The sequence below is a fragment of the Triticum aestivum genome, chromosome 2D (genome assembly GCF_018294505.1).
Source record: "Triticum aestivum cultivar Chinese Spring chromosome 2D, IWGSC CS RefSeq v2.1, whole genome shotgun sequence".
NCBI lineage: Eukaryota > Viridiplantae > Streptophyta > Magnoliopsida > Poales > Poaceae > Triticum > Triticum aestivum.
In genome coordinates, this window is record NC_057799.1 from 620970483 (window position 1) to 621042103 (window position 71621).

General features: G+C 47.7%; 3 protein-coding genes and 2 long non-coding RNA genes across 8 annotated transcripts; all 5 read left to right on the forward strand.

Annotated features, from left to right (window-relative positions):
* Positions 1 to 9075: 9075 nt before the first annotated feature.
* Positions 9076 to 9620, forward strand: LOC123050470 (uncharacterized). Its single transcript, XM_044473259.1, has one exon. It carries the CDS (start codon positions 9224 to 9226, stop codon positions 9488 to 9490), a length of 267 nt encoding a protein of 88 aa, XP_044329194.1. The 5' UTR covers positions 9076 to 9223; the 3' UTR covers positions 9491 to 9620.
* A 12639-nt stretch (positions 9621 to 22259) lies between these two features.
* LOC123050471 (uncharacterized) lies at positions 22260 to 22876 on the forward strand. The gene has a single exon (XM_044473260.1). The coding sequence runs from the start codon at positions 22468 to 22470 to the stop codon at positions 22705 to 22707; it is 240 nt and encodes a 79-aa protein (XP_044329195.1). The 5' UTR covers positions 22260 to 22467; the 3' UTR covers positions 22708 to 22876.
* Positions 22877 to 29910: 7034 nt separating this feature from the next.
* On the forward strand, positions 29911 to 30543 carry LOC123050472 (uncharacterized). Its single transcript, XM_044473261.1, has one exon. It carries the CDS (start codon positions 30002 to 30004, stop codon positions 30299 to 30301), a length of 300 nt encoding a protein of 99 aa, XP_044329196.1. The 5' UTR covers positions 29911 to 30001; the 3' UTR covers positions 30302 to 30543.
* Positions 30544 to 31825: 1282 nt separating this feature from the next.
* LOC123055036 (uncharacterized) lies at positions 31826 to 40030 on the forward strand. Of its 4 annotated transcripts, XR_006426486.1 has the most exons (9): positions 31826 to 32197; positions 32267 to 32384; positions 32479 to 32643; positions 32872 to 32942; positions 34303 to 36408; positions 36739 to 36966; positions 38812 to 38935; positions 39760 to 39843; positions 39921 to 40025. It is a non-coding gene; the product is annotated as an uncharacterized lncRNA (long non-coding RNA). The 4 variants fall into 4 exon arrangements; XR_006426484.1 differs by having other exon boundaries at positions 32872 to 36408; positions 39921 to 40030; XR_006426485.1 differs by having other exon boundaries at positions 32451 to 32643; positions 32872 to 36408.
* Positions 40031 to 40107: 77 nt separating this feature from the next.
* On the forward strand, positions 40108 to 42469 carry LOC123055037 (uncharacterized). The gene is made up of 3 exons (XR_006426487.1): positions 40108 to 41140; positions 41351 to 41527; positions 42169 to 42469. It is a non-coding gene; the product is annotated as an uncharacterized lncRNA (long non-coding RNA).
* The last annotated feature ends 29152 nt before the right edge of the window (positions 42470 to 71621 follow it).

The window sequence follows — 71621 nt, forward strand, 5'->3', positions numbered from 1 at the left end:
GAATAACACCTTAAGACACATATCAACCAAAACCCTAATGTCACCTAGATACTCCAATGTCACCTCAAGTATCCGTGGGTATGATCATACGGTATGCATCACACAATCTCAGATTCATCTATTCAACCAACACAAAGTACTTCAAAGAGTGCCCCAAAGTTTCTACCGGAGACTCAAGACGAAAACGTGTGCCAACCCCTATGCATAAGTTCACAATGTTACGAAACCCGCAAGTTGATCACCAAAACATACATCAAGTAGATCACGTGATATCCCATTGTCACCACAGATAAGCACATGCAAGACATACATCAAGTGTTCTCAAATCCTTAAAGACTCAATCCGATAAGATAACTTCAAAGGAAAAACTCAATCCATTACAAGAGAGTAGAGGGGGAGAAACATCATAAGATCCAACTATAATAGCAAAGCTCGCGATACATCAAGATCGTACCATCTCAAGAACACGAGAGAGAGAGAGATCAAACACATAGCTACTGGTACATACCCTCAGCCCCGAGGGTGAACTACTCCCTCCTCGTCATGGAGAGCGCCGGGATGATGAAGATGGCCACCGGTGAGGGTTCCCCCCTCCGGCAGGGTGCCGGAACAGGGCCCCGATTGGTTTTTGGTGGCTATAGAGGCTTGCGACGGCGGAACTCCCGATCTATTCTGCTCCCCGATGTTTTTAGGGTATATGGATATATATAGGCGAAAGAAGTCAGTCAGGGGAGCCACGAGGGGCCCACGAGGGTGGGGGCGCGCCCAGGGGGGCACGCGCGCCTCCCTGCCTCGTGGCCACCTCGAAGCTTCCCTGACGTCTACTCCAAGTCTCCTGGATTGCTTCCGTTCCAAAAATAACTCTCCCGAAGGTTTCATTCCATTTGGACTCCGTTTGATATTCCTTTTCTTCGAAACACTGAAATAGGCAAGAAAACAACAATTTGGGATGGGCCTCCCGTTAATAGGTTAGTCCCAAAAATAATGTAAAAGTGTTTAGTAAAGCATAAACATCCAAAACAGATAATATAATAGCATGAATACTTCATAAATTATAGATACGTTGGAGACGTATCACAACACAGCCAGCAAGCCGACGTACATCTTGACTCGCCTTGGCACCTCAATCTGCTCAATTGCTTTGACCTTGTCGGGATTCACTTCGATCCCACGTTGTGACACAAAGAACCCGAGAAACTTGCCGAACGGAACGCCGAAGACACACTTCTAAGTCTTGTATAAGCGTTGCCCTGTCCTTGGTTTTGACCACTATGTCATCCATATAGGCTTCCATATTTCTATGTAGCTGAGGCTCAAAACCAATTTGGACTGCTCTTGCAAATGTTGAACCAGTGCTCTTCAACCCGAAAGGCATTCGTATAAAACAATACGTACCACATGGGGTGATGAACGCGGTCTTTTCTTCATCTTCTCTTGTCATGAAGATCTGGTGGTATCCTGAGTAAGCTTCAAGGAATGACAGCAAGTCACACCCGGCCGTGGAGTCCACAATCTGGTCAATGCGTGGCAAAGGGAAAGGATCCTTTGGACAAGCTTTATTGATGTTTGTGTAATCAATACACAGCCTCCACTTTCCATTTGCCTTGCGCACTACCATCGGATTGGCCAATCACGTTGGGTGGAGTACTCCTCTGACCAAGCCCGCCACTTCTAACTTCCTGATATCCTCTGTGATAAACTCTTGTCGTTCCAAAGCTTGCTTCCTGACCTTCTGCTTGATGGGTCGCGCTTGAGGACAGACAGCGAGATGGTGCTCAATCACCTCCCTGGGAACGTCGGGGATGTCGGATGCTTGCCATGCAAACACATCGACATTCGCCCGCAGGAAGGTGACGAGCGCGCCTTCCTATTTGCTGTCGAGGGTGGAGCTTATGGTAAAAGCTCCTCCCGTGCCATCCTCCTTGACAGGCACCTTCTTGCTCTTTGGTGGGGCAGCTCTGGATTTCTTGCTCTTGCCGGTGGAGCTCTCTGGCACGTCCTCGACGGTAGCACAGCACTCCGAAGAGGTGCGCTTGCCGGAGTGGGTGCGAGAGGTCTTGCCGGTCTTCTTCCCTCCCGGGGCTTCAGCGGCAGGAGCAAGCGCCTTGGCGGCAGTTGCTGCAACTACCTCTCGGTAGAGTTGGTCGGCGCAGATGAGCGCATCTTTCTTGTCGGAGGGGACGGTGATGATGCTCATCGGCCTAGGCATCTTCAACGTGTTGTAGGCGTAGTGTGATGCCGCCATAAACTTGGCTAGTGCTGGGCGGCCGAGGATCCCATTGTAGGGCAAAGGGATCTCTGCAACATCAAAAACAATCCTCTCTGTTCTATAGTTCAGCTCACCCCCAAATGTAACGGGCATCGTAACCTTACCTTTCGGCTGACTCCTTCCCGGATTGACCCCTTGAAACGTGCCCGTCTCTTTGAGGTCTCCATCAGGAATCTGCAGCCTTTCGATCACAACAGGCGAGATCAAGTTCAGACCGGCCCCGCCGTCAACTAGCACTTTTGTCACCTTGAGGTTGCGTATTGTTAGTGAAACCAACAACGGCAAACACCCGACCGCAGTTGTGCGATCAGGGTGATCCTCGATGTCAAAAATGATAGGCGTGTTGGACCACTTCAGTGGCATTTGAGCATCGAACGATGGTTCCGCCGCCGTGATCTCACGCGCCCACTGCTTGAGTCGGCGATGAGAGGTGTGCAGCGAGGTGCCACCGTCGACGCACAGGGCCTCCGTAGCTTTCTGGAACTCATGCTCGCCGGACTCGTCGTCCTCGTCATGATCGTCGTCTTCTTGCTTCTTGTCGCGGCCCCGCGCGGGCCTATCTTGTTGATTATCTTTGCCGCGGCGGCCAGCTTGGCCGCCACGCTTCTTGCCGGATCCCTGAGCGCCATCCTGGCCCTTCTCCTTGTCCCGCCTCTTGTATTCGATTTTCTGCTTCTCTGCGAGCTGCTCAACTTGTCGGCAGTTCTGAAGGTCACGGCCCTTGGTGCGATGGATCTTGCAGTACTTCTTGTCGGGGCTTCCCGGTTTGTCGGCGGCCGCCAAGGCCCGGCTGGCGGCGCACCCGGCAACCTCCTTGCCGGGGTCGTCTGCCTTGGCCTTCCTGGCAGTGCCGGCGTCGTCGGATCCCTTGACGACAAGCACGGTCTTGCCCTTACGCTTCCTATTGCGGCATCCGCCCTTCTTTGTCGGGGTGATGGCGTATTCGTCTGTAGAGCCGGTTTCTGCTCCGGCGTCTTCGCCGGGGTACTTCCTCCCCTCTTCAGCCCGAGCACATCTATCGGCCAGAACATAAAGTTCGGCCACATCCCTGACCTTGTTCATCGCTAGCTCTTCACGCATCTTGTGGTTGCGCACATTCTGATGGAACGCGCTGAAGACAGCGGTAGGATGAACATGTGGGATGTTGTACTGCACCCGGCTGAACCTCTATATGTACTTGCACAGGTTTTCGCCTTCCTTCTGGGGGATGACATGCAAATCGCTTGCCTGGCCATGAGCTTGGTGGCCTCCAGTAAAAGCGCCGAAAAACTCATGGCACAAATCCGACCAGGAAGAAATGGAGTCCGCTGGCAAGTGCATCAACCATGACATGACGTTGGGTTTGAGTGCCAACGGGAAGTAATTGGCAAGCACCTTGCCGTCGCGAGCTCCAGCATCTTGCATCGCGATGGTGTAGATGCTGAGGAACTCTGACGGGTGAGTCTTGCCGTTGTACTTCTCGCCGACATCAGGCTTGAACATGCGGTGAGTGGGCCACTGGAACTGCCGCAACTCACGGGTAAAGGCTGGGCAACCCACCTCGTAAGGTAGGCCACCAGAGCCTCCCGGTGCCTGGTGGTCTATAGTGGGCCCTGCCCGCCTATCTGACTGATGGCGTGCTTCACGCCGCCGCTCAATGGTGGTTCGAGCGTCTTCATGGGCTCGCTCCCGAAGAACTTGACGTTGATCGCGGTGGGTCCGTCGGTCGGACGACGCTATAGAAATGTTATCTCAAGCATCGTCCTGACGGAGCGGCGCCGCGGTAGCTGGCGCGGAGGAGGGGAGTGCACCGTGGCCGCAACACCTCCGGTCCTTCCACCACTCGCATGCGGTGGTTCGACAGTGTCGGCCTGAGGGCCCCGCAGGTCGCAGCTCGTCCTTGTTGGCGATGCTGACGAGGCTCCGGATGGTGGCTCTCCACTCGTCGAGCTTTTCCGCAGCAGGAGGGAAGTCGAGGAGAAACTATGCGCGCGCCAAAGCTTCTACTGGCATGGGTGGCGGCGAAAGTTGCGTGTACCGTGACGCGCTACGACTTCTAACCACGTTAGAAGGAGCTCTATCATGGCCTTGCAGCTGGGCGCCATTTTCGCCAGCGTCTCGGCGTGCATGCTTGTCTGGTGTGTCCCGCGAATGATGCATAGGACTCTTCCCGCGGCGGTGCTCGGGGTCGCTAACGTGGTGGCGCTACTCGTCGCGCACGACCTGGGAAGAGCGCGTTGCGGGCGCCGGCGTAGGCGTCTTGGAAGTCGCGGCGCCACCAGCAGGCTGCATGACTCTGCCCTTGGAGGGCCCCGCGCCGCCTGCGGGGGCATGGCTCCATCTTTGGATTTAGCGGCGTGCGGCCCGTCGTCCCGCGCACGAACGATGCCGCTCGCCAGGCTTTGGCTGCCAGAGCGATGTGGGTGTTCGCGGGCCGCGCCTCGGCCCCTGTCCGCGACCGCCCCGTCTTCCGCCCGCACAGGTACGGGCCGTTCGGCTCCAGATGAACCGATTGCCGTGATCGTTTTCTTCTTAGGAACCATGGCGATGAAGAACTGCTATACTAACTGCTAGGCCGGATTTTCACAACTGCGTCTCCCCTACCTGGCGCGCCAAAGATGTCAGCGGAAACGACACCTATGGGATCACGAGGATCCCTTCTGCGGTTGGCGGGCGCGGGGTTGTGCAAAGAGCGGGTCTAGTAGTTAGCACAAGGAGATTTTACCATGGTTCGGGCTGCGTAGATGCGTAATACCCTAGTCCTGCTTTAGTATATATTTGAGTGTTCTTGAGTTCTTGAACTAGCTACGGTGCGTGCGTGGTCCAAAAAGTCTGAATCCTCTCTCAGTACGCCGCGGGCCTCCTTTTATAGTAAAAAAGGGGTTGCCACAGTGTCACACAGGAGGTGGAAAGTTGTACAGTGCACAAGCTTATCGCCTGGCATCACAGGACAAAACGCATTAAATGCGCTACTTAGGTGTCCTCTTGCTTTATCGGGGACGGTAACGAAGCCCGTCCCGTCCGTCGCCGCATCGCCTTGCTTCGATATGCGTCCAGGCCAACGGGGCATGCAGCGCCATGTGGGCTGGCAGGCTGCTGAGCTGGCGCTGTGGCAGGGTCTTCACGAAGATTTGCATGCCACCACGCAGGTGCTTGTCTAGTTGGCTTAGGAGTCACGTACTGCCACGTGGGTACTTGTTTAGTTGGTGGGTCGACCGCTGAGCTAGGGCGGCGACGGGGCGGCAAGGCCTTGCCGCGGTCGTGCTGATATTCCCGGCAAGGGTCTTGCCGGGGCCTTGTGAGCGCCCTCGGCAAGGGTCTTGCCGGGGCCTCGTTGGTGCCTTGGGCAGGAGCCTTGCCGGGGCCTCGTGGGCATCCTCGGCAAGGAGCCTTGCTGTAGTCTTGCCTTCTGGTTCTCATCTAGGCCTTGCAGGCTCTTTGTCTTCATAAAGATCTGCATGCCACCATGCAGGCGGCTATCGAGTCTTGGTTCCAATGTTTGTCGATGGTGTCGGAACTCTCAGGCTCAAGGGTGGGGGCCTCACCGGAGTTGGGCAAGTTGCCCCCGGCAAGGCTCTTGCCGGGGCTGCGTGGCCGCCCCGGCAAGGATCTTGCCGGGGGGAAGCCCATCTTGTTGCCTCGTTGTCCGCGCCCCTGGTTGGAGCACTGCTCTGGTAGTCTTGTACTTTTGCCTCCTTTGCCGTGCCAAGCGTGGCTGTCGGCTCGTGGCTGCGACTGCCCGTACACAAGTAAAGGGGTACCAAAAGGACCCCTACTTTTGTAAACCGACACAATGCCTTTCCATTTTCTACGGAACGACCATCTATTTTGATTTTGACGCAGGTCCATGGATGCAAAAGAAAAAATGACTTTCTAACAAGAAGTACGAATACACACAATTCCCTCTCAAGCAATTAAGGAGATCCATAATGTCATAATGGTTACTATTCCCATAAACAATTCTGCTCCCCAAATCTCTGTTGAGATATTTGCTAGGCACGTACATTATAAAACTCTTATCAAGATACTTGAAGATACTAATAAAGTAAACACATAACACCACAATGCATCTAAGTGGCACACAAATTAATTTATATATGAACGTTATTTTTCATTTTCTCAAATCTAGATGGAATTTAAATTACTTAAATATCCTAAACATATATTAAAAATAACATAAGGTTGTTACAATTATAGTAATTTTAGTGGAAAAAGTTGAAATGTAAAATAGTTATTTTAAGTTACTAGTTGTGATTTATGTTGTTAGGTATAATACGAAAAATAGTTGAATTTGTGTATTAACATTGTATCAATTAAAAAACTATTTATGTATAATGAATATTATATGTAAATAAGTAAAAATATTTAATATAAATGGATATCAACCATAGTTGTAAATTTCCTAACTAGTTAAACAATGAGAATCTAACATTATCATATACATTTTTATTGTGTTTTTATATGTATTTCTTATGAGCTCTAGTTATGGCATCGATGTTGTTTCCCATATATGTTTCTTTTTTTCTTAGTTTCTTCTTTTATGCATTTTCCAAAGGGTCACCAGTTCAAATAATCATAAATTAGAAGGTTGCTAATGACAAAAAATAAAGTCTTATGTGTACATGAAATAATATTTGGTAAATACAAAAGTTTCATAACAAACTCGTCAAAAGAGAATTTTTTTTATTATTGGACTTTCAAAACAAAATATTACTTATATAAAAATAGAAAATACATAGTATGTTATAATTATTTTCAATCACAAAAAGAATTCGAATGATTATCAAAATTGTTCGCGTAGAAGATGCATGTTGTTTGTTCATATATTTCACCAAATTTTTTTATAGTTCACAAAACATGATAATGTTGCTCACAAGGCTTTTCACGATTTTTATCTTAGGAAATACTTGTTTTGATTGATCGAAAATATGTTCATGGATCTTAGAAAGTTGTTTTATAATTCACAGAAAAATTTCTTTTATTCATAAAATAAATAACACAATGATCAGTTCCTACGGTACATACATTTAAGAAATAATGAACATTTATGTGGATATTTTCAAGAGAAAAAACAATGATTTGTTGTATTGAACTGTTGTTTTGTTGTAGAGAATAAATTCATAACACGTAGTGAAATGATTTATATTAACTAAAACATTAAATAAAACAAACTACGAGGAGGTGCTGCCCTAGGCGTCCTCGTCGTGTTGGGGCCGGTGAGCGTCGGCGCCGGGCCAGCCCAAGGAAACGTCGTCGACCAGGCTCTAGCAACGTCGTCCGCCGTGGTACCGCCGCCAACTGGGCTGGCCCACCGCAGGCAAGGCGCTCCTTCTCCGCGTCGCGTTCCAGCTGCTCGAAGTGCTCGCCCTCACGACGCTCCTCAGCCAGCCTTTGCTGCTGCCATTGGTCGAGGTAGGCCTGCTCCTATGCCGGCGTCGCCCCCAACCGGACCGGTGGCGCGCTAACCCACTCGTGCACCACTGCAGTCCATGAGTAGCGCTTGATGGGGTCGGTGCCGGCTCGGCCTTGACGGGGACAACGCCCTCAACGGCGGCACGACGCAGTCTCCCGTCGCGGAGAGCGCCATGGCCTTCGTCATGCACGCCTGGTACGCCTCAGCCTCCTCCTACTCCTTGCGCCGCTCCTCCTCGCTTTCGCGGAGGACTGCCGCCAGCGCCGCCTGGTAGGCGGCCTCCGCCTCCTGCTCCTCGTCGCGCACAACAAGGGGCGGCAGCGGGATATGCCGCACGTTGTGGACGCCGCGCTCCTGGCCTCCTCATGCTCGAATGCGAACCACTGCTCCCAAGGGGGAGAGTCGAGTGCGTAGGCAGGATCGCGATGCTGCTCCAGCGTCAGCAACTGCCGCCGGCGCCGCACCTCCTCCGTGTGCGCCCGCGCCGACCGCGGCGCTGCCGGCACTGGGATCCTCTCCAGATCCAAGTGCCAGTCGTGTGGCAGCGTCATGTCGGGATATGGGAGGGGGACGCGGTGCTCCCAGTGCCACTTTGCCTGGTGCACTGGGACGTTGACGCGCTGCCGAGGTCGGTGGGAAGACGCCGGCGGAGGCGGGGGGAGGCGGGGGAGAGGGGCGGCGGAGGCCTTGCCCTTGTCCATGTCGGAGATGAAGCCCATGGCGGTGGCTAGGATTTGTCGCCGACGGGGAGCACCGTGGGTGGTGAGATGGGGATGGAGGCGTCTGGAAGCGGATGAGGACGGCCCCCCACCTCATGCTCGGATTAAAAAAGGCCGACCGCCGTCGTTGACGCTTGGACCCGCGGTGGGCAGTCGTCATTAATAAAGACGGCCACGGTAGTTCGGTGGCCGCCAGGTGGGGACATGGCGGACACCGAAAGGACGCGTGGCGTATCCGCTTCGCGTCCACGCCGACGCATTTCAGCCGTAATTTTTGGCCGCAAATGGGTCTGCGTGAACACGAAGCGGACGCATTTTAAAAATGAGTCGGCGTGTTGGGCCAGCACTTTTGTCCGCGGCGGCCCAAACGTACGGTGATGGACGAAATGGATGTGCTGGAGTTGCTCTTACACACTGAGGAAAAAAAGCTATATATAAAAGGAAAATGAAGTATCTCATATCTGCGGGATTGGTCTGGTCCCATCCCAGTGGACAAAACCAGCCGCTCTGCCGCAGAAAAAACAAGACGGGGCGAGGTGGGCAGCCACCTGCAACGGCCGGGCGTCGACAGCGAGAGGAGCGGCGCAAGCAAGCAAATGTGTATCCGGAAGCACCCGGTTTCCTGGAATACCAGCACCGGCAGCCGCTTGTTTTGCTTCGGCTCTCCCGTATATAACCCCGTCCCACTCCAACTCTTCCTACCATCAACACAAACGAGCATCAGCTCACTGAGACAGTACAAGAAAATCAAACTAGCTCTGTTCAACTTCGCAAGTCCACTAGGATCACAAGTCAGTTTTCACTCCCAGCAGCGCGGCAAGAACAAGAAGTATAGGAGAAGCCATGGCTGGTCCGGCGAAGGCATCGTGGATGGTGGCCATGAGCGTGGGCGCGGTGGAAGCGCTCAAGGACCAGGCCGGGCTTTGCCGCTGGAACTATGCCCTCAGGTCCATCCACCGGGCAGCCAAGGCCAACGTCCGCGGCGGCGTCTCGCAGGGCAGCAAGCAGCTTCCGGCCTCCGCGTCGGCGGTGGCGGAGAGGCGGCGAGCGGAGAAGGCCGAGGAGGGGCTAAGAACGGTGATGTACCTCAGCTGCTGGGGCCCAAATTAGGAGTACTAGTTGGTTAGGGGTGTTGTGTTCGTTGCAGCTTGTGCTTATACTTATGCGACAACCCCATGACCGTTTGTAAATACAGCACGATGATGATGATGATGAAAATTTCGGCTATGAATTTATATTACCCTCCTTGTGCATGTTCTTCCATGACTATTTTTTGAAAGGCCAAAAGTTGACGTTTGTGAAGAGAGGAACTCTACAAAACGAGGCATACAGAATACAGAGGAAATTCAGCTTCCTGTACCGAACAGCCAAACTCTGAATAAAGGCCGGGTAGAACAGGGGTGGTTGATCTCAGCGATACACCCGGCTGCCCTCCAAGATTTCACATCTTCTTTGATCAAATTCGAACACCTCCGGATCGCTGCAAGAGGTGGCCGTCAGAGATTATTGCTTTGTGTACTTTGATGGAGTCGACCTGCTGGATGTGCTTCTTGTGGCTCGAGGCGAACCTGTTCTGAATTTCTTTGCTCTGCAGTCTGCTCAAGGCACACGATATCTAATTAACTAAACGTGTTTTCTCTCATCAGAGTGAGACACACATAGTCCTCTTTTTAGTTAGAAGCGCGCCGTGTAAAATATGCGCACGAATGCTTTTGGATGAGCAGACGGTCATGGTGTCAGGACCCGGAAGGGCAGACACTGCACAGCACCGGGACGACAGCGAGAGATGCGGAGCAAAGTGAGCTCTGCTGAAAGCACCAGGTATCCTAGAAAACCAGCGCCCGCAGCCGCCTGTTTTGCTCCGGCTATCACGTATATAACCCCGTCCCACTCCCACTTTTTACCAACAATTCAAACGAACATCAATTCAGTGAGATAGTTCAAGAAAATCAGCTCTGTTCTTTCAACACCGCAACTTTGCAAGTCCACTAGTACTAGACACAGCAATCACAAATCAGTTTCCACTCTCTCTTTTGGTTATATTTCCGTTATGTCGCAGTAATGGAAAGGGGTAATGCCCGGTTAAAAAAAAAGTTTCCACTCTCTAGCAACGCGGCAAGAACAAGAAGGCGGCGATGGCTGGTCCGGCGAAGGCGTCCTAGATGGTGGCGATGAGCGTGGGCGCTGTGGAAGCGCTCAAGGACCAGGCAGGGCTCTGCCGCTGGAACTATGCGCTGAGGTCCATTCACCGGAGCACCAAGGCCAAGGCCAATGTCCCCGGCGGTGCATCGCAAGTCAAGAAGCAGCTGCCTGCCTCCGCAGCAGCCGTGGCGGAGAGGCGGCGAGCGCGGAAGGCCGAGGAGGGGCTGAGGACGGTCGTGTACCTCAGTTGCTGGGGCCTAAATTAGGAGCACTGGTAGCTAGGGAAGCATGCAGCCATGGCCCGCGACTTGGCTGGCTGCCCCCTGATCGATTGTAAAGATACCATGACGACGACGACGACGATGATGATGATGAAAAAATTGGCTAAGAGTTTATAATTTATATCGCCCTACTTGCCCATCCATGTGCTTGAGTGACTTCTTTGAAAGGCCAAAGAATGATCTGTATCAAGAGAGGGAAAAAGTTCATAGGTACACAGAACACAGGGAGAGTAACTCAACAAAGCGAGCCGTTCTACACAAAACAGAGCAGCTTCATATGCAGACAAACTGTCAACAAAGGGTAGAACAGTGAAAAAACGAAAAGGAGTTCGATCTCAGCGATACACCCGGCCTCCCTCCAAGATCTCAGATCTTGTCTGATCCATTCGCACACCTCAAGTTCGCTGCAATGGATGCCGTTAGAGATTCTGACGCTGGTTCCTTACAACATATTATCCTCTGATGATTATTTTGGCGTTGTATGCTCTGCATTAGTTGCAAGTACTTTCTGTTTCTCGGAGTTGACCTGGAGATCGTTCATGGCGAACGTGCTCTGAATTTCATCACTCTGCACTCTGCTGTAGGTGCAGACGATGGCATGTTAAACTAAATGTGATCAGAGGGATGGCGCTAATAAGTTAACTAAATATGTTTTTTTTTTCTCATCAGAGTGGTGAAAGAGTGAGACACGGAGCAGTCCCCTTTCCAGTTGTAGGTGCACCGAGTAGATTATGCGCATGATACGTTTGCATGAGCAAATGCTGACACAAATTGGTAGACGGCCACCACCGGCCGCTGGTACGGTGGAAACCGTGGCCTCCGACGTCTTGTTTTCACAGCCCGTCCGCGTCTCCCGTACCTTCGCCCTTGCCGTCAACCCAACAGCCAAAAGAGCATGTGGCCAAAAGTTGTAGTTAACCCACGTGTGAGCAGAGCAAACCGCGTCACAAAAAGGAGGATTGTTAGTTTAAGATTCACTTGCTGATCCTAGGAGGGGAGAAGATTCTAGAACGCTGCGTGCCTCGCCTGAACTCTACGCGCCTTGTTTGGTTCCCTGCATAACACCTTCACATCCTCGGAATTCAATTTTGGATCGTTGGTTACCTGTGTGTATGGTTGGGTCTGCATAAACAGTAATCAACACAGTCCAGATCCTGGCTCTGGAGAAATGGTCAAATCAACCATTTCTAATGAGCCAGGCCCGCCCGATCAAGCGCAAGGATGGCAGGCACTTGCATGCGAAGGGACGAGCGGGAGAAGCCACATTGTTTCCGTAAGCAGTGTCATAAATCCCCTGACCCTTATCTCACCGCTCACTCTCCACTCTCTCCACTGCCACACACACACACACACACACCAGGTCGAAGATCTGGATGACGAGCATTGGCGGCGACCACCGGCTTCATTACCCCTTCTTCATCCATTCGTCAATGACGGTAAGCCCATGTCTGCCCAATTTAGGGATCCATGCAGGCATCGATTTAGACTTGGAGGCTTTGATTTGGGTTTAGGGTTTTATTTAGATTCTCATGCAACTTGATTAGGGTGTCGATTAAGGGTTTCATATGGCTTGATTAGGGTGTGGAACTGTGGATATTGGTTCGATTTGGGTGTTCATGTAACACCCCGCATGTAACTTGCCATATTTGTAACTCCGACTCTTGCCATTTCCGGCTATGTGATATGTTTTTCCCTCCGTTGTTGGGTTTTGTCTTTCGTTTTGTATTTTGTCATGTCATGCATTTTCATATCATATCATCATGTGCATTGCATTCGCATACGTGTTCGTCTCATGCATCCAAGCATTTTTCCCGTTGTCCGTTTTCCAATCCGGCGCTCCTATCTCCTCCGGTGCCCCCTCTAGTTTTCTTTCGTGTGCGTGTGTCAAACTTTCTCGGAATGGACCGAGGCTTGTCAAGCGGTTTTATTATACCACCCGGAGACTACCGGTCAAGTTTCGTTCCATTCGGAGGTCGTTTGGTACTCCAACGGTTAACCGGGCCTCCGCTATGTCCATTTGAGTATCCAGCAAAAACCCCCTCCAAAACCAGCCCAAAGCCCACCAAACTCTCTTCCATGCTCTAGGTCGTTCGATCACGATCGTGTGGGCGAAAACCGCACCTCATTTGGAGTCTCCTAGCTCCCTCTACCTATAAATGAGTGGGCATCCCGAAATACATTTGCAGACTAAACCCTAGCCCTCGTCCCACTCCGCCGCCGGACACGTCCGGGCGGAGCCGGACACGTCCAGCCGCCCCGCCGCCGGCCCGCGAAGCCCGCAGCGGGCCCGCCCGAGCCCGCCGCCGCCTCTCCCGCGCCTCCGCCGCCGCGAGCTCTCCGGCCGCCGCCGCGCCGCCCGCCGGATCCCGGCCCGCCGCCGCGCCCTCGCCGGCCCCGCCGCGCCTCCGCCGGCCGGTCCCGCCGCCCTCCGCCGGCGCCCCTCCGGCCGCCGCCGGCCGCGCCTTCCCCAGCCCGCCGCGCCTCCTCTCCCTGCGCCGCCGTCGGGAGCCCGATCCGATCGGGGCCGGTACAGTGCCCGTTGACTTTTCTCGAAATCCCCCTCTAATTTCCTCTAAGTCCCAGAATTCTATCAGCGAGTGCTTGTGTTCCCGATGCCGTAACTTTGTGCATCTAGCTCCGATTCGCGTATATAATATGTCAAATTGTTCGCCTCGTGATGCTCTTCATTTTGTTCAATTGCATCATGTTCATTAGAGGTCATATTGATGCCCAAATCTTCGTTGGAAGAGGGCTAGTTGCTCTTATTCTCTGGTTCTTATCAGAACTTGGAGATTTGTCATTTTTGTATCATTTATTCTGTGCATCTTTTGAGCATGAGCTCTACATGTGTTTTGAAGTATGCCATGCCATCTTTCCAGTGGTATAGTCCATGTATTTTTTTGATCTATGTGGTGACTAGCACAAGCATGCAAAGTAGGCCCCGTAATATTTCTGATTTCAGGGACTTGGTGATTTCTCTAAGTCCTTGTCTGCTGTAATTTTGTTGCCATGTAAACTTGATGCTACAGAGAGATCCATGCATATTTTGGAGATGTTCAGTAAGGATGTTTTGTAGATATAGTTGTAATTGATCCATTCCTGCAATTTTTTGCAATTTTAGAGTACCATAGCATGACTCAATCTTGCTCTACTTTTGCTATAAAATATTTATGGCAGATTCTTAACATGATATGCATTTTTGCCAAGGTTATTGTAGTTTATCCATACATGCTATGCAATTGTTCTTGCCATGGATAGCTTCATAAACATGCCATCTTGCTGTAGGTATGCTTGGTTTGTCATGCATTTCTCTGTAGTGAGTGCATCAAGCTCTCAAAGAGGCCTACATATTAATATTTCTGCCATGCTCTGTTTTCTGCTAAGTCTGAAACCTGATAACGAAACTTGCTATGTTTACATGCTTGCCATCATATCTTCTGGTACTTTTTGGCTTATGGTCAGTAAGGGACTTTTGTTATGTGTTTTTAGTAGAACACTACCATGCCTTGTTTTGCTACGTTAAGTTCCTGTAGCATGTTGATTTCGTGCTCTGAACATTGTTACCTGGTGCTGATTTCTGCCATGTCCAGTTTTTCACTAAGTCTGTGAACCTGTAATCTTTTGCACTTTTGCCATGCTTGTTTGAGCTTGATATGTTGTGAACTAGCCGTAGCTCAGTGTTCATCTTTTGTCAAGCATCTCCTGTAGATTACTGCCATGTGCTTTGTGGATATGTTGGGGTGCTGTAGGATTGCTACTTGTTGCATTTTAAGTGCTATCTTGCTGTTTATCGCAGATTAGTGTCATTCTTGTTTTGCTCGCCATTTGCAAACCGTGCATCCGATTCCGGTGATTTTTATATCGATTTCGACCGAAATCATCTCATCTTTCCAGTGGCATGCTTGGTTTGCCAAGTTACTGCCATGTTCATCATTTTCCTTCCGGAGCACGCATATGCATCGCATATCATATCTTGCATATCATACATGTTTTGCATCATGTTGCTTGCGCATTTCTCGTTGTTGATTGTGGTTCCGTTTGTTTGTGTTCTTGTTTTGGGTAGAGCCGGGAGACGAGTTCGTGAACGAGGAACCTGTCGAGTACGCTTACGAGGATCAAGCTTTCGACAACTCTGAGAATCTTGCAGGCAAGATGACCACCCCTCGAAATCACTTCTATCTTTGCTATGCTAGTTGTTCGCTCTATTGCCATGCTCGCTACCTATCTCTTGCTATATCATGTCTCCTATTTCAGCCATGTCAGCCCCTAACCATCTTTTCCTAGCAAACCGTTGTTTGGCTATGTTACCGCTTTTGCTCAGCCCCTCTTATAGCGTTGCTAGTTGCAGGTGAAGTTGAAGTCTGTTCCATGTCGGAACATGGATATGTTGGGATATCATAATATCTATTATTTAATTAATGCATCTATATATTTTGGTAAAGGGTGGAAGGCTCGGCCTTAGGCCTGGTGTTTTGTTCCACTCTTGCCGCCCTAGTTACTGTTATACCGGGATTATGTTCCTTGAGTTTGCGTTCCTTACACGGTCGGGTGATTTATGGGACCCCCTTGATAGTTCGCCTTGAATAAAACTCCTCCAGCAAGGCCCAACCTTGGTTTTACCATTTGTGACCTATACCTTTTCCCCCGGGTTTTCTAGAGCCCGAGGGTCATCTTTATTTTAAACCCCCGGGCCAGTGCTCCTCTGAGTATTGGTCCAAACTGTCAGTCGCCGGTGGCCACCAGGGGCAACTCTGGTCTGGCCTATCGGAAGCTTGGACAATCCGGTGTGCCCTGAGAACGAGATATGTGCAGCTCCTATCGGGATTTGTCGGCACATTCGGGAGGCTTTGCTGGTCTTGTTTTACCATTGTCGAGATGTCTTGTAAACCGGGATTCCGAGACTGATCGGGTCTTTCCGGGAGAAGGTTTATCCTTCGTTGACCGTGAGAGCTTATGATGGGCTAAGTTGGGACACCCCTGCAGGGTATTATCTTTCGAAAGCCGTGCCCGCGGTTATGAGGCAGATGGGAATTTGTTAATGTCCGGTTGTAGATAACTTGTCACTTGACCCAATTAAAATACACCAAGTGCGTGTGTAGCCGTGATGGTCTCTTCTCGGCGGAGTCCGGGAAGTGAACACGGTCTGTGTTATGTATGACGTAAGTAGGTGTTCAGGACCTCTTCTTGGTCATTGCTAGATGACGTCCGCTCCATTGCTTCTCTTCTCGCTCTCTTTTGCGCAAGTTAGCCACTATATATGCTTTTGCCGCTGCAGCTCCACCTCTTTGCACCTCTTTGTCCTATAAGCTTAAATAGTCTTGATCTCGCGGGTGTGAGATTGCTGAGTCCCCGTGACTCACAGATACTTCCAACACCAGTTGCAGGTGCCGACGATGCCAGTGCAGATGATGGCGTCGATCTCAAGTGGGAGTTCGACGAGGAACGTGGTCGTTACTATGTGTCTTTTCCTGATGATCAGTAGTGGAGCCCAGTTGGGAGTCTTGATCTAGCATTTGGGGTTGTCTTATTTTCATCTGGATTTTGACCGTAGTCGGTCTATATGGTTGTATTTTGGATGATGTATGAATGATATTTATGTATTGTGTGAAGTGGCGATTGTAAGCCAACTCTTTATCCCATTCTTGTTCATTACATGGGATTGTGTGAAGATGACCCTTCTTGCGACAAAACCACTATGCGGTTATGCCTCTAAGTCGTGCCTCGACACGTGGGAGATATAGCCGCATCGTGGGCGTTACAGTTCAAGTCGGTTGTATTTGGGTGTGGATATGGGGTTATATTTGGGTGTGTGGGTATGGGGTTAGATTTCGATATGGCGTTAGATTTTGGTGTGGATATGGAAATGTGGTTAGATTTTGGTGTCGGCTTGGAGTTGGATCTGGGTGTTGATATAGGCTTAGTTAAGGGTTTGACAGGACTCGAGTCGGTCTTGTCGGCATGAAAACTATTGATCTTGTTGTAGGAGTCTGTTGGCAGTGATGATGTTTTTTTGTTGTTGTAGTAGATTCATCTGTTTTTGATTTTAGCCTAGGTCCATGGAAGCAAAAGAAAAAATTGACTTCCTAACAAGAAGTACTCCCTCCGTCCGGAATTCATTGTCGCAGAAATGGATAAAAATAAATGTGTCTAAAACTAAAATACGTCTAGATACATCTATTTCTACGACAAGTAATTCCAGATGAAGGGGGTACTTCTTACAAGTACACATGAGTTCCTTTCAAGTAATTAAGCACATTGATGATATCATAACGATTACTATTCTCATAAACAATTGTGCTCCACAAACCAACCAAGATATTTGCTAGGCACGTATATTATTAAATTCTTAGCAAGATATTTGAACATAGTAATCAGTCAAACACATAACACAACTACGCGTCTAAGTGGCACACAAATTAATCTATATATGAATTTATGGAATATATATTACTGAAATGTATTGAACAAATTTTAAAAATAACATAAGGTTTGCAACAAAATGGATTTAGTTTACAATTATAATAAAGTGGGAAATACTTAATTTCTTAGCATTTTTGGCTCATGTTATTACGTATTGTAGAAAAAAAAAGGTCATATTTGGTGGTAAACACTATATCAATAAAACAAATCGTGAATATTATATATAAAAAAGTAAAAATATTTAGTATAAATGGATTAGTTGAGCTCTTTTATGGTGATTGGAGAGTTACGACGGATAATTTCATGTCACTCAACTATATCCTTTTTTAAGCAGAAAATTATTTAAAATATTAAAATTTGTAATAAGGGTATAATAATATTTGATTAATTCATTTTGTCGCCAATTCATTCGTGAAGACATGTTCATCGTACGTCCCCACACATAGATGTAACCATTCCCCTCGAATAACCGCCGCCACCGCACTTCTCCCGCTCAATATTTTGTAATCTGCCACCTCAACTCCTTCTCCGACGCATGTTATCCCGCGCAGTTCTCCTTCGTCGTCAAGGACGGAGATAGCCCAGTTTATATAACCGTCGCTGGCCCATTTGCCGGGCGTTGTTTATTCTGAATCTTTTTACCCTGTTCATTTTGGAAACAAAATAATCTGACTGAATTGTATTAGTTATGTAATAAGATTACAGATGAAGATCCACACATATGATGTCTTGTTTCATGTGAATATTTTAGTATATTCATTAGATATAGTCATGAAAATTTTGTGTTGACTATCACCCATCTGAAAATGAACTAATTTTTTAAAATATGTCAATACAAGCTCGTGAGAATTTAGGCGCCTTACAATATACCCCCTATGTAAACAAATAAAAGAGCATTTAGATTACAAATTTAGTGAACTAGGCACTCTTATATTTCTTTATGGAGGGAGTACATGTCAAAGCGAAATGCATAATTTTCAAAAGCATACATCTTAAATTATGGTCCTAAGTTATGCCATACAGGATCTTTACAGAGGTCACCAAATCGAATTGTTTTTACCGAAAATATGACACGTTCTTCACTGTTGGGTTCCATTTGCACATCAAGGACTGGGCAGTGTCTGGTAAAGCAAGTCGCGGAGCTTGCGGAGGTTCCGGAAGTCATGGATGTGGCTGAAATGAAGTATTCCCTACAAAAGTAAGAAATACATCATCTCTACTTCTAAAGGAAGGGTTGGTAGCGTCGCCTCAAGTCCCACCAACCCTATTATCCCACAAGCGTCTTACATGCGACCTTTCGCTCAATAACGGCCAATTTGGGCCGGCCCATTTGGAGCGTGCATTAACTCAATCAAATCGGTACTTTTTCAAAACAATGTCATACATTAATTCATTCAAATCAAATCTTAAGAAAATCTCAACCAAATCCAAACTTTCCTTGGCTTCCACTACCCATAGCAAAATCAAATCAAGTCTTATCAAAAACATAAATTATAATCAAAGTTGGCTAGACCATTTGATGCGTGCGCATGTTTTTATTTTTCGGTTTTTTCATGTGTTTGTTTTTTGGTTTTTTTGTTATATTTTTTCTATGACCAACCTACTATTTTGTGCTCGGCATACTATCAGAATCGGCACCGACCTGTACGGCATGGTGAGTTTGTAGCGTCGCCTCCATTCCGGTTAAACCTCCCCCACCGTTTTTGTTAAATAGGTTTTTAGCCCACTGATCTACTTATTTCGGTTTTTATCTGCCATTTAGTAATATCGTCATGGAAAGGAATCAATCAAGGTGATCTCTAATCAATCTTTAAGGACCAAATCTCTACTATGTAAAAAAGAATAAGATTTCCTCTCCCCTATAAAACCATTTCGCTCTTTGTTTCAGCAAACCTCCTCGACTTCATCCCACCTCCCCTTTCCCCGTCTAGTTTTTTCATCCATTTTTCCCACTGACTCGGGAGCGCAGTGGCTTTCGAGCCCATCGCACCCATCCTCCCGATCCCCTATCTCTGGTTCCCTTCTCCCAACCCACATCTCCCCCGTGTGAACTAGGGTTGGGCGCCACCACCGTCTTCCTGGCCGTCGATGAGCTCCCGCGTCTCCGTCGTCGCGCCCATCCTCGCCTCCCTATCTCTCCACAGGAGCTCGACCATGCCGCCCTTTCCCATCACGAGAGCTCGACCACAATGGTCGGCCGCCGTAGGACGCTGGTCCCATCCCACGTAGTTGCCAGCCTCCTGGTCCTGGCCGCCGCGGTGGAGGCCTCCAGGGCCAGGATGCGTTCCTCCACAACTACAGATTTAAAATCATCCATAAGGAGCCACCATTTTTCTAACTTATAACTAGAGCTTTGGGTTGAAGTCTAATCCCAGCATCCCATAGGATTGGGGTATGGTCACTCCCTAATCTAGGCAAAGCTAGGGGGAAAAGCCTATCTTCTTTTTTTGCGTCAGTGTCAGTACTACAAACGAATCTATCTATGGTAGATATAATCAGGTCAGCCTAATTATTTGCCCAAGTAAATTGCATATTACCTAACTTGATTCTAGTAAACACCAAACCTCAATCCAAGCATTAAATTTGTCACACCGTTTGTGATCTATCTATCATTGTTCTTATCTACAGTGTATCTAACTAGATAAAAATCTCCCACAATAAGGGTAGGAGTATCACAATCTACGAAAAGATTATGGAGTTCAGAAATGAAATTGTCCAACCAATTTTTTCTCTGATTATTCTGATGGGGAACATGCATATGCTTTGTTGCTCGAGTTGACCTGGCTTACGGCATGTGGAGATTCCGAGCATGCGACGAGGTCGTTCGTGATGAACCTATTCTGAATTTCTTTACTCTGCACTCTGCTGAACTGACACGATAATACGCTGACACGAAGCAGGCGGTTATGGCCGGCTGTTATATCGTGGAAACCATGGCCTCCGGCCTCTGGTTTCCGCTGCCCGTCCGTGTCTCCCATACATCCGCCCTCGTGGTCAACCCAAGAGCATGCTGACAAAAATCCTAGTTAACCTACGTCTGAGAATGAGTAAGCAGAGAACAAAGGAGGATTGTACACACTACAGAGTCGATTAATCCTGATCATCTGCAGGTTTTCTGATCAGATCAGAGTGATATACGGTCATTAAGCCATGCTGATAAGAAGCCTTTTCTGATCAGACTCGCGGTGTGCAGGTGCGCCGCGTATGCGTATCAAACGCTGACACGAAGTCACGAAGAGCACACAGCCGGCCCCTGGTATCGTGGAAACCATGTCCTCGAGGAAGCGTCACTCCTATCTCATCTTATCTCTGCCTTGTCCGATCGTAATGGACAAACCACGAACGGAGAACCAACGAGAGCTCTTGGACTAGTCAGACTCCCTCCGCGTCGTCTCCCGCGAGGCGGCCCGGAGGCCAACCCCAACCCTCGTCGCCGCTCCCTCCTCCCCCCTCCTCCTCCCTCGCCACCGCCCAGGGGCATGGCCGGGTGAAGCCCTGCTGTTGCCGTCGGCGGCGGGGCCCCTTTGTCTCCCCGCTCGGGCGGTGCTGGCACGGGCCGGCGTCCCGGGCCAGGTCGTGGAGCTGTAGCCGGGCTCCATGGCGGCGCGGCGGGCTGGGGCGGCGCCCTGCCGTCCCTGCCTCCCCCCCCCCCCCGCGGCGGGCGGCTAGGTGGGTGGCGCGCGCGTGCCCGAGACGGCGGCGACTCCAGCGCGGCCAGATCTGGCCCATGGCGGCGCGGGCTGCCGGTGGCCACCTCTGCCGTGGCCGCGGTAGGTGGTGGTGGCACCGCGGCAGTTGGTGGTGGCGGTGCGGGCCGGAGGTTGGAGACGGCGGCCGCGGCGGCTCTTTCGGATCTGCCCTCTCGGCGGCGTGGGCCGCGACGGCTAGGGCTGCGGGCGGCGGCCCTGACCGAGGCCCCCTCGGCTGGTTGGGGTGGCGGCGCAATGCCGGTGGCTGCGCGAGTGCGTGCCTGGCGGCTGCCGTGGTGGTGGCAGGTTGATTGCGGCGGCGGCCAGATTGTTCTGGCGTCGGCTCGTTTGTAGGCTGCCTGTATCGGCCTTCGACTCCTCTCTTCGACGTCCGTTCGCTTCTCTCACCGGTGGGCTGGCCTTCTCCCGGCTGCTGTCCATCGACCGTCTCGCACCCGGTGCCGTAGGACCGAGCTGGTCTCGCGCCCGGCAGCAGGACCGGCCGGTCTCGCGCCCGGCAGCAGGACTGCGCTCGTCTCGCGCCCGGCAACAGGACCGGCCCGTCTCGCGGCCGGCGGCAAGACTACGCTCGTCTCGCGCCCGGTGTCGCAGGACGGCTCGATGGAGGCTTGCCGCCGGCCTATTGGGTCTCGGCGCTGGGACCGGCCAGGGGTGCGAAAGGTGGAGCCTTTCCGCCCGTCTCTGCGGTTGGGGTATCGATGGGGCTCGGAGGACTTGGTGTCAAGGTCTTGGATTCCGGGGCGGCGGCCCTGGTGGTGGTGGCGCGGTGCTCATGGGCAGAGCTCGTGCCTCGGTGCTGCCCGGCTGCCACGGCCGTGTGGGCGGCGTGATAGCCGGGGTGTGGCGTTCGGTGGCAGTGTGTGTTGGCCGGGGTGAAAACCTACTCTATCTTCGGACGGACTGGCGACGGCGAAGATCGCTCCCTTCTTGAAGGCGTCGTCGCGGCTATCACTGCCCATCGTGTTGCTTCAGGGGAAACTCTGATCCTCGGATCGGGCGGTGGCGGTGCTCCGATGCCGTATCCTTTCTGAAGGCGCCGCCTTGGAGCCCACGGCTTCACGGTGTCCACGGATGAAGCTCCCGGCGGCTCGTGTAGTGCGAGGGAGTGTGTTGCTGCGCTCAGCGCTTATGTATCCTGCCTTGGGTGTGTGTGCGTCTGTGATGGGTGCGTGCGGTTATACTGGGCACTGTTGATCTATGCTTTATATATAAAGCGGGGGAAAGGTAAACCACGAACGAAAGCAAGATCTGCTGCGTGAACGAGCTCTCGTGAAAGCTGGAAAACCAGAGCCCGCGGCCGCCTGTTTTGCTCGGGCTCTCGGCGTATATAACACCCCGTCCCACTCCCACTCTTCCCCCATGAACACAAGCAAGCTTAGTTCAAGCAGTCCAGCAAGAAAGACAAGCATCAGCTTAGTTCCTTCGGTACCGTAGCTGTAACTCCGTGAGTCCACTACACAAATCGCTCTCCACTCTCCAGCAAGCAACGCGGCAAGAAGCATAGACCACGGCAGCTGCAGCCAAGGCGTCGTGGATGGTGGCGATGAGCGTGGGCGCGCTCGAGGCGCTCAAGGACCAGGCCGGCCTCTGCCGCTGGAAATACGCGCTCAGGTCCATCCACCGTGCAGCCAAGGCCAACGTCCGCAGCGGCGTCTCGCAGGGTAACAAGCAGCTGCCTGCCACAGTGGCCGCCGTGGCGGAGAGGTGGCGAGCGGAGAAGGCCGAGGAGGGGCTGAGGACTGTCATGTACCTTAGCTGCTGGGGCCTAAATTAGGAGTGGTAGTAGCTAGGAGTGTTGTGTTTATTGCAGCAAGTAATTTAGTATTAGTATAAGCATGCAGCCATGTCCTGAGACTGAGCTGGTTGCCCCCTGATCGATTGTAAAGATATCACGACGATGATGATGATGAAAATTTTGGTTATGAGTTTATAATTTATGTCACTCTGCTTGTCCATCCATGTGCTTCTGTGACTATCTTTTAAAAGGCCAAAGGGCGATCTGTATCAAGAGAGGGACAAATTTCAGAGTTACAGAGGGAGAGTAACTCACTCAGAAAAGCAAGCCGTTGTACAGAAAGTAGAGCAGCTTCAGCTGCCTGTACAAAACAGCTAATCTCTGAACAAAGAGGTTATAACAGTGAAAAACAGAGAAGGAGTTCGATCTCAGCGATACACTCAGCCGCCCTCCCAGATCTCAGACCTTGTAATGCTATGGTTCTTCCATATGATTTCTGAAATTATTCAGAAGTAATTCGTCAAGATCGTGCACCCTTTTCTTATTTATCCGAAAATACTAAAAAGTATTATAAAGTGCAGCCAGATATATCCAATCTATTCTTGAAATAGGCAACCCGCACATACTCCCTTTCCAAAAAAAACACCAACCACCAGAGTTAGATTTATTAGTTTTGTTGCTAAAATATCGGTATTAAGACCTAAACTGCCAGCGGATGACCATCGAGCTAAGAAAAAAGAAAGAACGAGTTATATTTTTCACATGCTCTCCTCTTATAAATAGGACGGACAAAGAACCAGGTTTTTCGATCACTTACGGCATGTACAATGGTTGAGAAAATAGTCTTATCTTAAGTCTTGCATGTAATTTAGAGATGACAAAAAAAAATATGTCTACAATGGGTTAGTTCTTAGCGTTATCTTCAATAACTAGCTATTCCTAAAAACGTGGTGAGACATATTGTGCTAAGAGATCATCTCTTGTCTTCTCTTAAATAAGAGAAGATGAAAGATCGTGGATGTCGCCTAGAGGGGGGTGAATAGGCGCTTTAAAATAATTACGGTTGAGGCTTGAACAAATGCGGAATAAACCTAGCGGTTAATTTGTCAAGCACAAAACCTTCAACAACTAGGCTCACCTATGTGCACCAACAACTTATGCTAAGCAAGAAAAACTACTTAGGTGATAGCAAGATATATGACAAGAAACAATATGGCTATCACAAAGTAAAGTGCATAAGTAAAGGGCTCGGGTAAGAGATAACCGAGGCACGCGGAGACGACAATGTATCCCGAAGTTCACACTCTTGCGGATGCTAATCTCCGTTTGGAACGGTGTGGAGGCACAATGCTCCCCAAGAAGCCACTAGGGCCACCGTAATCTCCTCACGCCCTCGCACAATGCAAGATGCCGTGATTCCACTAAGGGACCCTTAAGGGCGGTCACCGAACCCGTACAAACGGCAACCCTTGGGGGCGGTCACCGAACCCGTACACTTTGGCAACCCTTGGGGGCGGTCACCGGAACCCGTCAAATTGCTCGGGGCAATCTCCACAACCTAATTGGAGACCCCGACGCTTTCCCGGAGCTTTACACCACAATGATTGAGCTCCGAACACCACCAACCGTCTAGGGCGCCCAAGCACCCAAGAGGAACAAGCTCAAGGGTACCAAGCACCCAAGAGTAATAAGCTTCTCAACTTGTAACTTCCACGTATCACCGTGGAGAACTCAAACCGATGCACCAAATGCAATGGCAAGGGCACACGGAGTGCCCAAGTCCTTCTCTCTCAAATCCCACCGAAGCAACTAATGCTAGGGAGGAAAATGAGAGGAAGAACAAGAAGGAGAACACCAAGAACTCCAAGATCTAGATCCAAGGGGTTCCCCTCACATAGAGGAGAAAGTGATTGGTGGAAATGTGGATCTAGATCTCCTCTCTCTTTTCCCTCGAAAACTAGCAAGAATCCATGGAGGGATTGAGAGTTAGCAAGCTCGAAGAAGGTCAAAAATGGGGGAAGAACACGAGCTCAAAGGATAAGGTTCATTGGGGAAGAAGACCCCTTTTATAGGAGGGGGAAAATCCAACCGTTATCCACCAACTTAGCCTGCGCAGCGCGGTACTACCGCACCTGAGGCGCGCTACTACCGCAGGGGCACGCGGTACTACCGCAGAGCCCCGCGGTACTACCGTCCATGCAGCAGAGACCAGAACAGCCACACGTGCACTAAGGCAGAGGGCGGTAGTACTGCTGGCGCGGTACTACCGCAAGGCAGGGGCTGTCCAGGGAGGGGATGGCACGGATATAAAAAATTACATCCGTGACTACTTCCGCAGAGTTGGAGTCGATGCAAAAACCCGACGCGGTAGTACCATAAGCCAGCCGCGGTACTACCGCACGAGGCGCGGATGTAAAAAATTACTGCCGCGTACCTGCGGAACTAAGCAGGGACCACGGTACTACCGCTTACTAGAAGCGGTACTACCGTGGGTCCTTGCGGTACAACCGCACCAGCGGGCGGTACTACCGCAAGGGCCTGCGGTAGTACCGCTCTAACGAGCAGTACTACCGCACCCCCTAGTTCGGCAAACAAGAGCAATATTTGTATAGACAAGGAAAACATAGGATGCTATCAAAACGCAGCTAAAGACAACAGATGGATCCAATAAAACCAGAACTGGCATAACTTCTGCAAATGAGCTCCGAATTGAGCAAACTCAAGCTTGTTGGATACAAGACAACGAGTGGCATCAAAACAGCGTAGTCAAACCTTCAACAGAGAAGAACCGGCATAACCTCCAACATCGAAAACATCATAGAAGATGCAAGTGAACTCCGTTTTCGATGAACTCGAGCTTGTCAACAAGATGACCAGAAGCTCCAAAACTCACAAAGAGAAGCAAACAAGAACCAAGAAAGATGATGCAAGGATGCAATGGTTTGAGCTCTCTACGAATGATATGATCAAGCTACTCATCGAGAGCCCCCCTTGATAGTACGGCAATCGATCCTATAACCTGGTCTCCCAACTACCATCATGAGACCGGTAAAATAGAAAACCTATCAACGGCAAACCTTTGCTTTGCACATGGTCCACTTGAGCTAGATGAAGACGATCTTGACTCCCTCAAGTTGGACCACCTTTCTTGAATGCGTTGGCTCGATGAAGACTAGTTGATTGCTCCTCCATACTCCACTATGGGTGAGCCACTCTTCCGCACATCTTCACAAGTCCATTGTCACCACAATGGACGACAAGCTTCAAGCATTTGATCTCTTCGTGATGCTTCCTTGAACTTGCACACCGCAACCTAACCCCACAAAGAACTCTCACGAAGATCATGGATTAGTACACAAAGCGTAATTGACAATGCTTACCATACCGTGGGATCGCTTGATCCCTCGGTACATCTTGTGCGCTTTGTGTGTTGATCAACTTGATTCACACTTGACTTAGTCTTGATCAACATTGACTCTTTCCAACTCTCTTCATTTGGATGATGTCTTGAAGGTAAACATGAATGATCACACAATCTTCTTCTTCAAGACATGCTTGCAATAAGCTCAACTCTCACATGACCAATCTTTGGATAAACTCCTTGAAACCAACACATGGACTTCAAGAAATGCCTAAGGACAAATCCTTCAAATATAACTCAAGGCAACCATTAGTCCATAGAGATTGTCATCAATTACCAAAACCAAACATGGGGCACCGCATGTTCTTTCAGAAGACAAGCCTTTTCTTATGATTTCTCTCTCCTCCATCTTATCATTTATTCTACGTGGCATTCCTAAGATAGAACCATTATACATGCCCTTACTTCGCTCACCCTTTTTTGATCGGTTTTTTTAATGCAAATAGATTCAATCTAGTAATTTATTTTAGGTTAAATCTTAAGTCTTGTTTGACCGGTGAAAGACTTCTTTTGTTGAAATTTTCTGTTTCCAAAATTCCTAAAATAAAAGGAAAAAACTTTTCACTTTCCTAAACTAAGGACAGGAAATAAGAAGGTAGCATATCTTCTAAATTAATAATACTCAACCCAGGCCTTTCTCGAATGGGGTATTATCTCTCCGGATAAATAGATAATTTCAGGAGTAATAAATAGGAGTAAATTAAATGAAGTATTGATATAACTGGAATTGCGGAAGCAAATACCAATTTACTAAAAAAAAGAAAAAAAAATCTTATCGAAATCGAAAGAACTATTTTTAAGATTAAGCAGAAGGGTTCACAAATAAAAGCGCTAGTGCCACAACTAGTCCATAAATTGTTAAAGCTTCCAAAAGCGATCGATTTTAACACCTCAAGGTCGCTGCAATGGAGGCCGTTAGAGTCTTAGAGATTCTGAGGTTTTGTTAACATATCATCTACTGGTTATTTTGACGTTGTATGCTTTGAATTGATTGCAAGTATTTTCCGTTGGTCGGAGTTGACCCGCGGATCCGATCCAGGTCACACCGAAGGCGTAGGTGAGGCAGCAGGAGAGGATGGTGAGACTTGGAAGAGAAGAAGGTGAGGAGCAGAGAAAGGATATGTGAATTCAGATGTCATCCATCGCACGGCCACGGCTCAACGTTTACACCCTTCTGTATCGCTGTGGTGCATTGACCTGCGGCGCGACTGAGATCGTTCGTGGCGAACGTGCTCTGAATTTCTTCGATCTGCACTCTCCTGAGCCGACAAGAAGATATGTAAAACTAAATGTGATGAGACTGATGACGTTAATAAATTAACTAAACGTGTTTTCTGATCGGAGTGATATCTCACAGAGTGAGTAAGACACAGAGCAGTCCGCCTTCCACTTGGAGAATGAGACTGACACGAAGCAGACGACCGGCGGCCTCTGGTATCATGGAAACCATGGCCTCCGGCCTCTGGTATTCCCTGCCTGTCCACGTCTCCCGTACCTCCGCTCTCACCGCGCCCCCAAGAGCATGTGGCCAAAAGGTGTAGTTTACTTACGTGTGACGGTGTGAGTACGAGTAAACCGCGTTGCTGAAAGGAGGATTGTTTAGTGTAATCACTTGCTGATCCTAAGAGGGGGGAGAAGATGCCCGGACGCTGCGTGCCTGGAGTGGACAAAATGAACTCTAGGTTGGCAGATTTGCAAGATGGAGCGATCTTTATCTTGATGTGTGCTAAGAGCATCTCTAGCCGTTGGCCCCCCAGGGGGCGCCTAAAATCGACGCCTGGGGTGACCGGGTGAAAAAAGTGGGCCTGGGGGCGAGTTGGCCCCCAGCTGCCGCCCCAGGGCCGGCCTCAGGCGTGGGAAAAAAAATGTGTAGCAAATTTACGTAAAGTTCGGCTAAAACACGCCAAATTTCGGCAAACTTGGGCTTATATTCGCGGATTTAAGTCGAGTAGTCGCCGTTACATATAAAAACTAATTAAAAAAAAAACTTGCTGAAGGCCGAGAAGTCGCCGCCGTCGTCGGCCTTCTCCTCCTTGACTCGGGCGCCCCTGCTGGCCCCCTCCCCGGCTGGTGGCGGCGGCGGCGCGTCGTCGTCGTCGCCGCTGTCGTCGATGATGACGACTCCTCCTTCGTCGCGGCCTCGGCGGCGCTGCTCGAAGCGCCGCAGGGCGGCGCGCTGGCGCTCCGTCGCCATCTTGATGGAGTCCTGGCGTGCCCATTCAAGGGCCGCATCGTCGTCGAGCTCGCCCTCGCCGTGCTCCGTCTTCACCGGCGCCAGCCCCGGCTCCGTCTTTGGCTTGACGAAGCGCGGAGGAGGAGCCGACGAGGAGGCGCGCTGGCCGCCCTCGTTGATGACGATGCCGGGCTCGGCCTTGACGTCGAGCAGCGTTGGAGTGCCGAAGGAGTGGGAGGAGGAGCGGGAGGAGGAAGAGGAGGAGGACGCGCCGAACCTCCTTGGCGCCCATTGCCCGTCGCGTCGGCGGTGCGCCGGGGCGGCCGCCCTCGCCGGGGGTACGCCAACGGCGGGTTGTTGCCGCCCTCGAGGTGCGTTAGCACGCCCTCAAGTGTGCGGTCGGGGGCGCCCCACCACAGGTGGCGCCCCTCGCTGTTCTTCACGCCGCCGACCACCGGCGCCCCGTTGATGGACGCCAGCCGCTGCTGCTGGCGGCGCTCGAAGTACGCCGCCCAAGCCGCGTGGTTGTCGGCGGCGTACTGGGGGAGGGAGAGCTCGGCGTCGGTGAGGGAGGCGCGCACGATCTCGACCTCATCGGCGAAGTAGGATGGTTTGGCCACGGCGTCGGGCAACGGGGGAATGGGCACTCCTCCATTGCTGAGCCTCCAGCCCGTCGGCCCGGTGCGCATGTCCGGCGGCGCCGGGATGTTCGCCTGGAACAGGAGCCAGGACTCCTGTTCGCGGAGCGAACGGCGGCCAAAGCCGTTGGCCGCCGCCTCGTCTCCGGGGAAACGCTCGGCCATCGGGGAGATGGAGTGGCTGGGGAGAAGAGATCGGCGGCGGCGCTCGGGAGATGGAGTGGCTGGGGGAGAAGAGATTGGCGGCGGCGCTCGGGAGAGGGAGGGCTGGGGGAGAAGAGCTCGGCGGCGGCGCTCGGGAGAGGTGGAGAGGTGGCACTCATCACAGGCGAGCGAGCCATATATAGCCGCGCCGCGTCCGAGGGAGGGCAGGCGTAGGCGCGGCGCCCCGTGAACGCGCCACCTGTGAGGAATCAATGGCAAAGCTGACCGGCGGCAGCCTTGCCATTGATTCCCCGCGGGAAACCGAGGCGTCGGGAGAAGATGAGGCGGACGGTGTGGCTTACGCGGCTGGCCCGCGGCGCTTTCGCGCCAAAAACGATTCGCCCGGTGCCCCCGAGCGCCCCAGCGCGCCGGGTTTGGGTTGGGTCCGCCGGCGCCAATTTTGGCCCGAGCCGGCGAAAAAAGGGTCCCTAGAGGCGTGACTGGGCCGATTTTTTGACGTCGGCGACCGAAAATCGTTTGGAGGGCCTTGTTGGGGCGGGTGGAGATGCTCTAAAAGCGACACATTTCATGGGCCACCACGAAGCCTGATCTGATGTACTCGCAGCAAGTGGATAACACGCTGACATTAGCACAGTGAGAGTCTGACAGCAGCGCACAACTTGCGACACAAGCGGCACGCCGCATTTCCCGACCTCGGCGTGCGTCCGACAGTAACCTGAGGCACCCGGTTTCCGCCCACGAGTCCACAAACCATGCGCGCCCCCGTACGTACGTACGTACGGTTACCCGTGCCGACATCGGCATCTCCTATAAAACTACCAAGAGGAGCACCGCCATTTGGCAGGCAGCTGAGCACACTCACACGCACAGCAACGAACCAAGCACTCTGCACTACTCACTCAGCACGGTTATACCTGGAATCGTGCAGTTAGTCCTATGGCGAGCGGCGGCGGGAAGACGACGGCCTCCTCCTGGGCGGCGGCGATGAGCGTGGGCGCGGGCACGGTGGAGGCGCTCAAGGAGCGGCACGCCGGGCTGTGCCGCTGGAACCACCAGGCGCTCCCGTGCGTCTTCCAGCAGCGCCCCGGCACCTCGGCCGCCGGGAACGGCGCCTGCGGCAAGGGCAAGGCGGCGACCACTGCCGGTGGGATGGCGGCGAGGAGGAAGGCGAGGCAGGAGCAGGAGGAGGAGCTCCGGACTGTCATGTACCTCAGCAACTGGGGACCCAACAACTAAACTAACTAGCCGATTAGTCATCAGTTACAGACCTCTAGATCTTCTTATCAGATGGCTAGATTGGTTTGTCCTAGCTGCACCAGTTCGTGTGGCAGTGGCTGGATGATGTTAGCTCAGCATGCAGACTCACTCTCGAGCTCGTGTAAGACACGGCGCCGTACGTAGTACTTCCATGATCTGGAAGGATTTCAGAAAGCATAAATCGACGTCCCTTCCGGCCTCCTCCTGGCTCAACTAACTGCAATGTCCAAACGGTCGCTCTGAATTTCCAGCATCGAGCGTCTAGGCTTTCGTACAGTTCATCGCCGTTACAAGTTAGTCAGTCATATGACCCAGGGAAAAGTGTCAATTCTGCTGCAAAAAAAGGGCATATCCGGACTATTGCAGTCGATGCTGCGTGAACCAGCTAATCCAGCCTGAATTATTGTTGCGGACAGAGCACCCATCCTTGCTCGATTGCTCCCATATTAAACTTTACCTGCATGCTGCAGCAGCAGCCTGAATTGGTTCAGAAATGGCGATGCATTTCCCGGATATTTTTCCAAGCAATGAGCCTGAGGCACGCGAGCAGGGTGTTAGGAGAACTTCTTAAGACACGAATCCTAGTTCGCATTCCAAGCTCACCTTTGGGGCATCAGTTGAGCACTGCTACACACACGATAAATTCATGCACGATCTGCGCACGACAACACATCTACACCCTTGGGTTGCCTCGTTTCGTAAATCTCTGTGGCCCAAATCATGTCGTGTGTGGATCGTGCATGCACGGATCGTGTGCACAGCACTTCCGGCATCAGTTTCACGTACCAAACCATTCCTTCATTTCGAGCCAAGGGCGACGCAGACCGTCGTCAGGGCAGTGTGGAGCTGCTCACCATCACAAGGAATCAGCTTGGCCGCGGACAAAAATGTACTACTAGTTCAGAATGTACACAGCGACAGCCTATGAGCAGTACTTTGCTGACAACAACAGAACAAGGTATCCTGCTAACCAGTTTGAGCATCCCCAATCGATTGCGCTGAGTTCACTGAGGCAGCCACACTCCAGGTTTGCATCCATTTGCTCCATCTGCTCACAGACCTGTCAAACTGACAGTTTCGGTCCACCTGCACATGGCATGACAAGATAGTACATCTGTTATGATTCACTAAGAACAAAATCATATACAAATTTCCTGTATGTTGGAATGACGATGGTGGAGATAGCTGGCACCGGCCCTACGGCCAGTGCGGGGCACTGACGAAGACTCCTTCCTTATCTTGGCCTTTCCTATATGGTGGAGTGATCTTGCCGCGGCAATGGAGGTGTAGCGGTTCATGGTAGAACGTGTGGGCGAATTGAACATATAAACCTTGCTAGAGTACCCGCTATTCTGGAGCCTTCGCGTCGCGCATGCGATCTGGGTAGTTCGTTCCGCCCCGCTGTAAAGTTTTCTGTATGTTTTACCTCTCTGTCAAATATCCAGCCATTGGTTTAAACTCACGCCATGATCTCAGTTTTGAGCAGATGACGGCTGGGCCAGGCATATGGGCGGGGCCGGCGTCGCAGCGTGTGCTGCGTGCGTAAGTTCGGGTCAAAAAAGGGTGGACTGCAGCGGTCATACGGTGAAAAACCTAGCCGGCACGCTCCTTCTCCTCGACCTTCCTCCTCTTCTGCCGCCGCCGCCTCTCCTCCTCTTCTTCTCTCTCCTGTGCCGTCGCCGCTTCTCACCCCCCCTCTCCACGCTAGCACGGTAGGGTCATCGGGATGAGCAGCGGCGGGCATCTGTCGGTGTGCCGGAGTACAGCGGCGGGCTTCTGTGGTGTGCTGGAGTGCGCGGATGACGAAAGCAGCGGAGGCAGCGGCCACGACCGTGCCCTCCTCTGCGCTTCCTCTCCAAATACCCTCGGCTTCCGGTGAGTTCTCCTTCTCTTTTTTCTCTCTTCCTCACTGCTCCTCTACATCCTTCAATCTCTCCTGTTTAGCACGGTGGAGACGGGTACACGGACTAGGCAGGCCACGGGACGACGGCTGGTCGAGCACCCACCGCAGCGAGGAGAGATCGAGTACAACTCCCAGTTCATGGAGGGGATGCTGATACAGGTGAGCTCTTTCTTTCTAATTCTCCATCTTCCCATGGTGCCCTGAGCTCTTCCTAATTTTTTTAAGGTTTGCTCTCCTCCTCCGCCACACCCAGGCCGAGCAGGCACCGGCAACACATGAGCAGGAGGAGGAGCCCTTCCCAGGCTCGCGGGCCCGCTGCGATGAAGCCGCCAGAGGAAGACCTGGACGACGACTGCTAGCCGAGGAGCCCCAAAGAATTTCCCCAAACTTTCCTGTGCCTCCGCCCCCTCTTGATTCAGTTAAGTTTTGATCATTTCTCTGTAGTAGTTGAAGTTTCTGCCTTACATTGATCCTGTTGGAATTGATTAAAAGATCATTTTATTAGTTTCCTATTAGCATTTTCCATGAAACATGATGATTACGTTCAGTGAGGTTCTCAATTTAATATTCTGAATGCACATATGTTTGATATTCAATTTGATAACAAAGTAACCTTGACCAATAGTTTTTGGCCATTTGCATATAGGTTGAGGGAGTACTCCTTGCTTCGAGAAGTACTTTTGATTAAAGCTTCTTCGATGCCCCATGAACACTCAGGTTTGCTTTCAAGCTGCGGCGGATTCTTAAAACGTATTGTGGTTCATGAATTATTTAGCAATGATAAAATTTTCTCTATTGTTATTTGTTCTTAGGATGTAACAAGTTCCCCATGTCGATGTTTATCTTAGCACATGACTGAATAGTTTGACAATGTTTATAATTTATCACTTTCAAGTCAGCCTTTGTGTGATTCAAAAAGAACCCACATACTGTTGCGGGGTACAAAATTACTTTTTCAGCTGGGTTTGTTCAATAGGCTGTAAATTTTGAGCAGAACGATACAGATCAACAGTCCATGTTTATATATACATGCATAAGAATATGTTGTGCGGCGAGGATTTGTACAGATTGGAAAGGGAATTAACTAACATCTTCGTAACGGCAGAATGTTCCGTGATTCTTCACGTAAGATACTAAGATTTGTTGATGATGCTTTGTTTGAGGTTCTGTGTACATTGCACTTCAGTTCAGAACATGGAGGGCTAAGATGATCACCAATCGATGACTATTTCTTGTGTTTATGGAAATAGTACCCTGTAATGAATACCTTCAGCTACATAGATTCCTCAACCAAAGTTCATGATGGTTCAATTTATTTGATGTTTTCTTCAGTTTTGGGACGGCAATCACAGGAGCCATTGCATTTTCTTTGTCACAATGGCATTAGGTAGTTGTACCTACTGCGGTTGTTACACTAATATCTACTTATTACCTGTTGCTATAGTTACAAAGCTTCAACAGTTTACTATAAATTAGACTGGACTGATTCCTAGATATCATTGTATTTTACCCATAGGATCAATTTCCAATGAGTTGGTGCCTAGGGTCTTGCGGCGAGCACATTCTCTTTAGCTGCTGCCATTTATTCTGCTGCTTTCGTACAGCCTAGCACTCTTCTGTGGTGGGGCATATGTTATTTTGTACCAATGATAGATACAGAAAGTGCAAGACTTCTACTCTCTACTTAATGAACTGATTTTGCTTCAGGATAACTAGCTTGATTAATTAGCATGTTTCTGTGATCAATGAATTACTAAGGTTGTGACCCCAGCTTGGAGGCTTGAGTTCCTTCGGTAGTTCTTTATTTTACTTAAATGATCATGCACCCTTTACTTAACATATGTCCTTTTGTACCTTAGCAAAGCATTAGTTAGATATCTCAATTTTTCATGTGGGTCGTAGTCGTTGCTTAGTTAGCATTATTGTTTTGTTAGGTGTTATCATGTGTCCTGAACCTATGCAGATAGGTCTTACTTTGTCTTAGTTATAGTTAAGATCAATGCGTACTGGAACATTTAAGTATTTCACCTATAATTTTCCAAGATTGTGGCGAGCATATGTTTTCATCTTACTGCAGGAGAGGTTGGTTTCACATTGTATTTGGAAGAATGAGATGCCCCAGATCAAATATTATCAAAAAAGCAGAAGAGCTAGGTGTATATATGCTGAGATGATCCGCTCTTACATTTTTTCTTGACGTGTAAAAGGTGCACTAGCTTGTCTATGGCCCTCATTGTTGTTTGGAAACATTTCTGCTCTTCGCTTCAACAATGCGCTCCTTTTTTTGTGAAGAGCAATGCACTCATTGATGCTACTTTGTTAACATGTCTTCGTTGGGTCTTGTTTCTTATTTTTATAACTACGGATTTAGCAAGAGACTTTTTTGCCTCTGTATTTTCACCATACTTCCATTTCATATTTTTATTAGTGCAGTTTCTGAATTATTATCCAGTGCCTTTTGGAGCTCGAGCTCCATGGGACCCGATATTTGTACATATTTCAACCTGTTTTTTCTTGGAAGGTAATCATACGCTGATGGGGAGGGTGTACCTATTTTTTCATCAATTTGCCTTCTTTTGCTCTCCTATTACCATTCCCCTTTAGACATATCTTATTTGAGATTGTGCCTTCTTCGCCTTATGACATCTTTTTCTTAGCGAGTAATTCCACCATCTTTTTTGTTGTTTGGTTCCTATTTGCTACTTCAGTGGTTTTTCCCTGATCCTGAGATTTTGTTATTTTGTTTCTATCTGGAGTCTGTAGAAAAATGAAACCGTTTTACATTTTAATTTGCTCTGCAACTAAAGTCATGTTGGACTCTAGGTGATGAAGGACTAGCGTTGAGCCTGAGGTGACCTCAGCTCATTTTTTTCAATTCTGATTTAGTTCAGATTTTGAACCATGATTGCTACTTCAAATTTGATTATCTTTTTTTGTCTTTCTGTAGTAGTGTTTCGTCTTTTAAATTGCACTGCTATTGGTACTTTGATTCTGCTTCTAACCATATACAAGAGCATCAGTGGGGAGCTAGGCCTACCTCTTATTTATGTTCTATGCATCTAAATGCCGCCCTTTTTCATTTATACTCTTACAATTATCTTGATGTATGTAATCTTTTTTTATTCGGGTGATTTCGCTCACGAGATGCTTACATGGTACTTGAGGCTTAAGCCTATGTACCCTGCATGTTTATTGATGTGGTTCATCATGCCTTCCTAGCTCCTTTTCAGCTGCCTGCTCAAAGTGATTGGGCATGTGATGTTGTTGACACTGCTGTGTAAATAATATTTCGTGCCCAGCATCTTAGTTCAGCTGATGGTTTGCAACTTATATCACTTACTTACCTGCTTTAAGTAGGTGATTTTAATGCTTTAAGTAGGTGATTTTAACCTGCTGGAGCCCTCTGTGATGAAAAAAGTGAACTGTTCATGCCTTATTTCAGAAAACTAAATATGCGCCATGCTGATATACTTCATGACGAGCATGTTTTTGACATCCATTAATGATGCCCTGTTTTGACTTTTGAGTAGATGATTCTTTATTTATTAACCTATACACCAATATTGTTTCCATTGATCAATCTCATAGTACTTTGTGTGTGTTTTTCTTATCTTGAGCTGAAAACTTATTGTCAGGTTAAACTATTTTGTGGATCATTTATAATATGGATGTTCTGTAAAAGAATATTTACTGGAATGTTATGTAAAACCTAAGGCTCAAAAGGAAAGCTTCGGTAAATTAGAATATTAATTGAAATATTTAGGCGTTTCATTAAATTGGTCTGGAAGTCCAAGCTCATCCATTTAATTATTTGAGAGCATCATCAGTATAGTTTTTTTCCAGAGACACAATTTTGAGAAAAAAGATACATGGCCACCAAATGAATGTGTTGCTATGCCGACTACTGTCCAGTCCATTTACACTTCTTATTTTCCTCTCTCCTGGATTTCACAGGGCTCGAGTCCTATATATATTCTAAATGTATTTATGCAATTTTACTCTGCTGCTTGCACATCCATGGATCTGAAAGTATTGCGGGAGCTCCCATGATGGACTATGATGAAAAAGTATTTCTTGTTGCCTGTTCTGTTGTGGTGCAAGTGTACCATGATGGACTATGATGAAAAAGTAGAGGGGCATTGCCCGCTCTACTTCTTGCTCCAGTCAAGGACCTAAGCTCCTGGTAAGATCCTCTTTCATTTGTTTTCTTTTTCTTCCATGCCTACATATCTTTAACTTTTATTAGTTTACCCTTTTAATTTGTATGATTAATTTGTTGCTTATATTGTTGTTACTCCCTCTGTCCGGAAATACTTGTCCTAGGAATGGTTGTATCTAGACTTATTTTACTTATAGATACATCCATTCCTAGGACAAGTATTTCCGGACGGAGGGAGTACTAGCTAATTTGGGTGTTGAACAAATTGTTTAGATTTTTTTCTGTAAATCTGAGACCCTACATTGGTTTGGAAGTGAATCTGTAACCTTTTGTTTAATTTAATGCATGCTAAAGCTGATGCAGATGTCCTGTATTTGATGGCCCTCCTATGCCCTGCTCCTCTCGCATTGGTGCAAATTCGCTTCCTCCCCCGCCTCCGTCTCTACGTGTGCAGCGATGACCCCGGGAGGAGCTCGAGCCGCAGCGGTGGTCCATGGTTCCGTCGCCTTCGTCCTCGGCAGGAGAAGCGTGGGCTGCAGAGGATTCGTCCGACCCTCGCGCTGCCGTCTGTCCACCCTTGAGGTCCGTCCCCACTTCCTCACCTCCATCCTCTCTCACTGTCATGTACGCTCTCATGGCCGGACGAGGCGATGTCGAAGCTGAAGTAAATATGCCCAAGAGGCAATAATAAAGTATTATTTATTTCCTTATATCATGATAAATGTTTATTATTCATGCTAGAATTGTATTAACCGGAAACATAATACATGTGTGAATACATAGACAAACAGAGTGTCACTAGTATGCCTCTACTTGACTAGCTCATTAATCAAAGATGGTTATGTTTCCTAGCCATAGACATGAGTTGCCATTTGATTAACGGGATCACCTCATTAGGAGAATGACGTGATTGACTTGACCCATTCCGTTAGCTTAGCACTCGATCGTTTAGTATGTTGCTATTGCTTTCGTTCATAACTTATACATGTTCCTATGACTATGAGATTATGCAACTCCCGATTACCGGAGGAACACTTTGTGTGCTACCAAACGTCACAACGTAAATGGGTGATTATAAAGGTGCTCTACAGGTGTCTCCAAAGGTACTTGTTGGGTTGGCGTATTTCGAGATTAGGATTCGTCACTCCAATTGTCGGAGAGGTATCTCTGGGCCCACTCGGTAATGCACATCACTATAAGCCTTGCAAGCATTGTGACTAATGAGTTAGTTGCGGGATGATGTGTTACGGAACGAGTAAAGAGACTTGCCGGTAACGAGATTGAACTAGGTATCGAGATACCGACGATCAAATCTCGGGCAAGTAACATACCGGTGACAAAGGGAAGGTCTGACCGATAAAGATCTTCGTAGAATATGTGGGAGCCAATATGGGCATCCAGGTCCCGCTATTGGTTATTGACCGGAGATGTGTCTCGGTCATGTCTACATAGTTCTCGAACCCGTAGGGTCCGCACGCTTAAAGTTACGATGACAGTTTTATTATGAGTTTATGTATGTTGATGTACCGAAGGAGTTCGGAGTCCCGGATGAGATCGGGGATGTGACGAGGAGTCTCGAAATGGTCGAGACGTAAAAATCGATATATTGGACAACTATATTCGGACTTCGGAAAGGTTCCGAGTGATTCGGGTATTTTTCGGAGTACCGGAGAGTTACGGGAATTCGTATTGGGCCTTAATGGGCCATACGGGAAAGGAGAGAAAGGCCTCAAAAGGTGGCCGCACCCCTCCCCATGGTCTGGTCCGAATTGGACTAGGGAAGGGGGGCGCACCCTTCCTTCTTTCTCCTTCCCCCTTCCCTTCTCCTACTCCCACAAGGAAAGGAGGAGGGAGTAGGACTCCCCCCTATGGCGCGCCTCTCCCCTTGGCCGGCTGCCTCCCCCTTGCTCCTTTATATACGGGGGCAGGGGGGCACCCCAGAGACACAACAATTGATCCTTGAGATCTTTTAGCCGTGTGCGGTGCCCCCCTCCACCAAATTACACCTCGATAATATCGTTGCGGAGCTTAGGCGAAGCCCTGCGTCGGTAGAACATCATCATCGTCACCACGCCGTCGTGCTGACGAAACTCTCCCTCAACACTCGGCTGGATCAGAGTTCGAGGGACGTCATCGAGCTGAACGTGTGTAGAACTCGGAGGTGCCGTGCGTTCGGTACTTGATCGGTCGGATCGTGAAGACGTACGACTACATCAACCGCGTTGTGATAACGCTTCCGCTGTCGGTCTATGAGGGTACGTGGACAACACTCTCCCCTCTCGTTGCTATGCATCACCATGATCTTGCGTGTGCGTAGGAATTTTTTTGAAATTACTACGTTACCCAACAAAAGCTGCAGTGGCGCAACGACATCTTTTCTTGTTTCTGTACTTGTTGAAACAATCGATGACCTCTTTTTTCCTGCAGGATAATGTGTTTGTTCCGCTGATCTGTACAGTTTCAATACCGAGTTGTTAAGGAGAATGTTGATGATGCATATTCTACGACTTGCAGACCCCCCAACAGCAAATTCAGTCCTACGTCTTTGATGGTAAATATTATTATTTTGCTGTGTCGTTATACTGTTTTTTCAAAGGCTAAGTTGGTATTCTTTTTCTGGAGAATAGTAGTTCGAGCCATAGTTCCAAGAATGGAGCTGGACAGTCTTTTTGAGCAAAAAAATGATATCGCAAAGGCCAGGATCAAAATCAATACATTAGTATATGTGCGTGCGCTAGACCCCTTTCTTTGTTTGCCAAATCAATACATTAGGCTTTTTGTTCCTGGATAGATCACACGGTTTTTCTTTGTTTGCCAAAGTAGTATATGTGCGTGCGGTAGACCCCTTTCTTGTGTTACATGGCCTTTTGGATAGTCGTCATCTGTTACCTTTATACTCCTGAGGTGGCTGAATTTTTTGAACCACTGCCTAATTTTATTTCAAGAACTAATTGAGTTGTAGATGTTCCTTACTGTCACACCATACATGGATATGCCTCCAATAGATTCTTGTGGATATTTGAAATTAAACGTGTTCTTCATGAAGACATTTTGGCAAAACTGTAGTTGCCATGCTAAATTCTTTTGGTTGGACTTCACACTCTTCACTGTGCTTACCCCGTGCATTTGGGGAAGTGCTTATGCAGTGTCTGTTTACCCAGGCAATACTGCAGAAACTTAAGAAACTATTTCTTAAGAAAAAACAGATAGCCTTTTGTTAGCGGTTCTTATTTTTGGAAATATTTTCCAAGGTGTGTATTCTCATATAGTCATATATTTGCGAGGTGAAAAACTAACTGTGATGCACACATTATTAAGCTCTGTAGATAGGGAAATATGTCCAACTCTACTAATTCATTATATCTGTGTGAATAGGTGAAGCGTGAAGAGCTACTTGAATACACGTGAAATGTCATTTCATGTCATTTCAGGACTTGAGAGAAATGCTGATATTATGAGGTGCAATGCACATTTACTTAATCTTCTAATTAGAGAAATGCTGATATTTATGTGTGAAATGCTCATTTCCTTAATAGAAACATTTACAAGGATGGCCGACAGTGTGCGGCACTGACCTAGATGGCGTGCCGCATCATTTCGGCCCAACCCCAATGTTTCCCTCGCCACCCACGGCCAGATGGCAAGTACCCGCAAATCTCACACTGCCACCGGGGTGCTCTGCCTCCACCTATTTGCTTATTGTGGTGCGCCCTGTAGGTCGAAGACATCCCGACAGAGCAGCACATGCCTGTCCCTTCTTTCATTGGCGGTGCGAGAAAGAGGATCCACCCGCTCCCTTATGCTGATCTGAGCCTTCCTTGTGAGTTGGTTCCAATTTTTTTACTGACTATATCTTCTACTTTTTGCTTTGTGAATCCTATGAAATGGTGTAAGTGAATGCATTATGGTTATTGTGTATCATATCAACAGACATATGTTCGTTCATTATAAGTGCAAATTGTGGTTGGATCATGTTAAGAACTTATGTCTGCTGTAATTGATTTTGGTGAAGAACAACAACTGCATTTTTTTTCTCTAGCTTGTGAACGTTGAACACTTTGGTCTTCCTGTTGGTGCTTCTTTCTCATGTGTGTACGTGTTATATTTATGAATTTTCTATGGGTTTGAAGTGGTTGTGATCTATACTTTGAAGATCCATGAACTGGACTAGGCTTTCTGAATTCTGATAGAATGAGAAGCCTGCGGTCAATATCTAAATGTTCCTCTACCATCACAGCTTGAGTTAATATATAAGGATTTGGATTTTGTTTACGATGTTTTAACTCTGATGTGGTAAAGATGATGAAACCAGCACTTTTAGTTGAGTGAAATCTAAGAAAACAATTACATCGAGGTGTTGCATGTATGATGTATGTCAGTTCATGTTCTTCAGAATTTAAGTGTTTCGGATGATCATGCCATGTTTCTATGGATTGCCATTTTGTCCAACGAGAGCAGTGAAACATCAAATTTAGTTAACCATCTCATATTTGCATTTGCTTTGTGATGTTTCCGTTCTACCTACAATATTTGAAATAAGACATTGTATTGCTCACTGGGAACAAGCATCACTTTCTTGGAATATCTTTATCTTCCTTGAGTTTTTAAGTGAGTTTGTGCTACGCTGCCAAGGAGCTCCAGCAAGCATGTGTACCTGCTCTCCTTGCCCCTGAGCTCCTGTACCGGCAACAGCAACTCGTAGCAGAACCAGAAGCATTACACTGAGGCGCTCAGAAGAAACCCAAAGGATCCAAAGGTAATTTCTGATGTTTTATGATATTCAATTGCTTGAGCTAAAAAAATATGTGAAGTTGTTTCGCTGTTATCATGTGGATAACATCTCACACTGCATGTATGCCATTTGAATTAGCTAGCCTGTAGATGACCATTGGCTATAGGTGCTTCTGCAGTGTAGGTGTTGTGATGTGGAGTGTTTTGTAGTGCTAAGCTATTGGCAACGTTTCAGGTATACGGCAACACGGCTGCCTGTTACACAAGACGGGTGCCATGCCTGAAGTACTGAAGGATACTGAGAAGTGCATCGAACTAGATACCACATTCTACAAGGGATACACAAGGAAGGATGCAACCCTGTTTGTTTCTAAAGAATGCGACAAAGCAATGGAACGAGCGTGCCTGAGTGGTATGTCTATTCTTGCAAACCCTTTACACATGGAAGACATGCTGTTAGGGCCTCTTTAAAAAGTGGTTACTGTTTCAACAATGCATGTAGTGCCTTCGCTCATTAATGCTTGCCTTCTACCATACATGTCAACTGATACATTTGTTCATGTCTACGTCTTGGTGTAAAAACAAATATTGTTGTTTGCCCTAACAAGAATATTAGCTCGAATAAGTCCAGACATATACCACCTGAAAAGGCTCAGGCTCTTTATGTGTTTATTTACTGAACATTACAAATTCAAATTAGATGTTCAAATTCTTTACACCACAGCTGCCAACAGCATGTTTCAGTGCACATGTGTGCTAGCAAATGGGCTTAAAATCAAAAAGGTGAGGGTCTCGGTTTACTGGGCCTCCTGATTTATCCACACAGACAGATGTTGATGCCTTAACCCTATCCATCCACCCTCCACAACAACAGCCGGCCTTCAATTGCTCACCAACCGAAAGGACGAAATAATCAACTATTTTAGCAGCAGCTGGCCCAATAGCCTTAGTGGAGAACGCATGGCAGCAAAGGAATTTTATCGCATAATAGATACAAACTTCAGAGCTGGCTCAACATCCAAAGACAACAATCTCAATCATGTTTTATCACAGGTAACATATGTTCCTGACTGTCTTAGCGATATAACAACACAGTCTGAATATGATCTCCAGCAAACAAACAAACCACTATTATTGGAGCCTGGACAATGATATCGAAGGAATTTTTGCTCTGAGCAATGCAGTCCACGAAGAATAGCAGTTATGAAGAGTTTCCTCAAAGAAGTCGTTCTAAACGTCCAGCGATACATCTGTCTAACGTATCTCTGCCTATCTACATTCCTTGCTTATAACATTGTAAATGATCGTTCGTAAGGTTCTTAGAAAACATGTATCATCAGCAACCATCTATTTATCATCAATCCATACTTATTTCCATATGTTTCATTATGTGTCTACATATTTTGATGCACACTCTTTCAATAGTTGGCTTGCTCTCGGCCTTTGCGCCATTGGCGCAACAGGTCATCTAGTGATAGACAAGAGGCAGCGGCTAGGGATGGTGTTGTGCATATAGCCTGTCTCCACAACAGGTCTAATGTATCTCCTCCCCTTTGATCCAAGGGCTCCAGAGAAGCCCTAACTTTGGCGGCGGCGCTCACGGCGCCGTTCCCTTTTTGAAGGCGTCACTTTGGGAACCTTGGGGTTGGGTGGCGCTTGTGGGTGGTGGACGACGGCGGTGGTGCGGCCCTATCCTAGCATGGATTTACGTCCGTTGCTTGGAGATGGACTCGCGTAGGTGGAGGTCGTCGGCTGGCGTCGTGATGGCGTCAATGGCGGAGGACCTGCCAAGGCTCGCGTAGGTGGAGGTCGTCGTTTGGCGTCGTGGTGGCGTCGATGGCGGAGGACCTGCCAAGGTTATCACCTCAATCTGCTCTGAAGATGGACCAGTGGAAGCTGGCGGCGACGACACATGTGAGTGCATCAGACCGGTTTGAGCCCCGGACCCGGCAGATGGCTTGGTCGGGGCCTCCGGCTTTAGATGTTAGGCTTAGGTGAGAGGTCTGGGTATGTGGCCCAGCTTGCACCCCTTCATCATTTGAATAGGAATAGCGACAGATGTTGCCAAGATGGCGGATTCAGGCATATTGTTATTCTATTTTATAAGGTCCTCAAAAATAATTAATAAAATGGCCACATGCATCTTCCAGATACAGAGGCCAGGGTTATCCTTCTTAAAAAAAAAGAACAAACGAGGATGAAATCAATGAAGAATCGCGGAAGTTATACGCAAATCCGCAGCCAGGGTCGGGCGGTACGACCATGCGCGATCATACCGTGCCCTTCTGGAACCTGCACGTGGTCTTTCATATTTTGGTCATCATTTCCTTATACGAACTGCAATTTAGGCGTTCCTAGGCTAGTTGGAATTTATGGACGACCCGATAATCTCATGATATTTGATTTTCAATTTGGGCTCGTTGGAAAATGTATTTTGTTTGTTATACTCTCTAGAAAGCATGAATGTAGTGCGTCTAACTTCTTGTGTTTGGCCCCAACTTGGTCCCTTTCCTCATCAGGGGGCTCCAATACACCTACATAGACAAAACAAAAGCAAGGAAAAACTAATGAAAACGAAACGTTAGACAATGACCTCAATAAAATGCACAACAATTTTTTTATATGCAAAATTGACATGAAAATGGCTAGATGGATGCGATATCAGAGATTTTGATACGAAAGTGTGCAACAAGTGAGCTCTAAACCATGACACAAGACCCACTCATCGTCAATTTGTACGTACTACTTCCTGGACCTCCCTGACATCGCCATGGCTGGTGTGACCAACTCCACAAAGAAGACTAGTGAAGCATCTGCCACCGCCATGGCTCTGACCTTTTAACTGGAGAGTATGATTTGTTCGTCGCTTATTTACTTGTTCATGTGTTGGCCATAATTGCTTTTTTTAACACAGTACGGACGCAAGCGCTCATACATATGCGCATACACTCACCTCTATGACTACACACACGCACACCCTATCCCTATGAGCACCTTCAAGGGACTGAGTCAGCATATCGTCTTTAGATTTACGAAGTTGCCGTAGGCGCCTCGTCGTCGACGGGAACGTCTCCTCCCACTAAAAGCGCCTCGCTGGAAATCCTGAATAATTGTTGCTATCATAGATTTAACTATTCTATGTCTAGTACGTCTCATACATTTATCTACCAATATGAGATTAATATTGTTAAAGTATCATCAGATTTATTTATGAATTAAATTAATTAGAAAATTGGTCATATGCCCAACATAGAAGGAGGAGGAGGGTTTGAGGACTTTCATGTACCTCAGCTGTTGGGGCCCAAATTAGGATGGAGTGCTAGTACAAGGTCGGAGCAACTCTAGCAGACCCCGCAAAAGCCGCAAACCTGCAAAATTTCGGTGAGTATACGGACTCGGCCCAATTTTCTGGCCAGAACAGAGCCCGTATACTCGCCCGACCCGTAATTTTTTTTACCACGGCCCGCAAACCGCCCCCCCCCCAAGCATTATATCTACGGGTTCGCGGTGCATTTGCGGGTCGAAACCCTATCCCCCACCGCCGCGTCTCTCCGCAATTCCCCACTCCCCTCACATTTCTCGCCACCGGTGAGCCCCTTCCGCCTCCAGCCGCCATGTGGGGCCGCATGTGGAGCTCCGGCCGCGGCTCCGGCGGGGGCGGCGACCCCAAGCGCGAGCGGCGTGTCCGGTCGGACGGCGCGAGGAAGCGCGGGGCGAGGAAGGGACGAACAGGGGCCTCTCACCGCCGAGCTTCCTCGTCCCCGAGATGGACGAATACGACCGTCGGCACGGGCGTATGCCCTCCTCGGCCGCGGGCTCGTCCTCCGTCGCGAGATCTTCCCACTCCGCGAGCTCTTCCTCTTCCGGCGCGAGGCTTCTTCCCGTGAAGAGGGAGTGGTCGGAGGAGCCGGAGGAGCCGCAGGAGCCCGAGGAGATCATGCGCTGCGGCGTCGTCGGGCCCGAGGACTTCGTCGCCGATGACGCGGTCGTGGCCGCCATTGCCGAACGCAGCTTGCGCGAGGAGGCGGAGCATCGGTGCCACCACGAGGAGCTCGAAGACCTCGTGTTCCAGCAGGCGGTCGCGGTGAACCTCGCCGCCAAGGAGAAGCACAAGGAGTGGCTGCGCATCCGCGAGGAGCAGAGGGAGAAGAACATCGACCTCGGCAGCTCCGACGAGGAGGATTGAGCTCCTCCACCGCGTCGTCCATGGCCGCGAGCTCGCCGCCGTGAGATCCCCACCCCCTCTAGTACTAGTAGTGAATGTAGTATGTAGTATGAACTAGTATTTGTAATGAATTAGTGTTTGATCATGTAGTATATGTAGTATGTGATGAACTACTATGGTTGCAATTTCTTCCGGGAAACTTCTTTTCAAATTATGCAGTTTCATATACGGTTTTCGACCAGCAAACGAGATCTTCGTCGAACTGCAAACGCGTTTTGCGGGTCGGGATTTTGCGGGGTCTGCTAGAGTTGCTCTTAGGGGTGGTGTGCTCGCTGTAGCAAGTACTAGTAGTAGAACTTACAAATAGTTTATTTTTCCAAAGTGGTGGCTAGGGCATACACCTCCCCTCCAAGCATCACTTGTGAGTCTATGGATTCACCTCCCCTCCACTTCCCTCTCCGGTGCTTGGTGGCATGGAGGAGAGTCGTGTCTCAACTTCGGTTAGTAGTTTAAGTTAAGGTTTTTAGTCCTCATATGGGTGGCGTTCAGGCGGATTCAGCGTACATGTGGGATACGAGAGAGGAGGAAGTTAAGATTACATGGACTTTGTCACAAAGGTTGAACCTGAACCATGTCGCTAGCAACCTAATAAGTTTGTTTTGAAGGAACCATAAGTGATTTCTCCCTAATAAGTTTCTTCTTTGCAGTCCCATTTGCAATTGTAGGTACGCCGCATAGAATGCACGCATGATGTTTTTGCATGAGAACTAATCGCGTAGAAAACCAACACCGGAGCAAGACATACCGACCGCGCACCATGGAGGTATAGTCCGAGAGAGAGACGACCTCAATTGGCACCGTAGATTATCAACAAACACAACATGTAATGACCTTGAGATAAATTAACAAAGACAATTGCAATTCCATCCCCTGAGAGGCCACACTAGCGAGCCACAACACCAAATTTAGATGTTCTTCTCCCCGCGCATGTCTCTTCCCTTCACGATGGAGGCAAGAAAAAACTCAGGATTAGGAGGGTGAATTCACATCTCACACACCACCACCACCACCCTTTTCAACCCTACCACGGGGGAAAGACTTGATCGGGTCTCAAATCTAGTTAGCCGGCGAGCTCCGACCACCCTAGCTCCAGCCCTCATGACCACAAGATGGATCATGAAGAGCAGGAGAGTTAAGCCACGATCGGGTTTATTTGGAAGAAGGACATATATACAAGATCCAAGCCCCCCTCCCACTCACCACTAGCCATCGTGGCTGTCGAAGATGGTGGGGAGGGAGTCAGAGTGGGAGGGGGAGGAAAGGAGGGCTCTCAAAATGTGTTCTGGTCAGAGCGAGAGCAATGCCATGGGGAGGCATAACACATGTGCCTTTCCAATTCCCGTCGAATGACCAACAGTTTGGATTTTGTCCTAGGGCCAATGAAGCAAGAAAATTGAAAAATAGGTTAACTTTCTAACAAAAATACGAGTTCCTTCCAAGTAATTGACTAGATCAATAATATCATAACAATTACTATTCTGATAAATGATTGTTCTCCACAAATCTCTATTAAGATATTTGCTAGGCACATATATCATAGAACTCTGTATCAAAATATTTAAAGATACTACTAAATCAAACACATAGCTTTATTTGTACATCTAAGTGACACAAAAATTAATATGTATATGAATGCTGACATACTAATTTTTTTTTTCCATTTTCTTACATCTAGATGTAATTTAACATAGTACAAAACAAGTTTCTTAAAATAACATATATTTTGCAACAAAATGGAGTTAGCTTAGCATTATAGTAATTTCAATTGTATAATAGTTACATTTAAGTTACTAGTTGTGATTTATGATGTCAGTATACCAGAGAAAATAGTTAAATTGTTTGGTAATGTTGTATCAAACGAAAAAAAATGTATATCCATTATGTTATTTTAATAAGTAAACGTATTTAGTATAAATGGATAATAACCAAATTTATAAACTACATGCCTAGAAAAGGCGTTTGGTTTTTTAAAGACAACTTTTCATAGGAGAAAAATGAAGTCCGACAAATAATATTTTTCAGTATGCCTGGCACCTCAGTACTCAAAGGCACTTCATGTTAGGGAAACGCTTTTTCCATCAGTAGACTGATAGGAGGAAATCATCAGACGCCTGTTGGGCCGTTGATGCCGGCACTCTCATCCAACGTCACCTGCTTGCCCTATATATACTATCTCCTTATCACATGTCCCCAATCCACGATTATCAAACCCTAAGCACCTGTTGACGCTGCTGCTTCTGATGGCGTTGGTCTCGCCAAATGCAGAGCACGGACAACCCACAAGCCGATCCGATATCATGCCGCTGGATGCCTCGATGACGACGAGTCAGCCTCTCCCCTCATCCCATGAAACAAGGAGGCAAGCAGATCCGATCTCGTGTCACCGAACACCTCGGCAACAACGAGATCGTCTATCCCTCATCAAGTGGCGGTAAGGAAGGCACTCTGCGGGAGGTAGAAGCCGGAGCAATGAATCCAATGCCGGAGGATGTCAGGCGCGCAAGTTCTCCACGGCCCGCAACACCACGCTCCATCTTCCTTGGCATGTTGTCCCGCCGATGACCATCTTCCACGGTACCTTAACCAACGGTGAAGAGCACTCCATAGGGAGCCCCTAATGCATGTTCCTCCTTCACGTCGTCTAAACTGCTTGTGGTCGTCGCCGTTCCCATGCCGACGACAGCCCCTATGTTTAATCATGGTTCGTACCGGTGAGTGCTTCCATGGTCCAGCTGGTGTGTCTGATACGTCGCCAACGTATCTACTTTTCCTAACGCTTTTCCTTTTGTTTTGGACTCTAATTTGCATGATTTGAATGAAACTAACCCCGGACTGACGCTGTTTTCAGCAGAACTACCATGGTGTTGTTTTTGTGCAGAAATAAAAGTTCTCGGAATGGAACGAAACTTTGCGAGGAATTTTTATACAATAAACAAGAATTTCTGAAGCCAAGACCCACCAGAGGGGGGCACATGGGTGGGCACAACCCACCAGGGCGCCCCCCTCCTGGCGCGCCCAGGTGGGTTGTCCCCACCTGGTGGCCCTGCAGACCCTGAAACCTACGCTATAAAATCCTATTTTTCAGAAGAAAAAAATCAGGAAGAAAGAATTATCACGATCCATGAGAAGGAGCCGCCGTCACCTCCTGTTCTACATTGGGAGGCCAGATCTGGAGTCCGTTTGGGGCTCCGGAGGGGGGGGGGGGTCTTCGTTCTTCATCATCACCAACCCTTCTCCATCGCCAATTCCATGATGCTCCCCACCGGGAGTGAGTAATTCCTTCGTAGGCTCGCTGGTCGGTGAGGAGTTGGATGAGATTCATCATGTAATCGAGTTAGTTTTATTGTTAATATATAGTACTGAAAATAGTTAAAATTATTTGGCAATGTTTTGTCAAACCAAGAAAAACAATTTGTATTATCATTATGTTGTTTTAAAAAGTAAAATTGATTAGTATAAATGGATAATAGCAAGTTTCTAAATTGCATGCCTAGCTAAGTCCATTTTGGATTGGTTTTAAGACAACTTTTCACATTGAAAAAATTAAGTCCAACAAAGCATCTTTTTGAGTCTGTCTCACCTCAATTCTCAAAGGCACTTCATTTAAATATCATTGCTAGACATAGCAAACTCATACGTATTTCGCATATTTTTTTATTGTTTGTGATCCTTAATTATGCCAATCAATGTTGTTTGCAAATATTTTAGCCGACATTTTGCCAGAGGGAGCTCTATGTACGGCTTGTAGCCTGCCCAAGCGATGAGTTGGATCTTGGGCTAGCTCTATACAAGTGTGGCCGTTTTTTCAACTTGACACATGTTTGTTCCACAATAGTGCGTGCATGCAAAAAGAGAACTTAAAAACTGCATAAATCATACCTAAAGTCATCAGAAACAAATTTATTGTATGTATAAATGGATTTCCAAAATACAACATCGGTAAAATAAAATGGAATTTCAGCATAGCATGTTAGAATTATTTCGATTCATAAATATATATTCGTGTATATCAATAAACTATTTTAAATAATCATAAAAAATGTTCATGTTGAACACTCACGTTATATATTCGTATAAATGGATGTTTTGGTGGTTTAAAAAAATATGTTCGAATAGTTCAGAAAAATGTCATGTGTCTTCAAATATTGCTTTGTAGTTAAAAAACATATACCCCTTAAATTCTTTTTTGCTGGTGATATATCCCTTAAAGTTGATGTAGTGAACATTTTCTATGCTAAGAGCATTAAAAATAAATAACAGTTATCGGTATATATTTTAAGAGCAGAAAATTGTTTGGATATTGTCTAATAATAACTACTTGCTTTACATCAAATAAAAATCAATGGTGCTTATAAATAAGATTTTTTTTAAGTCGGCTTTTCAATAGACACTCATAGTTTTCTTAGTTTGTAAGAACTTCAGATTCCTCGAAATTGACATGAGAGCATGGCAGAGATTTAGACATGCACATAATACACCAAAAATATATTAGAAAATGCAGCCTCTTGTTGGAAAATCTACAGAATTTGAAAGTAGTAAGAAAATTATTAGAAATTTTGTTGGGTCTATTTCCTTGATCTAACGAATATTTATAGAGAAAACATGTGGACTTGCACGCTGAGGAAAAAGAGCCACTAAAATGAAAACGAAGAAGTATTGTGTTTCTTTCTTGATGAAAATACAATACTACTAGTTTTACTAAGTAAATCTTGGCACACTTTTTTTACGGAAAAAGCTTTGGCACACTCTTCGTCCATTGCTCGTATCTATTTCTCTGCCGGCTGGCTTGGTCTGCTGAAAGAAAAAACAAGATGAGACGTGGTGGGCAGCAACCTGCACCGGGACGTCGACAGCGAGAGGTGCGGCGCAAGCAAGCAAAGGTGAATCCGGAAGCACCCGGTTTCCTGGGAAACCAGCGCCCACAGCCGCCTGTTTTGCTCCGGCTGTCCCGTATATAACCCCGTCTCACTCCCACTCTTCTTTGCGTCGACGCAAACGAGCATCAGTTCAGTTCTTTCACAACCGCAACCCCGCAAGTCCAGTACTACTAGACATACGCAGCGATCACAAGCCAGTCTCCACTCTTCAAGAGTTCAAGACCAAGAAGGAGGAGGAGAGATGGCTGGTCCAGCGAAGGCGTCGTGGACGGCGGCGATGAGCGTGGGCGCCGTGGAGGCGCTCAAGGACCAGGCCGGACTCTGCCGCTGGAACTACGCGCTCAAGTCCATCCACCGAGCTGCCAAGGCCAAGGCCAGCGTCGGCGTCTCGCAGTCGCAGAGCACGAAGCAGAGGACGGTCATATACGGGAGAGTCCGGCCAGGTCTCGCGGCGGCCCTGGTGGAGAGGCGGCGAGCGGAGAAGGCCGAGGAGGCGCTGAGGACGGTCATGTACCTCAGCTGCTGGGGACCCAATTAGTATTAGTGCTTACTGCTTAGTACTCTCTCCGTTCAAAAATACTTATCATCAAAATGGATAAAAAGAGATGTATCTAGAACTAAAATACATCTAGATACATCCCCTTTATCCATTTTGATCACAAGTATTTTCGGACACAGGAGGTAGCATGCAGCCATAGTCTCGGATCAGATTTGGCCGGTTGCCCTGATCGCTTGTAAAGACACCACGAGTCCACGATGATGATGATGAAATTTTTTGGCTACGAGTCCATCCATGTGCTTCTGTGACTATTTTTTGAAAGGCTAAAGGCTGTGTTTGTCAAGAGAGGAACAACGTTCATAGTTAGACGGGGAAAGCAAGTGAGCAGGGCGAGGCATACAGAAAACAGAGCAACTTCATTCATGTACTGTACCCATTACCAAACAGCCCAACTCTGAACAAAAGATATCACAGAGTACGAGAAACTATATATAGTACGAAAGGAAAATGAAATTTAATTACGTCTAGCTGGATTGTATATGTTTCCGGCCGTTGATAACAAATTCGTCTGCACGTTCATATGTGGACGCATGCATAAATCATCTAGGAAGCTCAGGCACAAGATGACCTGCAGGTCTGTCAGTGTGTGCACATAAGATGATTTGTCAACACGCTTGCAGGTTCTACGTGCAAGATGGGGCAATACCATTTTATAGTCAGTCGGAAGAAAAAACACTGTATCATTTCAGATAGTGTGTTTTGAAACTTCTTGTAGCTAGCATCCACTTGCATATGTTTCTTTGAATAGCGATGTGCCTGCAAAAAGGCATAATTAAGAGAGCCATGATGATTATACAGTATATACAAGAGACTAGTAAAATATCACTGAGATATGAACAGACTTACTTGAATCCTGCTAGCGGGACATCCGATCGAGGAAAGTTGCCAAACAATTCAGCTTGGGCAATTCATGTCGCTATGGCTGAAGTGCAGCACATTGTTCTGGACCCTCAAGTTGTAGACATCCTTACCTGGAGTTGCCACACCTCTGGTACTTACTCTGCTAGTTCTGCATACACTTGCCAATTCCTGGGATCTTTCTCGGGCAAGTTTGGAAGGCCAAGGTTGAGCCTAAGTGTCGGTTTTCCTTCTAGTTGTGGCTCAAGGGCAGAATTCAGACCACCAACAACCTGGCAAAACGAGGAATCATCCACGACCCCTGCTGCACCTTATGTGATCAGGTCAACGAATCGCCTCTGCACTTTATGTGATCGATATTCCCGCTCTTGGAGGCAATGCTATGGCTGATACTTCAACCAAGGCTTGGTGGAATTATCTGACTTGTCACCTTGGGCATAGGGCGATCAAGGCTGGAATTCGAACAAAATCGCGTACTCTTTGAAGTATGGAGTATACATCAATTACTCCCTCTGTTCCTAAATATAAGTCTTTTTAGAGATTTCAACAAGAGACTATATACGGAGCAAAATGAGTGAATCTACACTCTAAAATATGTCTACATACATCCATATGTTGTTGTCCATTTGAAATGTCTAAAAAGACTTATATTTAGGAACGGAGGGAGTAGAATTTATGGAAGGAAAGGAACCGAAGGGCGTTCGAGCATAAATTCATTTCCGAGCATTCCCTCTTGGAGCTCATTAAGTTGGACATCATGTAACCTGCACTTCTCCTTGCACTGGTTCAGCGTTCGCGAAAATGATCCAGAACCGGAGCCTAACTAGCTCCTTGTGTTTTTGCCCACTGTTTCGGGCCTTCCCTTGTCCTTTAATCTGTAAGACATGTGTATTTGATTTTTCTCCTGCTTAATATATAGGCAGACTAAGCTGCCATTCCCTAAAAAAAGAAGTCTTTTGTCTTGGTAGTTGCTGTGATTTCCATTGTCCTTCCTGACCTCTTTCTCCTTTCCTTCGATACTTGCGGCCCTGCTTTCGCTAAGAGCAACTCTAGCACACCCCGTAAAATGCCCGGTCCGCAAAAATTCCGGCGAGTATGCGGGCTCGGCCCAATTTTCTGGCCAAAACAGAGCCCGCATACTTGCACGGCCCACAAATTTTTTTGCCGCAGCCCGCAAACCGCACGCCCCGAGCACTATAACTGCGGTTCCGCGACCCTTTTGCGGGTCCAAACCCTATCCCCCGCCGTCGCGAGTCACCCGATTCCCCTTTCCCCTCTCCACATTTCTCGCCGCCGGCGACCACCCGTCCCGCCTCCAGCCGCCATGTGGGGTCGGATGTGGAGCTCCGGACGCGGCTCCGGCAGCAGATCCGGCCGTGAAAGGGACCCGGAGCGCGAGCGGCGCGTCCGGTCGGACGGCGCGAGGAAGCGCGGCACCCGAAAATGGACCAACCACGGGATGTCACTGCCGGCGAGTTTCAACCGCCGCGAGACAGAGGAGTACGACCGCCGGCGCACGTCCTTCTCCTCCGCGAGGTCTTCCTACGCCGGATCCTCCTCGTCCTCCGGCGCGGGCTTTCTCCCCGTGAAGAGGGAGTGGTCGGAGGACGAGGAGGAGCCGGAGGAGCCGGCGCCATTCGCCTTCGTCCCGGTGAAGGAGGAGTCCGCTCCGCTCGGCCGCCGCGGACTTCGATGTCGTTGCTGTCGCCATCCCCAAGCGGAGCGGGCGCGAGGAGGCGGAGCGTCGGCGCCACGCCGAGGAGCTCGAAGCCGTTGCTGCCGCCCTCGCCAAGCGGAGCGTGCGTGAGGAGGCGGAGCGTCGGCGCCACGCCGAGGAGCTCGAAGCCCTCGAGTGGCGGCAGGCGGTCGCCACCAACGTTGTCGCCAACGAGAAGGCTGAGGAGTGGCGCCGCATCCGCGCAGAGCAGGCGGCGAAGTACGTCGACCTCTGCAGCTCCGGCGAGGAGGATTGAGCGTCGCTCGGCCTCCACGGCGTCGTCCATTTTGGCGCGACCTCGCCGCCGTCAGATCCGACCCCCTCTACTACTAGTTAACGTAGCATGTAGTATGATCTATGTTTAATTTGTTGATCATGTAGTATGTATGTACTCTGTAGTAGATGATGTGATGAACTATGTTTGTGCAATTTCTCCCGCGAAAGTGTTTTTTCAAATTATGCAGGTTTAGATACGGTATCTGATCGGCCGCGCATGTTTTCGACCCGCAAACGTGATCTTCGTGAAACCGCAAACACGTTTTGCGGGTTGAATTTTTGCGGGGTCTGCTAGAGTTGCTCTAAGTCCGGCAATTGATCTCATCATTGAAAGCATGCAAATAAGAAATGTATAGCATTCCTATGGAAATCTGGTCAAAGATTGCATATCCGAGCTAATTTTGTGGAAGGATCTCTCGTTGGCCCTGCTTTCGCCAAGTCCGGCAACTGATCTCATCATTGAAAGCATGCAAATAAGAAATGCATATCTGAGCTAATTTTGTGGAAGGATCTCTCGTTGAAGCGGACAGTAAATGGCCGGACCATTACGGCACACTTTCTAATTTTGTGGAAGGCTCTCGTTGAAGCGGATACAGTAAATGGCCGGACCATTCCGGCACACTTTTGAAAGAAATGAGGGATCGATCCCGGGTCTCCTAGATATCAAATTAACATTTCTTGAATACATGGTCAACATTATTTAATACACATACATATTTCAAACGCTTGATTAACTTTTTAAAATACCAGATTAACATTTTTTTAATACATGGTGGTCAACATTTTCATACAGATTAAATTTTTTTCAAATGGTTGATTAAATTTTTTAATTACATGTTCAACTTTTTAATACACATTGTATATGTTTTATACATTTTATGCATACATTAGAAATATTTTTATACACATTTATTATTTTTTAAATGCTTGATTAACATTTGTTGAATTTTTTATGTAAAGTAATTTTTGTAATATAGAATATCTTGAAATCTATATCTATATCTATACCTACTAATAAAGCAAGGTGATATTCTTGGTTTCGTCCCGCTTTGGCGATTTTATATTTGAGCCATATATAAGCGAGGTGGTACTAATCCGGGGACCTATTTTTTGGTTTCTTCCACCCGGCTGGGCTGAGTCCGCCTACATACACATAGCTTGATTGGGCCTCAACTTGGGCCTGCCCTCACGTTCCATAAGCCAGATGTATCTCAAAAAAAAGCAACAGCACAATTTTTTTATCTCAAAAAAGTTATTACCCCTAAATAAAAACATTTTTTCTTCACTCGGTCGTTTGCGTTTCATCACGTAAGTAAATATAAATAAAAACGTTTCATGCCTGCCCAGATGCGAACTCGAGTTGGCAGAAAAAATAGCCAACACAGCTTGACCGGCTACACAACTCAACCATGCCTTGTTCGTGTCAAAGTGAAAACACAAATATTTATTTAATCATTGCACGGGGCTTGCATAGCCTGGACCGACCTGCCCACACATGCAGCCAGGGCCTTGCATCTCTGATTCAACTGTGTCTGAACGTGGGTATATATCCAATAAATCAGTCAAAGTGCTTGGTACAAAATATGATAAACCAGCAAAAAATTAGTCCCACCTTGCCTCCTTATGTCAATTTTTTGCAATTTATATACACTTTGGTCTTCTGCGTATCAGGAAGTTGTGTCCGGAATCAATTAGCGAAGGACAAGGAGATAATAAGGAAGGAACTCCAGAATTAGTGGCGAATAAATCCTTGGAAATGGAAATAAGGAAGGAACGCCAGAGAAAGGAGGGCGCTGGAGGCAGCGACCGGTGGCGCATTGTCGCCAGATCGGAGGGCTTGCACACACTATTTGAATGATCCCGAGAAAACGCAAAGAGACATGTTGATGGGTTTTGAATAAATTGATGGGACTTGGGCTAATTATTAAAAGGTTGTAATCGGTAGCCTCTCTACACCTACGTACAGAAATATTTGAAGGGCACTTTGGCTAATTATTAAAAGGTTATAATCGGTAGCCTCTCTACACCTACTTACAGAAATATTTGAAGGGCACTTGGGCTAATTATTAAACATATGTATTACCATAATTAAATGAAAATCATCGGCATATGTTGTGCAGTTCATTGGACGCGAGGGTGTGTTAGCTCACAACACTCGCCAAGTGCAGAAGCCTTCCTTGCACATGTCCGGAAGAGAACTAACCATCAAATGCGGTTTATGTATTACGGTTAGAGGCATATGAAGATTTATCACCCGTTGCAACGCACGGGCATTTTTGCTAGTGTAAATAAAGTAAAAGAATAAAAAAAGAAAAACAAAAAAGTTTTAAAAAAGAAAAAACGAGAATATGGCATGTGGCCTATGGCGAGATGGGTCGGCCTCATATGGAGCTCGCCTTCAGCGAGACTTCCTCCCGTCTTGCTTGCTGTAGACGAGGCATATCAGCGTCCGCGTCAAATAGATGACGCCACGCTAAGGAGGCCAACCAACTGGGTCAGCCAATTGTCGCACACGGAAACATGGATAATTTCACCGAAAAGGGGATGGCAGTGCGAGGGATCGAACCTTGTGATTCCCACTGCTGATCACTCGTCTCCAGCCATGCGAGCTAATAATCTTGAGTGTCTAACTAGCAAAACGCAAACAACAAGAACTATCCCTCGGCGACCGTTTTACTGTACCAAACCGATCTTTTCCTCACTATTTCTTTCTTTTTCATTTTTCATTTCTTTTTTCTTTTCCAACAGAGGCCAATAAATGGTCAGACGTGTCACAACTTGCATACATCATCGGAAACATGGATAATTTCACCGAAAAGGGATGACAGTGCGAGGGATCGAACCTTGTGATTCCCACTGCTGATCACTCGTCGCCAGCCATGCGAGCTAATAATCTTGAGTGTCTAACTAGCAAAACGCAAACAACAAGAACTATCCCTCGGCGACCGTTTTACTGTACCGAACCGGTCTTTTCCTCACTATTTCTTTCTTTTTAATTTTTCATTTCTTTCCAATTTTTCATTTCTTTTTTCTTTTCCAACAGAGGCCAATAAATGGTCGGACGTGTCGCAACTTGCATACATTATCGGAAAATTGTCCAAATCTGACATGGATGCCTACCATGGGCATGCCCACCTGCTTGTAAAAGTTGGGGTCATTTGAAATATGTCAAAAAATAGACCATGTTGTACGAAGAGTGTTTAGGTAGGCCAGAAGGCTCTGTCTGAGAGCATGTCATTTTTCGACATCCTTGAGATGATCCCAATTTATTTTTCCGGACTTGTATGACCAATCAATGCACCAAGTTGTTTGGGTTTTCAACAAATTTTGCATTTTTTTTGGAGTTTTCTCGGTTAAAAAGGCTGATAAATGGCCGGATATGCCGCAACGTGCAAATGGTGTCGAAATCAATTTAAACATGTATGGCCTACCATGGGCATGCCTACCAGCTTGAAAAAGGTGTGGTCATTTCAAGGATGTCCAAAAATAGACCATGTTGAATGGAGAGTGTTCAGGTAGGCCAGAAGACTCTGTTTGAGAGCGCACTATTTCTCGACATCCTTGAAATGACCCAATTTTTTCATGGACTTGTATGACCAATTCAAGGCACCATTGTCAAGTTTTTGGGTTTTCGATCATTTTTGGGCCTTCGACAAGTTTTGCATTTTCTAAATTTTCCCAGTGAAAAAATGCCAATAAATGGCTAGACGTGTCGCAACATGCAAATGATGTTGAAATCCGTTCAAACCTGGCATTCATGCTTACCATAGGCATGCCCACCTTCTTGAAAAAGTTCAAGGTTGTTCAAAAAATAGACCATGTTCGACAGAGAGTGTTCGGGTAAGGCAGAGGAGGGTCTGTTTGGGAGCACCTTGTTTCTCGACAACCCTTAAATGGCCTCAATTTTTATTTCAGAGCTTATATGACCAATTCAAGGCACCATGCCAAGTTATTTGAGTTTTCCATAAGTTTTGCATTGTTTGAAGTTTTCTCAGTTAAAAAAGGGAGATAAATGGTCGGACGTTGAAAGGATCGATATAGTTGACTAGAGGGGGGGTGAATAGGCAACTAACAATTTTTAGCTTTTCTTTACCAAATTAAAGTTTGCATCAAAATAGGTTGTCTAGATATGCAACTAAGTGAGCAACCTATATGATGCAACGACAACAAGCACGCAAGCAAGTAAGAGATATAACACAAGTAAACTAGCTAAAGTAAAGGAACGAGATAACCAAGAGTGGAGCCGGTGAAGACGAGGATGTGTTACCGAAGTTCCTTCCTTTTGAGGGGAAGTACGTCTCCGTTGGAGCGGTGTGGAGGCACAATGCTCCCCAAGAAGCCACAAGGGCCACCGTATTCTCCTCACGCCCTCACACAACGCGAGATGCCGTGATTCCACTATTGGTGCCCTTGAAGGCGGCGACCGGACCTTTACAAACAAGGTTGGGGCAATCTCCACAACTTAATTGGAGGCTCCCAACGACACCACAAAGCTTCACCACAATGGACTATGGCTCCGCGGTGACCTCAACCATCTAGGGTGCTCAAACACCCAAGAGTAACAAGATCCGCTAGGGATAAGTGGGGGAATCAAATTTCTCTTGGTGGAAGTGTAGATCGTGGCCTTCTCAACCAATCCCGAGCAAATCAACAAGTTTGATTGGCTAGGGAGAGAGATCGGGCGAAAATGGAGCTTGGAGCAACAATGGAGCTTTTGGGGGAATAGGTGAGTCAACTTTGGGGAAGAAGACCCCTTTAAATAGTGGGGGGAACAAACCAACCGTTACCCCCCTTCTGCCCCGAAGAGAGCGGTAGTACCGCTGTGCCAGCGGTACTACCGCTTGCCACTATAGGCGGTACTACCGCTACACAACGCGGTACTACCGCTTGGCCCACACGGTACTACCGCGGAGGGAGGGCGGTACTACCGCACAGGAGCGGTACTACGGCCCCCCACAGCCGCGGCCAGTACCGTAAAACCCGACACAACAAAGGAGCCCTCGAATCGAGGCGGTACTAGCACGAGACCACCGCGGTACTACGGCTTGGGGCCACTAGCGGTACTACTGCTCTGGAGCGGTACTACTGCTCTGGAGCGGTACTACCGCTCCCAGAGCGGTACTACTGCTTGTGGCACCCAAGCGGTACTACCGCTCCGTCCCGCGGTACTACCGCTCTGGCCCGCGGTACTACTGCTGGGACCAGAGAGGGCACAAAGAGAGGAGACCCAAGCCCATCATCGAAACGGAAAGGCTCGGAGGGAGGGGCAAAGGAAGTGTACGTGATGATTCCGCCCTAGCCTTTCCAAAACGGACCCCCTCTTGATAGTACGGTGATCCCTATGAAACTAGTCCACCAAAATAATCCGAAAGGACTACACCGTCTTCGCTTTAAGCTCCGAGGGGAGGAAATCGTCTCGTGCCAAAAGGATGAATCTCTGAAAAACATTCAACGCACATGATTAGTCCGCAAAAGCATTGTCATCAATCACCAAAACATCTTAGGGATAAATATGCCCTTACAATCTCCCCCTTTTTGGTGGATTGATGACAATACGGGATTTGCACAACTGGGAAAAAAACAAAGGACATAAGCAAACCCCAAATCTCTAAAATATAGACGGGCTCCCCCTAGATGTGTGCCATCAAGATAAGTGCTTTGAACTGCACAACACACATACTAGGATCAACACTCCCCCTGTATTTTAGAGACCAACAACCTAAGCGAGATACAAGATAGCAGGATATATAACATAAAGAAGCATATAACTCATGAGATATCAAATGACTAGAGACAAAGATAAAGATATGATAATGATAGGGTAGCATATGACTCACACCATATGACTCGAACTAAAGTCTCACTGAACACAAAACCAAGCAAAGCACAAGGTCCAAGCAAAGCACAAAGTAGCACATAACGAAAGCGCAAAGACACACTCGCAACACAACGAAGACACACTCGCAACACAACGACGCAAATCCCTAAACTCTCTCCCCCTTTGGCATCGAGACACCAAAAGGGGCAAAGAGCTAACCTACAGCTCCAGGTGAGAGCATGCTGAGGATCTCGAACATCAGGACTATGCGTGATCATCTGCACTGTCGTCCTCGCCTGGAAACTGCTCGGCATCTGAGTCGGTCCACGGACAGTGCTGCTGGATCCACTCCTCCTCCTCAGTAATCTGACCCTCTGAGCCGCTGGTGACTGTCGCACCCATCTGACGCATCAGCTCCTTGTGACGTCCTCTTGCCTTCTTCTCAGCCACATGAGTCATGTACTGACCATGAGACTCCATGCAGAACAGCTTCTTCATCTTGCGTTTGAGCTTCTTTGCCCAAGAGGGCTCTGCTGCAGAAGGCTCTGTCCCAGGAGGCACATAATCCTCATCATCATCACCGGCATCAGCCTCGTCCTCGGTCTCCATGGCAGCAGCAGAAGATGGAGCTCCAGATCTACCCCAATTATCCTTCTTCCTCAGACGCTTGATCTCATGAGAGACCAACTCTCCAGTTTCCAGCTGCTCCTCAGGATAGGTATGTCTCCAGGCCCTCTCAATAAGCAACATGATGAACGGACCATAAATTGGGCACTTGCACTCAGAAACAGCCGCCAGAAGCTCAGACCACATGACGTGAGAGATGTCCAGGGACTCGCCGGTGTTTGCGTCCTTCTCACGCTGGCAGAAGAGAAGCATGTCCACAAGGTAAGAGTGTACCATGTCCAGATTCCCAATACGAGGGAAGAGAGTCTCGCGGAAGATACGGTGAAGGATGTCCAGATAGGTAGACAACTCATAGGTTTCCTTCCTGGTCTCAGGGTGGACCTTCCGAGTACAGTAGGGCCAGAGGGCTTGCTTGTGAGTGGAGGTGACATTTTGGTGAGGACGAAAGCCAACTGGAGTCTCGAGCCCTTGATCTTCCACCTCAAGCAGCCCCATGAAGGCCTGCCACTTGACAGCTAGCACCTTTCCATTTGTCATCCAAGTCAGAGTCCTGTCTGCATCAGTTCCTAGGTGAACAGTGGCAAAGAACTGTGCCAGCAAATCTGCATCAAAGTCCTTGTTGAACTGCATGATCCTGAGAATGTTCAACTGAGAGCACATCTGTAGGGCATCACCAAAGTACTCAAGGTCCTTCTCCATAGCATCCGTGTTGATGGAATGAACATTGACAAAGAGATTCTTCTTAGCCTTGATCACATCAAAGTATGTGGCATAGTGAAACCGGTTCCAGAACGGGCGATTGACAAGATTGGGTTCTTGGTCTTCCTCATAGGGGTTGCGCCGACGCCTGTCCCAGAATTCCTTGCTAGACATCTCAGTCACTTTCTTGCCACTTGGCTTTGGTCGGCTGGCAATCTTCTTCTTGCGAGGTGGATTAGCACTTGAGGAAGCACCCCCTGCTGGCTGTGGAGCACTGGAAGAACCACCTGCAGTCTTAGATGAGCGGTACCACTTCGACGTTGAACGCCCGGGGTTGACACGGCGGACTTGCTGCTCAGGATGTTCATCACCTGGAACCAAACACACGGACACAAGAAACAACCAGAAGGAACGATCAAAACCAAATAAACACAACAAATATGGATCAACATGTGGTAGGAAACAATGGAACTGGGCATCCAGCGGTAATACCGTGCCTGCTCAGCGGTAGTACCGCTTAGCCACATAAGCGGTAGTACCGCTCCGTGGAGCGGTAGTACCGCTCCAGCGGTAGTACCGTGCCAGATGGGCGGTAGTACCGCCCGAGACGGGGCACGGCGGATCCCTACTGCCGTGGTCAGATCCGGCACTACCGGGGATGCCAAATTCAAAAATAAACCTACCAAACATCAATCCAAAGAGTCTAGTTGCCTTCTCCAACCTACTCAAGCCTAGATTTGGCCAAAAAATCTAGAGATGCAATTACTATTGCCCCTAAAACGCGAGATCTGAAAACTAGACAAGAAGAGAAGAGGAATGGGGGCAATACCGGCATCCATGGCAAGAGGACGAGGTGGGGATCGACTCCACCGAAGGAAATGGAGAGGAACGGTCCGGAGACGGAGGGCCGCCGGAGCCTTCCCGCGGCGAGATGGCGCTGGAGATAGAGGAAGAGGAACCAGGGGACGAAGCAAATGGGTATGGGGTGGAGGAAACCACCCCTGCCCACGACTTAACCCCCTGGCCCCGCCCCTCAGCGGTAGTACCGTGGTGAGGGGCGGTAGTACCGCTTAGCCGTATAAGCGGTAGTACCGCTCCATGGAGCGGTAGTACCGCTCCAGCGGTAGTACCGCTCCTGCACAACGGTAGTACCGCCCAGCGCAACTCGAACCAGACTCAACACATATGGTGCAAAACGAAAGACGGGAAACAACGGCAAGAAGACCAACAAGAGCACTAGCAAGAGAACAAGAATCACACGCCTCTATATGAGAGGGCGGTGGCCGAGGCCACCTATGTTTGAGTCACTTGGTATGGCACCGCGAAGAATTATCCTTGGGCCCATGACCAAAGCTCGTCTTTGAAGCACAAGTACCATCAAAAATGGCTAATGTGAAAGAGTGAGATCAGTTTATGCATTGTGGGGGGAGGGAAAGTTCATTGAGAGAACAACACTCCCCCTACGTCCATGCCTACACCTAGACAAGAAAGCACAATGAATGTGAGGGGTGTGCAAAGGTTCAAACCACATTTCTCGAATCAATGATATTTAGCTCATGCCTTAACTCGCGAAATCTTGCTTCATCCAATGGCTTCGTGAAAATATCTGCAAGGTTATCATGAGTGTTGACATAGTTGAGCTCGATCTCCCCTCGCCTAATATGATCCCAGATGAAGTGATACCGAATCTCAATATGCTTTGTCTTGAAGTGTTGCACCGGGTTGAGAGAAATCTTGATAGCACTTTCATTGTCACACCAAAGAGGCACTTTGTCACAAATGACACCGTAATCCTTTAAAGTTTGCCTCATCCATAATAGTTGTGCACAACAACTTCCGGCCGCCACATACTCCGCTTCGGTGGACGAGAGAGACACACAACTTTGCTTTTTAGAAGACCAACTTACCAAAGAGCAACCAAGAAATTGGCACCCTCCGGAAGTGGACTTCCTATCCACTTTGTCCCCCGCCCAATCGGAGTCCGAATAACCTACAAGCTTGAAGTTTGCTCCTCTTGGGTACCATAGGCCAAAGTTTGGGGTATGAGCCAAATATCCAAAGATACGCTTGACCGCCACAAAGTGGCTTTCCTTAGGTGCGGCTTGAAACCGTGCACATATTCCCACACTCAACATGATATCTGGTCTAGATGCACAAATGTAAAGCAAGGATCCAATCATAGAGCGATATACCTTTTGATCCACCGCTTTACCATTGGGATCAATGTCAAGTTGGCACTTGGTGGGCATTGGAGTGGAAGCCGGCTTGACATCACTTAGCTTGAATCTCTTTAGCATGTCTTGAGTGTATTTGGCTTGGTTGATCAAGGTTCCTTCTCTTCTTTGTTTGATTTCGAATCCGAGAAAGAACTTCAACTCTCCCATCATAGACATCTTTAACTTTGAGGTCATGAGAGCGGCAAATTCTTCATTGAAAGCTTTGTTAGGGGAACCAAAAATAATATCATCAACATATAGTTGGCACACAAACAACTCCCCTTTGACCTTCTTAGTAAAAAGAGTGGGGTCAATTTTCCTGATTTCGAATCCACGATCTTGTAACAACTCCGTAAGATGCTCATACCACGCACGTGGGGCTTGTTTAAGGCCATAGAGTGCCTTGTGGAGTTGATACACATGATCGGGGAAATAGGGATCTTCGAACCCGGGGGGTTGTTTGACATATACCAACTCATTTATGGGACCATTAAGAAAAGCACTCTTCACATCCATTTGTTGCAAAGTGAAATTATGATGAGAAGCATAAGCAATCAACAAACGAATAGATTCAATGCGAGCAACGGGGGCAAAGGTTTCACCGTAGTCGATACCCTCGACTTGGGAGTAGCCTTGTGCCACCAAACGAGCCTTGTTGTGAACAATGATTCCATGAGCGTCTTGCTTGTTCTTGAATATCCACTTGGTTCCAATGACATTATGATTCCCGGTTGGCCTTGGCACTAACTTCCACACTTGGTTATGTTCGAAGTTGTTGAGTTCTTCATGCACGGCGTTGAGCCAATCCGGGTCCTCAAGCGCTTCATAAACCTTTTGGGGTTCGACAGAAGAAACAAACGCATGATGTTCACAATAGTTTGCTAATTGTCTACGAGTGCTTACCCCCTTTCTTAGGCTTCCAACCACATTCTCCATGAGATGACCTTTGGTGGTGAGCTTGGAAGCGATCTTAGCGGCACGACGCTCCAATTCCTCCTCGGAAGTGAAGTGAGGAGGGGTTACTTGATCATCTTGAGCGTCGTCTTGAACTTGTTCTTGATCTTGAACTAGCTCGAGGGGAAGAACTTGACCTTGGGCATCATTTGGTGGATCACCACCATCTTGAGGTTGATCTTGCCCTTGATCTTGTTCATGAGGTTGAGGGCCTTCACTTTGTTCTTCGGAAGCGTGTGGGTCTTGGGTTGGTGATGGCTCCACTTGAGTGGAGCATTGTCCTTCTCCTTCGGCCACAAGGGGTTCCTCAATGGGTAGGATATATCCAATACCCATTCTTCTTATGGCTTGGGGAGGAATTTCATCACCTACATCACAAGTACCACTTTGCTCCACTTGGGAGCCGTTATTTTCATCAAACTCCACGTTACACGTCTCCTCAATAAGTCATGGGAGTTTGTAGCATAACCAAAAAATATGCCCTCATGAGCTCTAGTCTCAAATTTAGACAAACGAACACCTTTCTTGAGAATGAAACACTTACACCCGAACACCCGAAAGTACTTGAGGTTGGGCTTGTTACCGGTGAGGATCTCATATGGAGTCTTGTTCAAGCCTTTGCGAAGATAGAGCCGATTTGAAGCATGACACGCGGTGTTGATGGCTTCGGCCCAAAAGTTGTATGGAGACTTGAACTCCGCCATCATGGTCCTTGCCGCATCCATCAACGTCTGATTCTTCCTCTCCGCAACACTATTTTGTTGAGGGGTGTAAGGTGCGGAATATTGATGCTTGATCCCCTCATCACTGAGAAACTCATCCAAGGTGTAGTTCTTGAACTCGGTGCCATTGTCACTTCTTATTGTCAAGATCTTTGCATTGTGTTGACGTTGGGCTTCATTTGCAAAGTCAATGACTGTTTGTTGGGTCTCACTCTTCCTCTTGAAGAAATACACCCACGTGTATCTAGAATAATCATCCACAATTACCAAGCAGTACTTTCTACCCCCAAGACTATCAAAGGATGGAGGCCCAAAGAGATCCAAATGAAGGAGCTCCAACGGCCTCTTCGAGTAAATAAGAGTCGTGGGAGGGTGAGCCTTCTCATGAAGCTTTCCTTCAATACAAGCACTGCAAGCACGATCTTTGGCAAAACTAACGTTCGTTAGTCCACGGACATGGTCCCCCTTGAGAAGACTTTGCAAAGATCTCATATTGACATGGGCTAAACGGCGATGCCAAAGCCATCCCACGTCAACGTTAGCCATTAGGCATGGCGCGGTCTTAGTGGGTTGCTCCGAAAAGTTAATCACATAGAGACCGTTCTCGACATGCCCAACAAAGGCTACTTTAAGAGTCTTGCTCCACAAGAGGGCCACGGTATCAATATCAAAGGAGGTGGCAAAGCCCATGATAGCAAGTTGACGAACGGAAAGTAAATTGTATGCAAGGGACTCCCTTCTCGATCGTGAGATCATGAGAAATGACAACTTTGCCGAGTCCCAATACCTTAGAAGACGAGGCATCACCCCACTTGACATTGGTGGGCATAGATGGAATCTTGTGCACGTCCACCACCAAGTCCTTGCTTCCGGTCATATGATTTGTAGCTCCACTATCGAGCAACCATGATCCCCCACCGGAAGCAAACACCTACAAGAGGTCAATGCTTGGTTTTAGGTACCCATTTTGTAATGGGTCCTTTGATGTTAGCAACAAGGGTCTTAGGAACCCAAATAGATCATTCAATGTACTCATGAGGAGAACCAATGAATTTGGCATAAACATGCCCATCACTAGCACGGCATAACACATAAGAAGGATTAAAGTCGCCGGCTTTGTTGGAAGGAGTGGCATTGCTCTTCTTGACACCGCCACCCTTCGCATTGTTCTTCTTCTCCTTGGAAGCACCCTCTCCCTCCTTCACAAAAGTTTGCTTGAGAGGAGGAGGTCGCTTGGTCTTGTCATTCTTCTTCTTGTTCTTGGGATTGGGTGCGAACCCAATCCCCTCCTTGGCCACAACTTCCTTTTGATTGCTCAAGAGGTCGTTGAGGTTCTTCTCACCTTGTATGCATGACACAAGGCCTTTCTCAAGTTGCTCCTTCAACTTAGCATTCTCCTCAACAAGATGCACATGCTCACAACACGGGTTAGTAGCATTTGCATTATCAATTAACACCATATGAGGAAAGGTGGCTTTCTCCTTTGTTAGCTTCACTTGGAGTTGATCATGAGACTCCTTGAGGCTAGCATGAACACCCTTCAAGACTTTGTGAGCCTTGTCGAGAATGCCAAACTCCTCTTTGAGTCTAGCAAGATCAACCCCAAGTTTTGCCTTCTCGGAGTTTAGCACACGAGACACAACAAGAGCATGATCGAGATCTTTCTTTAACTTAGCATGATCATCGTTGCATGACTCCTCAAGAGCCAAACGAAGACCACGCTCTTCGTCAAGAGCATTGGAAAGATCCGAAATCTCATCGGCATAGTCATGACTATGCCCCTCCATCTTAGAGATGGTATCTTCGTGAGCCTCGATCATGTCATTGGCTTCACCAAGTTGTTCCAAGAGAGCAACGAAGTGCTTCTTGGATTTACCCTTGAGTTTACCCATAAAAATCTCAAACTCATTTTCCTCCACATTTTTCCCCTCATGTTCATCAATGCTATCCGTCGTAGAAGGATGATTAATGATGGTAGTTTTGATGTTGGAGGTTACCTTATTGGTGGCTTTAGCCATGAGGCACTTGGCGGTGATGTTCTCATTGGGTGAGTCGAAGAGAGACACCCGTGGAGTCTTCGCAATGGCAACGGAGGCCATGGCAACCGACTCACTATCTTCATCATCGTCATCATCCTCATTGTACTCTTCTTGAACCACCAACGCCTTGGGAGGAGTCTTCTTGGTGAAGTTGCACTTGTTGGGGAACGACTTGGCCTTGTCTTTTCTAATGAGCTTGCCACCATTGTCTTCCCTCTTCTCGTAAGGGCACTCCGCAACAAAGTGGCTCACATTGCCACAATTGAAGCAAGTCCTCATCCGTTGCTTGCCCTTTGCGCCACTTGAGTTGCTTTTGTTGAAGTTTGGCCTCGTGTTCTTCTTGCTCCAAAATTTCCTTGAAGCAAGAGCCATGTGTTCATGATAGGCATACTTTGTATCTTCGAGGTTGCCCTCCTCTTCTTCCTCTTCATCCTCTTCCTCCATACTAACCTTGGCCTTTAGAGCAAGGTTGGGCTTCTTAACTCTTTGAGAGCGAAGAACCGCATTGTCGGCGGTCTTGTCCAAAATGCTCATAGCAACAAACTCATCCAACACTTCACTTGATGACAAGGTGTGGAAATCCGGCCTTTGACGAATTACGGAGGACATGGCTTTGTGGTATGGCATCATTGCCTTGAGGAATTTGCGCTTGATCCAATTGTCATCCGTGTCCTTACTTCCATGATCTCGGAGAGAGACCGCGAGTTTGGTTACTCTCCGAAAAAGCTCACGAGGTTCTTCATCTTCTTTCATTGCAAACTCGTCGGCTTCATCTTGCACCACTTCATAGTTGGAGCATTGAATGCTTGCGCTTCCCCGATAGAGGGAAACAACTTGGAGCCAAGCATCTTTGGCCACGGTGTAAGGCCGGAGATGAGGAAGATCTTCGGGTGGGATTGCTTCTTGGATGATGAAGAGAGCATTCTCATTGAATTGATGATCCACAACTTCTCTAGGAGTGAAGTTACTTCGGTCATGTGGATAAAAACCTTCTTCAATGATTCTCCAAAGGTTAGTGTTCACATGATTTAAATGACGCTTAAAACGATATACCCAAGAATCAAAATCCACATTCTTCTCAATCTTAGGGGCCGGGCCGGCATGATTCAAATGAGTGGAAGGGAGCGGTCCACCATAGACAGGTGGAGGTTCCACATGGGCAAAGATGTCGGTCCCATTTTTATCACTAGAACAAGGAGCCTTCTCGCTCGAAGCTTCCCCCTTGTCGGAGGTAGCATCCGTTACCTTGTTAGCGGGATCACCCACTTTCAATGGTGCGGTGGTAAGTTTAAGCCCTTCTAAGAATTTATTCAACATGCTTTCGACCTTGGTCGTCATGGAGGTTTTCAATGTGTCCAACGCCACATTGAATTCCTCACGAGAGACCGCGGTTCCCCCATCTCCCATAGACGAGACTGGATTCTCACAGGAGTGCTCCTCCGCACCGTCTACGACGTCAACCATACTCTTTGGATGGTAAAGTCCTTAATAAAGAGACGAGGCTCTGATACCAATTGAAAGGATCGATATAGTTGACTAGAGGGGGGTGAATAGGCAACTAACAATTTTTAGCTTTTCTTTACCAAATTAAAGTTTGCATCAAAATAGGTTGTCTAGATATGCAACTAAGTGAGCAACCTATATGATGCAACGACAACAAGCACGCAAGCAAGTAAGAGATATAACACAAGTAAACTAGCTAAAGTAAAGGAACGAGATAACCAAGAGTGGAGCCGGTGAAGACAAGGATGTGTTACCGAAGTTCCTTCCTTTTGAGGGGAAGTACGTCTCCGTTGGAGCGGTGTGGAGGCACAATGCTCCCCAAGAAGCCACAAGGGCCACCGTATTCTCCTCACGCCCTCACACAGTGCGAGATGCCGTGATTCCACTATTGGTGCCCTTGAAGGCGGCGACCGGACCTTTACAAACAAGGTTGGGGCAATCTCCACAACTTAATTGGAGGCTCCCAACGACACCACAAAGCTTCACCACAATGGACTATGGCTCCGCGGTGACCTCAACCGTCTAGGGTGCTCAAACACCCAAGAGTAACAAGATCCGCTAGGGATAAGTGGGGGGAATCAAATTTCTCTTGGTGGAAGTGTAGATCGTGGCCTTCTCAACCAATCCCGAGCAAATCAACAAGTTTGATTGGCTAGGGAGAGAGATCGGGCGAAAATGGAGCCTGGAGCAACAATGGAGCTTTTGGGGGAAGAGGTGAGTCAACTTTGGGGAAGAAGACCCCTTTAAATAGTGGGGGGAACAAACCAACCGTTACCCCCCTTCTGCCCCGAAGAGAGCGGTAGTACCGCTGTGCCAGCGGTACTACCGCTTGCCACTATAGGCGGTACTACCGCTACACAACGCGGTACTACAGCTTGGCCCACAGCGGTACTACCGCGGAGGGAGGGCGGTACTACCGCACAGGAGCGGTACTACGGCCCCCCACAGCCGCGGCCAGTACCGTAAAACCCGACACGAAAAAGGAGCCCTCGAATCGAGGCGGTACTAGCACGAGACCACCGCGGTACTACGGCTTGGGGCCACTAGCAGTACTACTGCTCTGGAGCGGTACTACTGCTCTGGAGCGGTACTACCGCTCCCAGAGCGGTACTACCGCTTGTGGCACCCAAGCGGTACTACCGCTCCGTCCCGCGGTACTACCGCTGGGACCAGAGTTAGTACACACATGGGGCTACTAGCGGTACTACTGCTCTGGGCGGTACTACCGCTCCAGAGCGGTACTACCGCTCTGGCCCGCGGTACTACTGCTGGGACCAGAGAGGGCACAAAGAGAGGAGACCCAAGCCCATCATCGAAACGGAAAGGCTCGGAGGGAGGGGCAAAGGAAGTGTACGTGATAATTCCGCCCTAGCCTTTCCAAAACGGACCCCCTCTTGATAGTACGGTGATCCCTATGAAACTAGTCCACCAAACTAATCCGAAAGGACTACACCGTCTTCGCTTTAAGCTCCGAGGGGAGGAAATCGTCTCGTGCCAAAAGGATGAATCTCTGAAAAACATTCAACGCACACGATTAGTCCGCAAAAGCATTGTCATCAATCACCAAAACATCTTAGGGATAAATATGCCCTTACAGACGTGTCGCAACTTGTATACGGTATCGAAAGTCATTCAAACAAGACATGGATGCTTACTAGGCATACCCACATGCTTGAAAAGGTTGAGGTCATTTCAAGGATGTGCAAAAATAGATCATGTTCAACGGAGGGTGCTTTTCGACATCCGTCAAATGATACCAAAATTCCCCCATCATCTTTTATGAGAAATTCAAGGCAGCAAAGCCAAGTTGTTTGGATTTTTGACAAGTTTTGCGTTTTCTAGAGTTTTCGGTGAAAAAGGGCCAATAAATGGCCGATTGTGTTGCAATGTGCAAACAATGTCGGAAGTCTTTCAAACCTACCATGGATGCCTCATATGTTCGTGCCAGGTTGCTGCAAAATGCTAGGGTCATTTATCCATAGTAAAACAAACCACCAGTTAAGAGGTGTGTGCTAGACTAAGTCAAGCGGGTGCATCCGCGAGCATATTGTTTTCCCTAATTTGAATGCTTCTATTATTTTGGAATTTCCTTTATTATCAATCAGCATGAACATTTTCTTATAGCCTAACTATTTCTTGAAATTTGTCAACAATTTTGAAATTTCCAATTGTGTATGAAAATTTTACAAACTTGAACATTTTTTCTAAAATTGTTAACAAATTTCCAACAATTGATGAAAACTTTGAACATAAATGGCAAGCCACATACTTTTAGAAAAAATATCAACTATTTCTGAAACACAAACATTTCTTAAATTTGTGAATAAAACAAATCGAAAACGGGAACATTTTTTGAATTTTACAGCATTTTTTTAATTCTAAACAATATATGAAATCAAGAATTTTTTATTAAACCAAACAATTTTTCACATTTTAAACATGTTTTGAAAAGAATAATAAAGTTTAAGAAGGAGAAAAATGAATTAACAAAAAAAAGAGAAGAAAAACAAAAAAAAAGAAGGAAAACTCTTAGGCGTTGGCGCAACTAGGTGACAACATCGCTCTCGTGGACCGCCTGTTGGGTTGGCCTAAGCATTTGCGAATTTGAAAAAAGTTCATTGATTTTGAAAGAAGTGTTTTAAAACACACACTAAAAAGTCCAAGAAATCGAAAAGGATTCACAAATTTGAGAAAAAGTTCACAAATTTGTTTTTTTAATTTAGAAAGTTCACGCATTTGAAAAGGCAGAAAAAGTAAGACAATAAAGAAAACAAAAAACCAAGAATAAACATAACAAAACCTGGTTTAGAAAAAACATGAAAAAACTGGCCTGAAAGTTCAAGAAGTTATATTTGCCACATAAGAAAGAAAAAAGAAAGCAAGTGGACGCAACAAGTGACCTGTCCCGGTTGGTTACTAGAATTTAAAGTAAACCTGGAGGGTAGGAGTTTGAATCTCGCGTGATGCACAATTTTGAAGATTAAAAAGAAGAGGAAAAAATCTGTGTATAGGCGGTACATACACACACCACTAAGAGAGTGATCCCCACTAACTTACTCACCATGCTATTATAAATAGTATAAGACCCACCTCTACATGCAATAATGCATGAGAAAAGGCTCTCCACTACATTCAACCATGCATGTGAAAAAAAATTCTATTTAATTATTCTACTTGTATTTAATAAATATTGTTACAACTACAGATGATCAAATATAATAAGTCATATGAATTTTAAATTTTGGTTGTCATGTTATAAATCTGAATTTTCGTTAACCAATTCCCGCTATAACGCGCGGGGAATTATCTAGCTTTTAGAAAAGACCACCCTACCCTTTATTATGAAGAGGTATGGAGAGATCTTCTTTGTTGATGTGTTTAGGGGGTTGTATCGAAGCAGAAGTGTTAATTAACAG

Coding starts and splice junctions, on each gene's coding strand:
- LOC123050471 (XM_044473260.1), top strand. CDS start 22,468: ATGGTGGCGATGAGCGTGGGCGCGCTCGAGGCGCTCAAGGACCAGGCC.
- LOC123050470 (XM_044473259.1), top strand. CDS start 9,224: ATGGCTGGTCCGGCGAAGGCATCGTGGATGGTGGCCATGAGCGTGGGC.
- LOC123050472 (XM_044473261.1), top strand. CDS start 30,002: ATGGCGAGCGGCGGCGGGAAGACGACGGCCTCCTCCTGGGCGGCGGCG.